The sequence below is a fragment of the Dipodomys merriami genome, unplaced genomic scaffold, assembly GCF_024711535.1.
Source record: "Dipodomys merriami isolate MVZ:Mamm:240054 unplaced genomic scaffold, mDipMer1.0.p SCAF_2, whole genome shotgun sequence".
Taxonomy (NCBI): domain Eukaryota; kingdom Metazoa; phylum Chordata; class Mammalia; order Rodentia; family Heteromyidae; genus Dipodomys; species Dipodomys merriami.
Window position 1 is genome coordinate 108,931,107 of NW_027203381.1, and position 72,089 is coordinate 109,003,195.

Sequence of the window (72,089 nt, forward strand, 5' to 3'; positions counted from 1 at the left end):
CTGAGGATATCAGTTCAAAGCCAACCCAGGCAGAAAAGTCCAAGAGAGTCTATCTTGAATTAACTGGTAAAATATGAAACTGGAGGTATGGAAGTGTGGCTCATGTGCTAGAGTATCTGCAATAGGAAACAAATAAAAATAAAAACAAGCAAGAATGCAAGGCTTGAGTTCAAGCCCCAGTATTGGCACAAAGTCATCATCCATGAATGCCAAAAGGGACATGTCAAGTAGATCGAATGGTAGAACACCAGCTTAGCAAGTTCTAGGCCCTCCGTTCAAACCTTTGTTATTTCGAAAAGAAATAAACTATGAATCCTTAGACTATGGACTTAACATTTAATCTAAACATGATAATTTCTCTGAGATGAAGTATGCTCTGGGGAATGTTATATTAAAAGGAACTAAGGGAGTAGACACTATAAATGATGTGGTGAGGAGAGCCAAATACTGGCCTGGAAAATGTAGACTGGTCTTGATGTAAACTGTGCTTCTAGGCTTTGAGGACTACGCAGGGGCCTTACATTTATATTCCACATCAAAGGCCCTCTTCCACCCTTCTCCTTCCTGCAGCCAGGAGGGTGATTCCACTCCGATGAAAGGATGTTTCTCTCGCATTGACCAGTGCAGGCTGTCTGGGAGGAGAATGAGACAGGGCTGTCTATCCCCAGCTGCTTTTCTGGTCAGTGGCTTTCTTCTGCGAAAACCACAGCTCCCATTGATTTCCCTCTCTGTCCAGCTACTCTGTCCAGTTTGCACTGAGCTGTTCTTCCTCGTTACATTTGCAGCCTTGAAGATGAGAGCGGCCTCCCATCTTGCCTAGCCCCAGCACTTGGTGTTCAGCAATCCGACATCATGTTCTCTCTAACCCTGTCGACAGGACTTAGGTCTTTAACTAGTCTCTTCTTTTAATGTTTTTAAATTAGTACTGCTATTTTAAAGGTGAAGTACAGAGGGGTCGCGTGTTTTCTCTCTCATATGAACAAGCTAGATCTAAAATGCATGACAAATTGTACAGGATTCTAGGCATTCACACACAGTGAGACCAAAGGAGGATACTTTGAGGGGAGGAAGACAAAGGCGCAATGCCTCTGTGAATCTGATCATATAAAATAATATTTATTGAACTCCAGGAAATAATCCCTCTTTTAAAGTTCCAGCAACTCATACTGTATGTGCCAATGTCTCTTTCTGGTCCCCTGACTGATGTATTCAAAAATGTAATAATTTAGGGTTTAATTCTTAAAGATATAATGTATGTAACATGGCACAGAGTGTGCATAGAAAGTCATTGTAAGTCTTTATTATGACTATCTTGTTTAGCATAATGCCTGGCTCATCGCTGTATTTGTTTATCACATTAGTGAAATCAGGACTGCACTGAATACCCTCTTGTCAATGGTCAAGAGTGTTCAGGAGAAGATGTAGCTCCATGTCCAAGTAAAATAGTTGGCTCTCTGCTTTATCTTCTTCCCCTGAAAATGTGCAGGTGTATGTCATGAATACAGGTGTGAGATTAACCAAGACACTGTGATCAGGCTAAGAAAAGGAGTCATCATAGGCAGAAGACATAAAATGGTAAAGAATGTCATGCGTATATTCAGTTTGGGCCTCATTTGTATGCCTTTGGTAAATTTTATAAACCAGGAAAACAATAATATAAATTAACCATAAACTTCTAAGGCAAATACAAAAAAGACAAGTTGAGTGTCTATCCCGTGCCTTATGTGAAACTTCCAATAACTCATTAGGTGTGATGCTTCCCTTCAAAAGGAGAACATATTAGAAAATATTTTTTAAAATAACAGATCTGGATATACAACTGCTCATTTGATAAATACATGGTGTCTCTTCCAAGATTCATTGCAATGCCATTTTTGATCCCTTAGTTGTAAAATTCAAAGAGCAAAGTATTTAGCCAAGGCTTAGACTATTAGAAACGTTGAATCCATGTGCATGTACATGTACATGGTATTTGCTAAGGCTCTCACAATGATTATCGGTTTTGTCTTTACCTGAGCAGACTGTGGCAGGACTTGGAGCAGGAATGTGGTGACTGACGGAGCAATCCTACTCTTGTTGCTCAGGCATTTCAGTCACACTCTGCTTTTTTTTTCTTAAACAATTACAACAAAATAATCAGCTGATGAATGGAAGCTTCACAACTTTCATTTGACCTTGCCATATAAAGGTCAGATGACCTTCATAGTTCTTAAGTTGGATCTATTTAGACTTCAAATTAATATAGTACCAAGTTATAAAGCTGAAGCCTACAGCGAATGGTTTTAGGGACTTTACAACATTCCCCACATGCAAGGTGTGTTTGTTTCTGTTTGTAAAAGAAAAGTTTCCTTTGGTAATGAATTGATTGAAGCCAGTAAGCAGGACTATGGTAAAGTTCTGTCAGACACTGAGCATGAGAAGTCATCTTCCTCCCAAGATGTGGACACAGAGGTCTTTCTTTGTTATTGTTTTCAATGTACTATGTGATTTTTTTGTTTCCTTTGTATGTTCTTCCCCTGTACTTTTAACACCCTGCATCTTGTATATACATGCATTTAATTTGAGGAGAGGAAGGGGAGTAACAAAATGCTATACCAGGAACACAGGATGACCCATTGCAACAATGATGCTCACAAGACACTACGTTGGAAATGATCTTTACAATTTTGGCATGGACAGAGGAGTGGGAGAGGTGGGGTGAGAAAGGGGTAGTGGGAGTAAAACAAAGGAGGGGGTAACAATGCTCGACAAGAAATGTACTCATTACCTTAGTCATGTAACTGTAACCCCTCTGTACAGTATCTTTACAATAAAATAAAATTTTTATAGGAGTGATCTTCCAGTTCAGCAGTGTAGCTGGTTTAAGTGGTATTGTAGAAAAAACAGGTGCAGGGCAGAGGAGGATGTAATGTTTTATAAAATTCTGGAGCATCTGTCTTGATGCTTTGGAATTGATCATAGGGCTTGAATTTAGGGCCTAGGCAAGGTCCCTGTGCTTTTTTGCTCAAAGCTAGTGCTTTACCACTTGGAGCCACAGTTTCACTTCTGGTTTTCTGGAGGTTAATTGGAGATTATTGGAGATACCTGGCTGGACTTCAAACTGCTATTCTCACACCTCAGCCTCCTGCGTTTCTAGGATTATAGGTATGAGCCACTAGCACCCCACAAGAATCTTTCTTCTTAGTCTATAAGAACCTATTTAAGGGATGCAGGTTGACCCATTGCAACAATGAAATGTACAAGATGCTGTCGAAAAACGAACTTTACAATTCATGGGTGGGGCAGGGGAGAGGGGGATGTAATTGTGGAGATGGGAGGGAAGGGAAGGTAGGGGGGAAAAAAAAGGAGGCAACAATGCTTGATAAGAAATGTACTCATTACCTTGCTCATGTAATTATAACCCCCTCTGTACTGTATTTTCACAATAAAAAACCTACTTTAAAAAAAGAACCTATTTAAATAAATCCTAGGTTTTCTTACTTACAAAGCTTCCCCTTTTAGGCTGATAACTAGCTAATCCTCACTCCAAGTTTTACCGTTTGCTTATTCTTTATGCATGTATGAGACATTTATAGGCTATCCAAGTATTAGAAATAAGTCCAAACAAAAGATAACAAAATTTCTTAAAACAGACACGGTGCTTTCCATAAAGAATGTCAACCATCTCTACTAATAAGCTACTAGCTCAATATTCACGAGGTAAAAAGAGCAACCATTTCCTTAATGGTAACCAGGTTCTGCAGGGAAAAAAAAAGGAAGGAAGGAGAAAAAAATATGACATGACATATTTGCCATACTTTTATTTAGCCTGGTATTTATAACAGGTATAAAAGGGGAAAAAGTAGAGTATGCCATGACGTTAGTATCACCTTAGATCTATTGTAAACTTTATCTTCCCTGGTAGTGTAAATCAATCTAGCATGAAGAAGTCTGACAGGGTATTTTTTGTGTTTCCTAGGCAAGGTCTTAAGTATACAAACATTGTGGCTCCTGGGTAAACACATTCCATTTTTACTCTTCTCTAAATTGTTTAACTTTACAAAAACCTCTTTGGTCTGCTTTCAGGGCACTTGCAACACTTAGGGTTAACTTTTCAGTAAATAACAATTCTTAATGACCCACTTTCTACTGGAAAGTGGGGGGGGGGGGAAACATCTCACAACAAATCCTCAAAGTACAAAAGCAATAACACTTGGAAAGTAAGCTCCCTTTCAGCTTCAGGGTAGCCTTAATTCTCACAGATCTCCTCTTCTTATGGATTTAACAACTGTGCTTTAATCTGCTTAAGTTCTGCTACTCATATCTTTTTACTATGCCTTTTGATAAAGCTAAATAAGCTTGTGGAGTCACTTCTGCCCCTGAGATTGCAAATTAAAGAGTGATGAATCAAAAGAAGACAAAAAAGGGATGTGACATTGGCAACGCTTTTAAATAGGCCAAACGCTTTCAAATTGCTATTCTGGACCTTCTCCAAGTCAAACATTGAGCATAGAAACAGAAGACTATAGAAACTTTCAACTCCCCCTTCCAGATAAAACCCTAGGAAGTGGAAGCTTAAAGGAAATAAAAAGGCAGTTGTACCTTCAGTCACAGCAAATCACCTTTGGACACAACTCTCTCCTTATTTTCCCTCTCCCACAGTTATGACAGTCTTACTTTGGATTATTGCCTCCTTTATTACCATAACGCTTTCAATCATATGTCATCTGTTGAGGGAATATGTTTTATAATAATAAAAAATACTTGCATTAGTAAAGTGAAAAAACCACATTCTTTATATTAAAGAATATATTATAACTAGTTAAAAGACAAGTATGCTTTATTTAAAATAAATCTACAATTATATACTTCACGTTTCAACAAACTAGAACATTATTTTGAATTTCAAATTACTGTTATTAAAAGTCACATTTGGGCTGGGCACCAGTGTCTCATGTCTGTGAATCTATTACTCAGGAGGCTGAGATCTATAGTTCACCATTCAAAGACAGTCCAGCCAGGAAAAGTTAGTGAGACTCTTATCTCCAATTAAGCACCTAAAATAAAGACCCTAAAGTGGAGGTGTGTCTCAAATGGTGGAAGGCTAGCATTGGCCACAAAAGCTCAAGGACAGTTCCCAGACCCAAAATTCAAGCCCCAAGACTGGACAGTTCCCAGACCCAAAATTCAAGCCCCAAGACTGGCGTACACACACCACCCACCCACCCACACACACACACACACACACACACACACACACACACACACACACACCACATACACACACATCACACTTGAAATTCAGTTACAGTAAAAGTATCATTATGCTTCAAAATTTGTTGCTCAAAATTTTTTATCATGATGAACATCATTCTGAACTTAAAAAAAAATCATAGAAACCAGCCCTGTGAGCCTTGGAAACTAAGTGCTAAAACTGAAGGCAGAAAGGCTGTTAGATGGACACATAATGCTATTTCCAGTGGTTCACAAATCTGTTTGGGAAAATCATGTCAACTTCTTGGTGCAAAGGAATAATCCACTTCAGCAAATAGCACAGATTGTTGGAATGGAGCACTCTCTATGGATCAATTGAACACAGTTTGTTGGCGAGTATGGGTAGCAGGCATATTACCAATATTTCAATCTACTTTTCTTGAAATTTCTATCAAAGAATCCATGTGCATTCTATTAATATCTGCTACTTATCAAGTGCCTAGGACTTTGCAAGGCCTCTGTTTAGTGTTTGATAAAATAACTACGCACTGCACAAATTGACGGTAAAGCACCCCTTCCTCACCTTAGGTGGGTGGCTGTTGTATTGGACAGTGCAAATGTACAGCCAGCATTACATTGCCTTGCCTGAGTTGGCTCCACAGTCTTGTTACCCAAATCTGTGGTCCCTCTTTCATTAACTGCAGCCTCATCTAGGTATGGGTTGAAATGTAAATATCACTCCACAAGATTCTCAGGTGATGTGTATTTGTATAGGGGTGGCATGCATGATGGTTGTACTTCAGAATTTTGTTAAAATGCATATTCAGAATCAGAAGGTCTGCAGTAGCGTATTTTTAATACGCTCCCATGTTGACAGTAATACTATTCATGGTCTGGGTGTCACACTTGGCCACCTGTGACATCTCTTGTCCTGAGACACAAGAAAACTTTAAAACTTCTTGGGTTTTATTTTATTGTGAATAGAATTTATGTGCTTTTGATCATATCATGCCAAGTGGCTTTTCTTTCATTATTGTCTTTAAGTAGTTGCACAAAGGAGTAGCCATTTATCAAAGCAGTTAATGTCAAGATATATCCAACATTCTTACCCATCCCTTCCCCAACCATTCCTTCCCTTACTTTTTTTTTTTTTTTTTTGAAAAATCAGCACATCTATCAATCAGAACAGTCTGGGATGAGAAGAATTTGCATTCAAATAGAAACTATGTCTCCAAATTTAGTCAATGGTGGTGACAAGCAACACATTAATTGCTATAGGAAACAGACATATAACCCCTAGAGACACTCCCTGAAAAAAAAAAAAATAGTAAAGAGACTGAAAAGATAATAAGAGGCTAAATGATTGATCCGAAAGTTCCCTGATGGTTCATAATAAGAATTCTAAAAGCAATTTAGTGAAGAATAAAACTCTGCCAAACAGGAAGATAAAATAGCAAATACAATAAAAGAAAAATTGAAGCAAATTCATTGAATTGAAATGAACTGAGAATTTAAATCAAAAGCAAACCTGTCAGCCATAAAGAGGGGGAAAAAAGATAAAATGATTTAAAAAAAAAACAGATCTGTATAATTACAAGAATGAAAAACCAATCAAACAAACAAAAACTTCAGCCAAGTAGAAAACCAGGCACTATGCAAAAGTGAAAAGATAGCAAAATTCTCCTTTACAACTTGACATTTCAAAAGCATACTGTTCGATAGCTGTAAAGTCATAATGATTTCAATTTGGACTCAAGAAATCTGTCATTTGGATTTGGAGGCTACTAAAAATGTGTTTGTTTGGGTTTTTTCCAAATAACTAAGAAAATACCTTTATTTATTTTTTATTTTATTTATTTGTATTTTTTATTTATTTATTTTATTTAAAGTGAGATACTACAGCAAACTTAACTAAATCAAATTAAATAGATTTTTGGTGAGAAATATGTTTTAAAATGCTAGAATTATTGCGTAAGTGTTCATTTAATCACAAAAGCAGAGATATATAAAATGTCTAATTCAAAAAAGAAATTAAATATAACAGAAACAATATTTTCTAAAACTAGAATGGACTAATATATGTTTTTTCTGTAAATTCTCAGCAAATCTCCCAGAGAAGAATATAGATGGGTTTTTCTTTTGATTTAAATTCTCAATTTCTTTTCACTCAAGAAATTTGCTTTAGCCGGGCACCGATGGCTCACGCCTGTAATCCTAGCTACTCAGGAAGCTGAGATCTGAGGATCACGGTTCAGAACCAGCCAGGGCAGAAAAGTCCATGAGACTCTTATCTCCAATTAACCACCAGAAAACTGGAAGTGGCGCTGTGGTCAAGCGGTAGAGTGCTCATCTTGCGCTAAAGAGCTGAGGGACAGCGCCCAGGCCCAGAGTTCAAGCCCCACGACCGACAAAAAAAGAAAAGAAATTTGCTTTAATTTTTACTTTTCAATTTGTCACTTTTTCACCCTCAAGCCAGAGTTTGATTCAACAGTGTTGACTGTCAATGCAAAGTGGATTCCTTTACGTGCACAAAGCACGTGGGCTTCAGAAATTGCTGGATTATCCTATCCCTAGCCTTGGAACAGAACTGGATTCTTTCCAGCTCAAACTAAACAATTCACTGCACTTTCCAATCACCTGTAAGATCGCTAAGTGGTGAAAAGAATCTTGCTGGAACCACGCAGCATGGATGCTCACCTCCACCCTCCAAATTAATGTGGTGCCAATTGCCAAAACTACAAAAGCCTTCTCCGCAATGGAACCTTTGGACAAACAGAACCAAACCAAAGGCAAGAAAAGGCAGCCCAAGGCACTGGACTGGAAACATTCTGAACTTACCTGGACAATAGACTTTCTCAACTTTTAGCACTTTGAATTGAGGTTTCTTTTGATTTTCTCTAAGACTGCCTAACAGATACTAACTCCTCGGGCCACCCATTTAAAGTCTGAACTTCAAAGGACACTTTTTAGGTGTTCAGAAGCTCTTTCTATGTTGGATTCAAACCCCCTTGCTTTCTTCATGCCGATGCTTTGATGAGGAAAGTCCATTTGTAGATAGAGATTCTAAAGCAATGATTTCAATTGTGCATAAGTTTCAAGTTTTAATGCATGAAAATCCCACAGTTATATAACCTGAGAATTACATAACCTTCCCAAGACCACCTGAACTTTTCACATCAAAAATATTCTCTTGGAAAGAAAGCTCAAAAAATAATCCAACTTCTCATGGTAAGACTACCTTAAATAAAAAAAAAAATCAAGTGAGAATAACCTAGCCTTAGGAATCCAGGGGAAGTAGGGAATAGAATATTTAATGTAATTTGTATATGAAATGCAAAATGCAGAAGATGTGTCAAACTATTTTGTAACTTTCTCTGTAGTAGCCATCAAAACTGAGATATATGTCTCTTTGAACTCTAAATGCGCTCCAATGTTTTTATTTTGTCTGTATCCAGAACCACATTCATTCATCATCACCATCATCATCATCAAAAGAGTTATCTGGGAGGTACAGACTTAAAAACTACATTTCCTGGAGTAGACACCTTGTCATGTCTTAGTCTATATAAGCTGCCATAATAAAAATATCTTAGGCTGAGTAATTCATAAGCAGTATGAACTTACTGTTCATAGTTCTCAAGGCTGTGTAGTCCAAGATTAAGGGATCAACAAATATGATGTCTGGTGGAGACTCATCCATCCCTTGCTTCATAGATGGTACCTTGTTTTGTTTCTAATGGCTATAGAGGTCTCATCTCCCTGAGGCCTGTTTCATGAACGCTGTCTCACACATAAAATCCCCACTGCTGAGATCTAGTCTCTTCTCAAAGGCTAATTCCTATGGCACATTCGATATTCGATTCAACTACAGTAAATTCATTTTGGAGACACACAACCACTCATACCATGGCAAATAGCTACCGTACTTGACCAGCCTGTACAACATCCTGAATTAGAAAACCTTCCATCTTTTGTTCTAAGCACATTTTGTGCTTGCGTGGAAATTTTACAATGAAAATCCCCTCATGTTACAAATCTAAACTAATCCAGTATAAAAAAAAAAAAAAAGGAAGAAAGATAACCTTTCACCTGCCTAATGCAGTTGGTCCCAAGATAGTGGGATTTACAAATCTCTGCAATTCTCAGTGAGAGGTAAACCTCCGATAAAACCTGTCTGTGCTTCAGTGCCCCTAATTAGACAGAATTGGACATGAAGAACATCTTTTTTGGTGAGGAAAAATAATGTGTGGCAAAGAGGAAAAAACAGTGGGGCATAATAATGAATCAGAATTTTAGCCGCAAGTAAAACTGTATTCTTTATTTCATTCTTTCAAAGCTTAGCTATGTTTTTTTTTCTTCACATTAATCTAGTACCTAGTAGTTGGGGGTCAAATCTAATAAATTGTAAATGTTTGTAATCCTATATGTACTACTCTTTAGGCAAGTAGATTTCTATTTCCAATATTTGATTTAGTATGAAAAATTTTCACTCTTATATAGCCATGTTAATTTGTTACCTCTATTTCAAGTAATGTACCTAAGGATGCTTTGAAGTGTAGAAATGATCCCTCAAATAATTTTGAAGAATGTACTTTGCTCTATAGATTATGACCTATATAAGTGTAAGAATTCACATAAGACCCTCTCTGGAGGATATTCCCACATAGTAATTCTGTGATTCATGAGGAGGGAAGTTTTTATACCTTAGAAATGGGCCCTGAATTATATCTCAGAGAGCTAAGTTGACAGTACAGTAAGTATCTCCAAATGAGCACCCTTGTATAGTTTCTAAACCATTATAGTCACTCTCAAGTTTCCCTACTAATCACAGGCTTGCAAAGCTAAACACAAAACAGTTACAAATATGGTCAAAGGTATGTAACTATTTCCTAAAAATAACTAATGCTCAGCATATAATTTCTTCAGGTAGAAGTATCAAATATACTGCATGGCCTGCACAGGAAGACACCTTTCCAGAAACACAATCTGCATCCTGCCATTTTTGAGTTTTTAACAAGAGGTTTACAATGCAGGGGTGTGGAGAGCTGACATGTTTTAGTGCTTTTTTTTTTTTTCCATGTTTGCTATGCTCAGCAGAATATAAGCTTTCAGTTTTAAAATATATTTTCTAGCTTATCCCACTGTGCAAATCAGGACATTAAGCAAGCCTAGCAGAAAACCATAAGCAGGCAGACAGAACACGCTGTGAGAGGCTTTGCTATCAAATGTGATGGGAAATAAGATTTAAATATTGGTTTTCCCAACAGCATATGAACCAGAAGCCATAGCCCAAAGACTAAGGGGAAAATAAAAATGCCAAACAAGGTCAACAGAGACACAATATATTGTGAAATTTGGCAGAACTTGCTATGATGCAAATTAAAACCTACTGAATGAAGCATGCTATATTAAACATACTGTACAAAATATATTGGTAATATGGTACAAATTGCAATAACAAATAAATCTTTGGAAAGTAAAGATTCTGTGCTCCATAATAGTCCAGGAAGGTGTTTCTGACTGTCTAGATGATCTATTCTGTGCAGGGATCCTAACCTCCACACTTCTTCAAGTAAGGACACAGTCATAATCTAGAGAGCTGTCACTGTCCCTTGTTATGGATGGAACTGGAAACATCCCCCAAAGACCCATGTGTTTAAGTCTTGGTTCCCAGTGAAGCAGTGTTCAGAGAATTAGATCATGAGGGCTCTGACCTCATCAGTGGGATAACTTATGGATGGATTCATAGCTGAATAAATTATTAGGAGGCGGGATTTGGGGAGGCAAGGACAAGTTCAAAAGAATTAGTCCCTGGACTTCCTAGGAACATAGGTACCTAGGGGCTATATCTTAGCCCTTTTCCTCTCCCTCTCCCTCTTTCCCTTCCTCTTCTTCTGCCCTGCCCCTGCCTCTCCTTCTCCCTCTCTTTCTGCTCTCCCTCTCTGCTCTCCACTCTCTCCAACCTCTTGCTTCCTGGCTACCATGAGATGAATAGCTATTCTCCACCATCATCTTCCTACCATGGCCTTTCTACCATGATGCTTCTACTGAATCTCAGGCTAAAATCAATGGAGCTGGCCCACCATGGATCAACTTAAACCAGGAGCCAAAAATAAGCTTTATCTTCTTTAGCTTTATTTTCTTGGTATTTTTGTCATGTAACAGAAAGCTGACTAACACTTCCTTGTCCATGGTAAATGACAGGAGGAAAAGACAGACACCACCACCGAGACAAGAGCTCTGACCAGGAAAGGCACTGTCTTCCCACTCTCGTTCAATCAAGAACTCAGTCAAAAGCTCGCGCATGACTAGGAGGGAGGCAGGAAAATAGAATCTGGTTTCACGCCTACCCAGGGGAGAAGGCCCCTCATTGCCAGATAAGCATCAGAAATAATAGAATGTGTATAATATTCACTGCACACTCAAGAATTCATGTGTAAGTAATCACTCTAACAAATTGAACTGTTAGGAAAATCTTTTAACACATCAAAAGGAAATTAGATGGATAATGATACAAAGTAACAAATGTGTAAAGATGATTATACTTAATCATTTTACTGCTCCATCAAAACCACATTAGTTTGAGATGACAAGAAGCCACACATTTCAAGATATTAATTCTGTAATCTGAAGGAACTATCACCCAAATATAGCATGGGTGTGATTTAAAACTGTTCGGAAACAATTGAAAATAAAGAATGGAAGATGAATTATGTTAGGATTGGAATGCAAACTTCATCATTAAAAATATGAGGTCAAGTGGGATGCTCTGAAAAGCCTGATTTCTTTTCTTTAAGGAGGTACTGGCTACATTTTCCTCTGATTAGTATTCCCATGATATCAGAATTAAGTTGAGATAAAGTAGATGGAGAAAAAGGGCGAAAGGGGTGACGTGGATCCAGATGCATTGTATTTATAATAAGAGTTGTTGTATGGTAATCACTTTGTACAACTACTCAAAGATATTTTTAAAAATAATTTTTAAAAATGAGATAACGTAAAGGAATATTGAGAACTGTTAATAAAGCAATCTATAACCATATAAAACATTTTTAAATAGCTAAATCTTTTGTGGGTTTATTTTTTATTCTAAAACTAATACAATTGTATGATCTATAAATTCATTATTTAGATTAATTTTTAGTTTGGCACAATCTTTAAACAATCATTTGCTTCACAACGACTATCTCCAGTGGTACTCTTACTCAGGCTACTACTGGGAAACAAATATTATGTGATTTGCAATACTTTGCTATTAAAAGAAAAGAATGTATTCAATTTTTTTCCAGGATTCAAAGATGAATTTACTCTTTTTCCTTGCTACTGCACCTTGGTCAGTAAACATTTCTAAGCATATAAATATATGTGCATGTTTATATACATGTGCAATTTATGTACTTCTATTGTGAAATTTTATAATAATAAAGAAAAAACTATGCATAAAGTGATTCGATAATTTTAGTGAGAACTATGTAGTTCAATTTGTTTGATGCTAAGATGCTAAGATTAAGCCATTGATAGCTGTAGTTCTAAGTTCATTCTTTTTTTTTTTTTTTTTTTTGGCAGTCCTGGGTCTTGAACTTAGGGCCTGGTCACTGTCCCTGAGCTTTTTTTTTGCTCAAGGCTAGCACTCTATCACTTGAGCCACAGCACCACTTTTGGCTTTTTCTGGTTATGTGGTCCTGAGGAATGGAAATGGGTATTAACCATCTCACCAGCCCATTTTTTTTTATTTTAATGTACCTCAAAATTTGAAATCATTCACCAAACTACAATATAAGCAATACACACATATGTGCTTGAAGGATCATTTGTTGCTAGTGGCTAGCGACATTGATACATACATAATTCAGGTCATTCCTAATTTTTTTTTTGGGGGGGGGGGTCCGGTCATGGGGCCTGAACTCTGGGCCTGGGCGCTGTCCCTCAGCTCTTCAGTTCAAGGCTAGTGCTCTATCACTTGAGCCACAGCTCCACTTCTGGCTTTTTTTCTTTTTGCTTATGTGGTGCTGAGGAATCAAACACAGGGCCGCATGCATGCAAGGCAAGTGCTCTACCACTGAGCCACCTTCCCAGCCCCATCATTCCTAATTTTTATCGATTTATTGTAACATTTGATTTGATCATTATCGGGGCTTCTGCTTGGACCAGATTTTTCTTTCTGAGGCTGAGTCCTCTCTGCTGTCCAGGGCATCCTGGGCCTGGTAATCCTGCGCTTCAGCCTGCTGAGTTAACAGGGACTTCAGGAAACACAGGGACTGAGAGAGTTTACCGCTCCAAAGCGCTGCTCCTTTCTACTTCCATTGAAAAAATAACCTTTGTTTGTGAGAAGATTCCTCAAGCTAAAACTGTATGTTTCTCCTTAAAGAGGTACAGAGATTGCACTTTACAATAAACACCAACCACTGGAAGCCATCCTGTAATCAAGCTATTTCCTGTAAAACCACATGGGGGCGGCAGAGTCAACCAACATACATACTCATACACTGGATTCCATTTTTACACTGTTATTTACTTATTTATTTTCCTTGGTTGGTGCAGGTGATTGAACTCAGGCTTTTGCACTTGCTGGGAGCTCTGCCCACTTGTCCTATGCCTACAGACTCTTTTCCCCACCATAACCAACTATTAGCTGAGATGGAGGCTCAGAGAAGTCATTTGTCCCAGGTTAATTCTCAAATCAAACCATGATTCTCTCTGGTCTTCACCTAATAAATAAGTAGGATTGCAGACTTGGGCCCCCACTCCCAGTCTGGTCTTACATGTTTTAAGTAAAATGCAAACTGCATCTTGGATGCTTCACATCACCCTGAATTAGATGTGTTCGCCATTATTTAGTGGGACTGGCTGAGGATGATGCATTGGAGTAAGGTGAGAACTCTTTCATACCTAGTTTCTGATTGGATAGATCTGGGGCTGGGGCATTAGCTCTGCATTTCATACTAGTATACATACCGCATTTCATACTATGGAGTCTATTGTTCCAGTGACCTCAATAGTTTTGCCCTAACCAATGTTTTCTTGGAATGGAGCTCCATTGCACCACAGCATTGACCTTTGAAGATGCTGTGTACAAGTCCTAAACGGAAGTATGATTTCACTCACGTGTTGTCTAGTTTCTTTAGAAGGCAGGTGAGTTTAACAGCATTGGCAAAAGTGGTGATTTTCCCACCATCTTCTTGGCCACATGCTATCTTCATTCCTTTTCGTCAATAATCCTGGATCTTGGCGGTGATGTTGAGATGGTAGAAGACATAGGGAGCAGCAGTATGAATTGTGATGTGTTTGTCCTGTTCACCTACGTGTTGCTAGGATGAGCGATCTTGTCATTGCTTTCCTCTGGTCTCTAGCTGATCACAAGCATCTTAACTGTCTTAGAAGCACCCTCAGAATATTTTAGCATAAATTTGGAGTCCATCTATGTGGTGGGGAAAGGAAGAGTGACTAATGTTCAAGTGTAGAATGGAATAGTAAAAACAGAACAGAAATTCACAGTACATCTGCTTTTCTTTGCAGTCAAGCTCAGAGTTCGTGACTACTTATTCTGAATTTACTGTGACGGTAGAAACCACCAGGCTTATCGACAAAATTTCTAACATTTACTAAAAAATGCTATAAAAGAAAAAATAGTCTAACCATGAAGAGGTCATTTTGTCAGAAAGAAGAGTGTCAGCCTAGACAGGAGATCGAAATAGAATAAAAAAATTCTTAGAGTTTTGAAACGCAATGAAAACTTCTGATCACTTTCTTACTTCCCCTCCGATCTACTTAAGGATTAAGTTCTGTATAAATAGCCAAGATTAGGCATTCAATAAACTGAGTGTTTTTAACAGCCTGCAACTCAAATATTCCTTTAGGACAAAAGCTTTTTGTGTGAGATTTTATAAAGACACAAATAGTGTGTATTAGATTTCAGTAAGGAAAAGAAAGCTCCCAGAAGATGAACATAATTGTTTTTAAATCTAGCTCTAAAATAAATAAATATCGGTGCCATTTTAAAGGAAAACTTAAAACACTCAAATCCGAGTCCTGCTCCAATGATACAGAACTTACATATACACAGCTATAGGCATTCACACATCAACACACATTATACACACTCACGTACACATGCCCTTTTATCTTGCAAAAATAGAGGATTTTTTTTTAAAAAGCCACTTTCAAGTGTTTCATTTTTTACATCACTAAAGGAATCCTCTGACTAAGTGTGTATGATCTACTACTGGGAAATAGTCATTGAGAGCCTGAAAAAATACTCCTGCTGATGGCAAGTTTTGAGAATAAGAGGAAAGAGAATTGGCAACACAAAGACTCTCTCTATGATAATACTAATTAAGAACTTCAGGTAGCCTGGCACTGGTGGCTCACGCCTATAATTCTGGCTACTCAGGAGGCTGAGAGTTGAGGATCATGATTCAAAGGCATAACAAGTCTGTGAGACTCTTATGCCCAATTAACCACCTAGAAAACTAAAAGTTGCTGTGGCTCAAAGTGATAGAGCAATAGTCTTGAGCCAAAAAAAAAAAATCAGGGACAGCACCCAAGCCCTGAGTTCAAGCCCATGAATGACCAAAAAATTACAATTATTTCCTCTATCCGGTAAAAAATAATCTGCTACAGTTTCCTCTTTTTTTGGCAGTACTTCTCTCTTACCAGGCACACACTGTGTTACTGAGGCTCTTGTTGTGTACGATTATTCTCAAGATACAATCTTGCTACCTACCTAGGTGCTTACCTGACAGTGACTACATATTGATCCACATATTAACTTCCTGTTGTAGCTTTGATGGCAGGTACAGTCCCATGCCTTCTGGCTTTGTTTGAGATCCAGTTTTGTGGACTTTATTTCCTGGGCTAGCCTGGAACTCCGATCCTCTCAATCTCAGACTCAAATATACCTTGGAATGACTCCTGTGGCACGCGACATTGCCCCCAGTTATTGGTCAGGAAGGGGTATCATGAACTTTTCTGCAGGGACTTGGTTTGGAAAAGTAATATTCCCAATCAGCTTTCCTAGTAAGTAGGAGTACAGACATGAACTTGGCCAGTCAAAATGTCTCTAGTGACTAGTGTATGTCTAGGATAAGCAGAAGAGGTCAAAAGTTATGTACATATGACCATATAACCTGATGCTAAATGAAATGAACCCAAAGAAAGGGATATAAGAGGTTTTATCTTTGTTACTGTTCTTTTTAATATACTTATAATGTACTATGTGATTATTTTTTGTTTTTTTGTATGTTCTTCCCCCATGGTATAATCTCTGTTGTCACTGTATTTGATTCCAGTGTCCTACATCTTGTATATACTTTTTTCTAATTTGGGGAGGGGAAGGGAAATAACAAAATGCTGAAATAAGGATTTAGGATGACCCATTGCAATAATGAGATGTAAAGACAGTATGTTGAAAATGAACTTTAGAACTTTGTCGGGGTTGGGGGGGAGGAAGGAGTTAGGGAGATGTGGAAGGAAGGAAAGGTAGGGGAAAAACAAAAGAGGGTGTAATAGTGTTCGATAAGAAATGGATTCATTACCTTACTCCTGTAACTGTAGCTCCTCTGTACAGTATCTTTACAATAAAAAATATATATTAAGAAAAAATGTCTTTAGTGTACTATCTCCACATTGGAGGAAGAATGGATACTAGTTAAGTTTCTACTGCTATTTGGATACTGGGTAAATTTCTTAGATATGTATCTCATTTAATGTTCTTGAGAAGTGTAGCATGGAGGCATAACTATCATTGAGACTTCACAAAGAAGAATGATAAGGTTTAGAAGGATTATTTCAGCCTGTTCATTTCAGAACGTGAGCAAACCACAGAAGAAGGGCCAGAGTTAGCTCACCACAAAGTCACGATGTCTCACAGGTAAGGCAGAACTTGATGCATTTAGTATATGATAAAAATTCATAAAGTCATCCCAAGACCTAGCATGGGAAGCATACCTCTCATCCCAGCTCCTTTGAAGGTGAAAATAGGAGGACAGCAGTCCAAAGTTGGCCCTTGTAAAAAGTGAGACCCTACCTGAAAGATAAACTAAAACACAAACGGCTATGGGAATAGAGGCCTACGGAGACAGACAGTCAGGACCTGACACTAAAAGGAGTGGAAATAAATTGCTTCCAGTCACACCTGAATTTGTCTTCTGGCATATAATTAATGATTTTTTTAAATCATAGAACCAAAAAGAATTACAACTGTAATCTAAAGGAAAGGCCCATGACGTTCACACCAAATATGGCCTGTAGATTTCTGTGCCCACTTAGAATATGAGGGGTAGAAAGGAGAGGCTGTGAGTTCCCCCAAATCAAGTTTATGAAAGCGAAGATTAAATAGATACCCTTCATTCACTAACTAATTTATTTGAAGGAAATCTAAACTCAGTAATTCTGCATCTTACCTTCAGGATCAACAAGTATTGGCTCTTAGAAAATCTCATTTTCTCAAAAGGATAACCATGTACCTCAATGAGTGATTATCAAATACCGAAGCTTGAGTTTCTGCACAGCTGTTTACTGTTTATATCTCTAGCAATGTTCATCTGTACACCATGTAAAATGTTAAATCTGTATTCACCACAACATACAGTTATCCAGGGATTAGAGTGGATCTGTTCTACAAGATTGTGAAGCATTTAGTGCCAAGATCAAATTAGAGTCAAAATCCACTTTCTTTATTTGCTTCCTCTTTCTTTCTAGGTAGTTCAAAGACTGAGCAGGATCAGAGAAAGTTCAAGAAAGCCATTACTGTCTTCAAGTATAGCAGGTGCCTTAAAAGAAGAGGGCAAATGTGTCTTGAAAGCCTGCTTGAGTAGCTGGGCCTTAGACAGGGGCTGAGTGTTCAATGAGTCTTTTTTTGTTTGTTTTTTGTTTAACTAGCTTCCAGTAGTTGTACAAAGGAGTTGCCGTTTCCCAATGTGATTTATAAATCCAGGATATCGTAGCTAATGTCACCTCTTTCAATATTCTCATTCATCCTCCCCCACTCACCTTTCCCTCACACTTCTTAATTTTGTACGATATACACTGGATTCTTGGATGCACTCCCCCCATCTTCTCCTCTTTATCTGTCACCCCTTTCCACTGAACCCTACCCCTTCTGAGTCCCTGCTTCCGGGTGTTTATTTTGTTGAATTTGGATGTTGCCTTTCTGAGAAATTATACTATTTGGGTTCTCCCTTGAATCTACCATATTTCAATTAATATCTTTGTATACACTTGTTTTTTTTTTCTGTGTTTTGATTTTACTGGCTTTTTTTTCATTTTTTTTTAATATTATTTTATTTTATTTGAGAACATACTGTACAGAGGGGCTACAATTACATGGGCAGGATAATGCATACATTTCTTACCAAGCATTGCAGCCTCCTCCTTTGTTTACCCTTCACCTCCCTTCCCAGCCTCCCCCCTCCCCCCACCCAATTATACCCCCCTCCCCGCCCCCACCAACATTGTAAAGCTGGTATTGACATGACATTTTGTACTTCTCATTGTTGCAACAGGTCCACCTGAATCCTTAAACAACTTGTTTGCCCCCATCTCCTCCACATGTTATACTGACATCAAATATAGTGAAAGCGGGGGTTACACTGTGGGGGAGAGACATACAAAGCAACAAAGAAATAATCTTATAAATGCGTTAGAAACATATGCATGAAAGAAACGAAAACATTAAAATGCATATTTAAGGGTTCATTTTCCAAACATCACATTATCTGACCTTTTCTGCTTGACTCATACCTATACTAGATATTGCAAATACAGGAAACCATAGGACCTATGCTTCTTTGGGCCTGGCTTACTTCACTTAATATAATTTTTTCCAAGCCTTTCCATTTCCTAACAAATGGGGAAATGTCATTCTTTCTGATGGAGGCATAGAATTCCATTGTGTATATATACCACATTTTCTTGATCCATTCATCTACTGAGGGGCATCTGGGTTGGTTCCATATCTTAGCTATGGTAAATAATGCTGTAATAAACATAGTTGTGCTGGTAGCTTTAGTGTGGTCTTGTTTGTAAACATTTGGGTAAATGCCCAAAAGTGCGATTGCTGGATCATAGGGGAGATCTATGTGAAGTCTTTTGAGGAACCTCCATACTGCTTTCCAAAGTGGTTGAACAAGTTTACATTCCCACCAACAATGACGTAAGGTTCCTTTCTGTCCACATCCCCTCCAGCATCTGTTGTTGTTAGAGTTCTTGATTTTTGCTGTTCTAACTGGAGTGAGGTGATATCTCAATGTTGTTTTGATTTGCATTTCTTTTATGGCTAGGGATGTTGAACATTTCTTCATGTGTCTATTGGCCATCCTTCTTTCTTCTTCAGAGAAGCTTCTCTTTAAGTCTTTCGCTCACTTATTTATTGGGCAGTTGTTTCTTTGAGGATTTGTTGTTGGGTGGTTTAATTTTTTGAGTTCCAAGTATATTTTAGATATGAGACCCTTGTCTGTTGTATGGCTAGTAAAGATCTTCTCCCAATCGGTGGGCTTTCTATTGATCTTGCTAGCTATGTCATTTGCCCTGCAGAAGCTCTGCAACCGTATGCAATCCCATTTGTCCAACCTTTCTTTGATTTGTTGTGCTTCCGGGTCTCTATTCAGAAAATTTCGGCCTGAGCCAAGGAGACCTAAGGTTTCTCCTATTCCATCCTGTAATGTTTTCAGAGTGTCTGCTTTGAGTTCAAGGTCTTTGATCCATTTGGAGTTGATTCTGGTGCAGGGTGATATATAAGGATCTAGCTTTAGTTTTCTACAAGTAGTTAACCAATTTTGCCAGCACCATTTACTGAAGAGGCTGTCTTTCTTCCATTCTATTGTTTTAGCTTCCTTATAGAAGATTAGATGGCTATAGGTCTGTAGGTTCATTTCTGGGTTTTGCATTCTATTCCATTGGTCCTGAGGTCTGTTCTTATGCCAATACCAAGCTGTTTTGATTACTATGGCTTTCTAGTAGAGTTTGAAATTTGGTATTGATATTCCTCCAGCAGTGTTCTTTCCGTTGAGGCGCGTTTTTGCTATTCGGGGTCTTATATTGTTCCATATGAATTTTTGGATTGCCTCCTCTATTTCCTTGAAGAATGAGGGTGGAATTTTGATAGGTATCGCGTTGAATTTGTAGATAGCCTTGGGAAGTATTGCCATTTTCACGATGTTAATCTTGCCAATCCAGGAGCATGGGAGGTTTTGCCATTTTTTAAGTTCTGTGTTGATTTCCTTTTTCAAGATTTTAAAGTTTTCATCATAGAGGTCCTTCACTTCTTTGGTTAAGTTAATTCCTAGGTATTTTATTTTTTGTGGGGCTATGACAAATGGAGTTGCTTTCCTAATTTCAGCCACACTTTTCTCATTGTTGGCAAATAGAAAAGCCATTGATTTTTGGGGGTTAATTTTATAACCTGCTACTTTGCCAAAGTTTTGAATCAGCTTGAGTAATTTGGGAGTGGAGTCCATGGGATTCTTTAAATACAAGATCATGTCATCTGCAAAGAGGGAGAGTTTTATTTCTTCTTTCCCTATTTGGATCCCCTTTACGTCTGCATCTTGTCTTATTGCTGTAGCTAGGCATTCTAATACTGGATTGAAGAGAAGTGGAGAGAGTGGACACCCTTGTCTTGTTCCAGAGTTAAGAGGAAATGGCTTTAGTTTTTCACCATTAAATATAATGCTGGCTGTAGGTTTGTCATGTACAGCCTTTATTGTATTGAGGAATGTTCCATGTATTCCTAATTTTTCCAGAACCTTCATCATAAAGGGGTGTTGGATCTTGTCAAATGCTTTTTTTGCATCTATTGAGATAACCATGTGGTTCTTATTCTTGCTCCTGTTGATGTGATGAATAATATTAATTGATTTGCGTATATTGAACCAGCTTTGCATCCCTGAAATGAATCCTGTTTGATCATGGTGTATGATTTTTTGGATGAATTGTTGAAGTCGATTGGCCAAAATTTTGTTGAGAAGTTTTGCATCAATGTTCATCAAAGAAATGGGTCTATAGTTCTCTTTCTTTGATGAGTCCTTGCCTGGTTTTGGGATGAGGGTTATGATGGCTTCATAGAATGTGTTCGGTAGTGAGCTTTCTCTTTCAATTTCATTGAAGAGTTGGAGGAGTATTGGTGTGAGCTCTGCTTTGAAGTCCTTGTAAAATTCCGCTGTAAAACCATCTGGTCCTGGACTTTTCTTAGCTGGGAGGTCTCTTATTGCTGTTTCTATTTCAATGCTTGATATGGGCCTGTTAAGCTGGTTTAACTCATCTTGGTTTAGTTTTGGCATGTCAATATTTGCTAGGAAAAGGTCCATTTCTGTCAAGTTCTCAAACTTATTAGCATAAAGTTTTGAGAAGTATTCCCTTATAATGTTCTGGATCTTGGTTGTTTCTGTGGTGATGTTTCCATTCTCATCTCTGAGTTTATTAATTTGGGTGTGTTCTCTCCTTTTTCTGATTAGATTTGCTAAGGGTCTGTCAATTTTGTTAAGTTTTTCGAAGAACCAACTCTTTGTTTTGTTGATTCTTTCTATAGTTTTTTTGGATTCTAATTCATTTAATTCTGATTTAATTTTGATTATTTCTTTCCGTCTACTGGATTGGGGTTTATCTTGCTGCTCTTTTTCAAGGAGGTTTAGATGTGTCATTAAATTGTTAGTTTCCGATCTCTCCAATTTGTTGATGTAGGAGCTCAGAGCTATAAACTTGCCTCTGAGTACTGCCTTTGCTGTGTCCCAGAGGAGCTGGTAATTTGTGTGTTCATCTTTGTTGAATAGCATGAACATTTGAATTTCCTTTCTAATCTCTTCCATGACCCACTCATGATTCAGCAGTGTGTTGTTCAGCCTCCATGTGATACCGGACTTTCTTTGGTGGCTTTTGGTGTTGAGTTCTAATTTTATTCCCTTGTGGTCAGAGAGAATGCAAGGTATAACTTCAATGTTTCTGAATTTAGACAAGTTTGCTTTGTGGCCTAAAATGTGGTCTATTTTAGAAAACGTTCCATGTGCTGCTGAGAAGAACGTGTATTCTGATGCTGCTGGGTGAAATGTTCGGTAAATGTCTGTTAAGTCTAGTTGATCTATGCAGCTGTTTAGATCTGCGGTTTCTCTGTTGAGTTTTTGCCGAGTTGATCTATCTAGTGGGGAGAGTGGTGTGTTAAAATCCCCAACAATTAATGTCTTTGGATCTATATGGGATTTGAGGGAAAGTAGTGTTTCTTTGATAAATTTGGGTGCTCCATTGTTTGGCGAATAGATATTTAGAATTGTAATATCCTCCTGAAGGAGAGATCCCTTAATTAGTATGTAGCGACCTTCTTTATCTCTTCTCACGAATTTTAGTTTGAAGTCTATTTTATCTGATATTAGGATTGCAACTCCCGCCTGTTTATGAGGGCCGTTTGCTTGGTAGATTTTGTTCCAGCCTTTAACATTGAAGATGTGTTTGCTTTTAAGGGCAAGATGTGACTCCTGCAGGCAGCAGATAGAAGGGTCTTGTTTTTTAATCCAACTAGACAGTCTATGTCGCTTAATTGGAGAGTTCAGTCCGTTAACGTTAAGAGATAGGACTGAGAGGTATTTGGGAGTTCCTGCCATGTTATCCACCTTCTTGGGGGCTGTGAAAACTGGGTTCTTCCTAAGGTTCTTGGATTCTCAGTTTGGGTGCAGTTTCTTGGCCTTTGTTGCGGTCTTGTTGGTTTTCTATGTGTAGGACATCTTTAAGAATCTTTTGTAGGGCTGGTTTGGTGGAGATGTATTGTTTCAATTTTTCTTTGCTATGGAAGGTTTTTATTTGGCCTTCAGTTATGAAGGAGAGTTTAGCTGGGTACAGTATTCTTGGTTGATAATTATTTGTTTTTAGGGCATGGCATACGTCATTCCAGGCTCTTCTTGCTTTGATTGTCTCTGCTGAGAAATCTGAGGTGATTCTAATTGGTTTCCCTTTGTAGGTGATTACCCTTTTCTCCCTGACAGCTTTAAGGATCTTTTCCTTGGTCTGGGTTGATCCTGTGTGGATTATAATGTGAAGGTGGGATGTCCTATTCTGGTCTGGTCTATTTGGGGTTCTAAAAGCTTCTTGTATCTGAATAGGCCTATCTTTTTGTATGTTTGGGAAGTTCTCTGCTAGGATCCTGTTAAACAAATTTCCTAGACCATTAACTTCTGTTTCTAGGTGCTCCTCTACACCCATTATCCTTAGATTTGGCCTTCTGATGGTGTCTTCCAGGTGTTGGATAGACCTATCATATTTCTTGGACTTGTCTTGGATGGTTGTATGTTCTTTCTCTATAATATCTAGGCTGTCTTCAATCCCCGAGATTCGATCTTCTGCATGGTCTAACCTGCTGTCAAGACTCTCTACTTTGTTTTTTATCTCATTTCCTTCTAATTGGTCAGCTTTGATGGCTTCAAGTTCTTTGTTGAAGCTCTGTTTTAGGTCTTGTATGAATTTCTTTACTTCCTTAATTTGGTGTTCAGTGTTTGTTCTCAAATCACTTAGTTGATTGGTTATGGTTTCTTTGGACTCCCATTCCTTCTGTTGGGTTCCATTCAGCATTCCCTTTGTGGTCTCCCTGACTTCCTTCAGCTCTTTGTTAATGGATTCCATGAATGCCTTTAGTGATCTTTGTGTATTCTCTACCTGGTCTCTCAATTCCTGAATTACTCTTTGATTAGCTTCATCCTGTCTGTGGGATTCCTGCAGTTCTCTTTCTTCCCGTTCGTGGGAATCCTGCAGTTCTCTTTGAGTGTTCTCTGCCTGCTCACGCCATTCCTCCCTTTCTCTTTGAGCATTCTCAAGTTGTTCACGCAAATCCTGTATCAGTTTTTGAGTAGCTTCCTCACGCTTATGATATTCCTGTATAAACTTCTTGGATGCCTCCTCTCTCTCCCTATCACGCTCATAGAGTCCTTTGTACATTGTCAAACTTCTCATTTATCATGTTTGCTATTAGTGTTTGTAGAGCTATTTGGGAACTCTCCTCTGGATTATTCTTTATCTGTTCTAATCCCTGATTATCAAGATTGGGAATTGAGATACCCGAATTTGCCATTTTTCTTGTGTTTTTCCGGCTTACTCGGCCCATTTGAGATGAAGATTGCACCAGTTTTATGCTACAACACTATCTTAAGGCAACCATCAACCAAAGTTTGCGTTTGTACAGTCAATAGTCTACAGATACAATCTAGTTCAACAGATACATCTATTCAACATCAAACAACTATATGTTAAAGTACTTCGAACCGCAGAAAAGAATTTGGAAAACCAGAAATTATTAGGATTAGGGAGAGATGTGGGTAAAAAATAGGAATAGATTGGTGTGGGGAGGCACAGGGAGAGTTAACTATGTCCTAATCACAATGCAGGAAATGGGTTGGGTAGGATGCAAGTAGAGAGAGAGAGAGACCAGAAAAAAAATAGAAACGTAAAAATTAATGTTATTATAGAAGTTAAAAGACCGTCTATTTAGAGGGGAATGTGAATATGTTCCGAGAAGGGGAGGGACATAGAGGAGATGTGAAAAACTTTAAGATGGGAAAGGGAGAAGAAAAGATCAGAAGTTCAGTAGAGCTAGACAAAAAACAAAAAGATAATTAAGAAAGAAAGAAAAAGAGAAAGAAGACAAGAAAAGAAAGGAAAACGCTCATTCACATATTCCTAAAATAAAAATTATAAGATGAGAAAGAAAAAAAAAAGTTACTGGAAAACAATTATTTTTTCAGAAGTGGCAAAAATTAAAGATTAATAAAATTTTTAGAAGGGAAAAAATATATATACAAGGTAACAAAAAACAAAAAACAAGCAAAAAAAGAAAAGAAGAAGAAGAAAAAAAAAGTCTTTTGATTTTTTTTTTGGGGGGGGGAGGAGTGAGAAGAATCCTGTATCTCCCTTTTGTCTCTAACCCGTCTCTTGTTGGAGTCTCTGGTCAGCTTGAGGTCCTGTGGCTTGATTGGTTTCTTAAGTCGGTTGGTTGGAAGAGGCAGAAAAATGCTCTGCTTTACCCAAGATTTTGAGATCCCCTTCCCAGGTTAGTTTTCTGGGAGGGTGATCTGCTTTGAGAATCACAAAAGAGGGGGATGTGGTGATGGGGCTAGGTTCTGGGTAGAGTTGAGGCCTTTCAACAAACAGTAGCTTTTCCCTGGGGCTATTTTGTGATAAAGCTCACAGCGCCCAGCCTGGAGCCATTCTCAGGGTTTCTGTTTTTCAATTGATTGTGGTGGCTGCTAGAGGGAGGGGCAGCCTCTGGCTCTGGTTACCCAGTGAGGCAAGGCACTCCAATGGCTGGCGCCTGAGCTGGGTGACTTTTCCCTGGATGGTGCTGAGTCTGGCAGGTCACTTCGCCGTTAAGTTCTTGTGACCTGCTAAATGACTCGTTTTATTCCAAGGCCTGAGCTGGAGCTAGCAGCTCCTCCGAGCTTTGTCGGTATCCAAGATGAAGATCACCGGTGCTGGGGGGGGAGGGGTGGCCTTCCCTCCTCTGCTCCCTGAGAAGGAGTGAGGAAGTCGGGCTTGTACTCACGCCGAGTCTTGGATCCTGGGTCGTCTCTGGTTTGCAAACAGCAGGATGAAGATTTCCGCTCCTTGTTGGTTCTTGTTGGTGTTGAGTAGAATCCGCTCGTCCGCTGCGTCTGGCTCCTTCGTCCCGGACTCTCTGTGTCTCAGGTATGACCCCGCGGCGGTGGTCACCGCTGCGACCCTGCCGCCGTAGCGGCAGCTGATGTGTTTCCTTGGCTTCCCCTCTCTTGTCTAACTCTCTGTCCTGTGATGGCACACTTGGTGTGATTCTCTGGCTTAGGACTGTTCACTGGAACTCTAAAACTGCTTTCTATGCGAGAGCTTGTTCAGATTCCAGCTTCTCCTCCGGCATCTTCCCGGAACTCTTGTATACACTTGTAATAGCAGCAACAAATTCACTTTTATAAACTAAATCTAGGTATAAGGGCAAGCATACATTCTTTGTCTCTCTGGGCAAATTAGACGTACTTCATAATTAACGTAATTGTTTCCAGGTCTTTCCATTTCTTTACAAATGGTTCAGTAGCATTCATTTGATGGATGAGTACGCTTCCAAGCTGGCTGCCTCTGGTTCTCTCTGCCTGGATGCTCTCCAGGTCTCCTAGCACCTTCACCTGAGGCTCCTCCTCAGACCTTCCAGAATCTTCTGACTTCAACCACATCAGCTCATGTTAGCATCTGCTTGCCTTTACATAGGGGACATTTCACATTTATGCTTTATTAAATATTTACATTGATGATACTGATGATTTTTCTTGAGGTTTGTGGAACACTAATCTTCATAAAGGCAAGGGAAATAACCTGTTCACATTGTTTTATCCCAATTATAAGCAGAGTTTCTGGAACACTGGGAATAATATATATTATATATTTTATATATGTAAAATATATAATACATTATAATATATTTATAATATAGTATATATATATTATTCCCAATGCACAGGACTGCTAAAGACCCCATTCCTTCCAGGATATATATTTCACTGGTTTGCTGGCTGGATGTTTATGAATGTGAGAGGTTTCAAAGCCAGGCCTATGTGTAGAATAAGAAACTCCTTTATCACAGCACTTGGATTTTTCAGATAGGATCTTGATAACTTTGTCTGAGCTAGCCTCAAGTTCACAATCCTCCAATTCACAATCTTCCTGCCTCAGCTTCCCAAGTTCTGGAGGTAAAGGTATGCACCACACGCAGTAACCAGGTTTTCATTTTAATATTGTTTATTGCATTAACTGAAAGAGCCTTAGCTTTAAGATCTATCCTATTCCTTCTAAAATTACCTACATTTATCTCACTTTAAGGTTTTATTTGGGTTCCGGTGGCATCTGGATTTTTAAAAACTATTTTGTTCCTGTATGATTTTAAAATTATGTTTAAATCAGTGCCCTTTAATTGCCATTCATCATGAAGAGGTCTTGTTTTGTTTCTTTCTCAATGAATATTTTGCCTTCAGTTCTCTAACAGTTAAGGTGATCTTTGGTGTCAGATATTTAATATTTCGGTGGTGACTAGCAAGTATTCTCTGCTCTTCTCCACCCCTAGGTCTTTATTTCAATTAGTATAATATGCTCATTAAATTAAGACATCTATTATAATGCCAGCATGCACATTTCAGACAGAAAAATGTCTTATACGGGTCAATTGAAATCATTTTGCTAAATTAACACTGTAGCCTTTTATAAGAGAGACTTCGTAGATACTGCTATTAACAAAGATAGGGCACAAATGGAAATGAGGTTTTTATGCTGTACATCTGCTGAGTAGATTTTCAATTGATAAATATGTGGAGAGGGCAGTAAAGCTTTCAAAATACACCTTTCCCGTAGATCGATACAGCTGTTGTCCAATTATTATGGAATTAAGGATCGTTGCTGTTTATTTGGCTTGATACATGGTAAGACACATGAGCAAGCTTTTGGTAACTTAAGAACTAAATACTACCTGGTACTATTTGATCTATTTGCATGTTTGGATAAAGTAAAAAAGCTTTGGGGGGCCCAAGATATCCTTGAATAAAGGGCTTCGGTGATGTCTACCAAAATTGATTTGTTGCACCCCTAACCCACATGGTAATGGTTTAAGAGAAAAGACATTTGAGAGATGAGTAGGTCATGAGGAGTCCACCCTTAGAAATGAGAGATCAGCACCCATTTACAGGTGCCCAAGGGAGCCCCTTTCAAACTTCTATGAGGGCACACCGAGAAGACAGTATCTATAAGTAATACACTATCACCAGACACTGAATGTGACAGTATCTTGATTTTGGATTTCCTATCCTCCAGATCTTTGCAAAATAAATCTTTATTATTTATAAACTGCCTTTATAAACCATTCCTATCAGGAATATCCTGACTACATGTTTCAGCCCGATCCCAAGGCACCTGGTTGCACACTGAAGTGCCCAGCACAATGTGTCCTTCTCTGTTAGCTTATAGACAAAGAATTCATAATAGAACTAAGCCCATCTGAGCTACTATCATCTGAGCTACTTGGGAGAGATTGGAAAGATGGTTGTTTATGGCCAACTGGAATAAATTGTTAGCAAGACGTCATCTCAACCAGTAAGAAAGCTGGACTTGGTAGGATGTGCCTGTGATCTTTACTAACAAGGTTGGTATAAATAGGAGAATCAAAATCTAAGTGTCTCTCAAGTAATAGCAGACTTCCTACCTAGTAAGCTCAAGGCCCTGAATTCAAATCTCAGTACTGCCAAAAAGAAATAATAATAATAATAATAGATAACTGGAATAAAACAAATCAGTAACAATGAGTGCTGGCAGTACTCCAGCCCCAGTACCCATCAGATGCATGGCCTTGAATCAGTCACATACTCTCAATATCCTGACATGAAAACCTGTACTGGTTGACTCACCCATTATGAATATTCAATGTTTCAGTGCAATAAGATTTTTCCTAAGTAAAGACATGCAACAAATAGAATGTTTCATTTGTGTTGTGAACGATACGAAATTCCAATCCCTAACTAGTTGGAACACTCGGTCCCACTTGTCTCCTGCCTGTGGTCTTCCAGATATTTGCTAACCCTTTCCTAAAGACCTATGCCAGTCACAGAATTCACCCCTGCAAACCTCCCAATGATACTCCAGAACCTCATAAGTTAGTTCAAACTCTGTCATCTAACCAACCCAGAATCCTACATAGCTGCATTCTCTAGTATTTCAAGGGAGACAGTCTCAATATTAATAGGGAGTATCATCATTAGTAACACATGGGAAGGAATTTAAGATGGATAATTTCATAGCTGATCACTTTGTTAATAAATATTTCTCTCTTTTGATTGCTTCCTCTCCTATATAACTTCTTCATTACTTAGAATCAATTGTAAATTGGATCTATGGAAATGTTCAGAGGATTTGATACTCTTTATCAGAAAGCAGAAAACAAGACTCCCTAGTCTACTCAAATAGTAGAGTCAACTAGAAAGACAAAATTCAACAAAATAACCTCCAGGAAACAGGGCCTTGAAAGGGGTGGGGTAGGAGTGTCAAGGGGAGAGGGTAGACAAAAGAGGAGAAGTGGTCAAGAATTCAGTCAAAAATTCAATGGATAGCTGACAAAATTAATCAGAGCGAGGGAAGGGGTGGAGAAGGGAGGGAGGCATGAGAAAGTTGAAAGGGTGGCATTGATCAAGATATAAGATATTCATAAACTGCCTGGTTAAATGGCAACTCCTTTGTACAACTACTTAAAGATAATAAAATGTTTTGTAAACTCTCCTTGCCGAGTCCTTTATCCCTATCACATGAAGAATGCCTATACTACATCATCTTAATGCTATTCCTGGAAAACTTTATTAAAGTACTGCATTGCCTTGCATTTGGCAACTAATCTAAATGGCCAATGAGAAGCTACAGGACCCCAAGTTACCACTTAAGAGACGAAAACAGAAGGAAGGAATCTGAACCCTCAGATTCCCCAGATTCCTCAGGGAATCACTTGCTCAGGGAAGCACTTGTATGTGCTACAGCCCAGGAGGAAGTGGGCACAGAGTAAAAGGGTCATCCTCATCAGTAGTGTTTTCATCGGCCCATTGTCGTCAGTTATACAGTTAGCACAGTGCTTCTCTCACACAAACACAGGCTTATAAGCAGCCTTGCCCCTCCTTGAAACAGAAAAGTCTCCATTTATTCCCTCGCAGAACATAATACTCACTATGAATGAAATGCTAGACTAGATGTTGAAGTTATGATCACAGCAAGATGGTATGATCTTGTAAGGATATTATAGTCTCATTCTCCCTAGCAATGAAACACAGCATGCCAGGACATTTTCTTTGTAAAACACAAAGTCCAGGTTTTGGTTGCAATTAGCAAAGTGACAAATTCACTCTCCATCTGGGTATTTCATTCTTTGCCTCATGGTATGAAATGTCAGAGATAAAAATGTACCTGCGTTGCTTTGTATGTCCCTCCCCCACAGTATAAACCCTGCTCTCACTGTATTTGATGTGGGTATAATTTGTGGAGAGGAAGGGGGAAAACAAATCGTTTAAATAGGGATACAGGTGGACCCATTGCAACAATGAGATGTACAAGTCGTTATGTCGAAAACGAACTTTACAACTTTGGTGGGGGGGGGCGATGAGGATTGGGTGGGGAGGCGGGGGGGGGGGGGTAGGGGAGGATGGGAAGGGATGGGAAGGGGAAACGAAGGAGGCGGCTACAATGCTTGATAAGAAATGTACTCATTATCTTGCCCATGTAATTGTAACCCCTCTGTACAGTATTTTCACACACACAAAAAAAAATGTACCTGCATGACATGGAAATGCTAGGCAGTGGAAGCTTTTAAAACAGGAGGGGTGGGAACTTTTGATACTGCCCATGAAAATGTCCGATAAATGTTCAGGTATGATCACTGTGTGATCTCACTTAAAGCTCTCAAAATAACAAAATAGATCAGTAGAAAACTGCGTGGTTGGGGGTGGGGAGGGACGGAGGTAAAGATGGTAGCAAGAAATGACTATTTCCTCATAAGAAATGAGTGCTATAAAATGGTAGTATAAAGGAGATCTTTCTAGGGGTATGATAACCCTGTATCTTGATCATGATGTGACTTCCATGAATCTGCATGTATAAATAAAATGGCATCTTACTGTGTAAACATATTCTACCAGTGTTTAATACCTCCCATTTGATGTGTACTACAGGGGTTTAAGGTGCAGTCATTGGATAAATTAATAAAGGGCACATGAGATTTCTCTGTACTATCTTTGCAACTTCCTGTGAATCTAGGATTATTTCCTGAAGCTATCAGTCATAATATTTGTATAGAAATCAAAATCTGCTTTCAATTGAAAGCAATGGTGGCTTTTCAAGTGTTGGATACTGAATTGTGTTTCTCTGTTCCTCTGTTCCACTGACCAGGGATATATACTTGCATCATAAAAGACTGGTTGGTTGGCTAGTTGGTGACTTGATAATGAGGTTAGGGTTAATATTTTGAAAAGAAAGCAAAAAGTACCAAACCAGACATCTAACATTTACCCAGGACGTATATTGCTTCTAATTTCTATCACATAATTTCTTATTATTATTACCTTAGGTAAAAATGAGAACCATCTCAATTAAAAATTCAAAAACTTTTCCTCTGAAATTGCTAGAAGTGGTATCATTAAGTCAGGCAAATTAGAATTGATACAAAAAGTTTAAGATAGGTGGCAATTTTTCATGCTAATGCACTGAAAGTACCTCTTGAATCTTTCCCGTCATCCATGTCTATGGTTATATTATTTCTGTTGAGATAAAATTATCTACACAATGTCATTCTCTAGGTCTCCTGTGTATATGGATAATGGAAAATTCCTCCCCACTTTGCAAATTCATTATGTTCTGAAAGAATATTAACTTTTTATCTTCTATAAGTTCCTAATGGGAACATTTTTAAAACACTAAAATAATTACTAAAAATAGCATTCCACTCATAATTGAAAGAACTTGTAAAAATTAAAGGTTTTGAAAAGTATTACTGTATCCACATTACCAAGAGAGTAGACACTATGATTCAGTTCAAGTATTCAGCATAGATATGCATCTCTATGAGTCAGAGATCAGGAGGACATGGTGACAAAATTATATCCCTGGAAAAAATAGCCCACTCTGCAAAATGTTAGTCCCACCACCTTTCCAGTTAAAAGAATACATAGTTGTTCCCATCCTGCAGTTTGTTAGCACAGTTCTGCACTATCTACACTACATGTTTTGTGCGTCCATTTGATAAGCCCTAGTCCTTCAGATTCAACCTCAATTAACTTCCGTAAGTGAAAATATAGAACCAGGGCAAGAAAATAAGCACAAGAATGCTCTGGTGCTGTGGCTACCGAAGGCTTATGAGTAGAGGTATCAGAAGAGGATAACAGAAGATTTCATTTTAACCTTAGGTCTGATGGTAGTGATGATACTGAAGATTGAACTCAGAGCCTTGCACCTGTTAAGTAAGCCCTTAAAGGCTTGAGTCGCATCTCTAGCCTAGTTGCATATAGATGGCTTCTTCAGCTTGGGTTTCAGGATTTTGCCCAGCTATGCTGAGGACCAAGATCTTTCCATCTAAGCTACCTGAGTAACTTGGATTACAGGTATGCATTACTACTTTCCTCCCACATTTTTCATAAACATCTACACTTATCTTGCTGCACTGCAGAGTTATCTACTTTGAAAATTTTGAGACAAAGTATGTATAAGTAGATGATAAGCAAGTACAATAGAATTTGTCTAACCTGAAAACTGAGAGCAGTCTTCGGAGAGGAATTAGTATATGAGCTGTGTCTTGGAGTCTAAGAATCCCCAGCTGAGATGTGCCATCTGAAAAAAAAAAAAAAAAAAAAAAAAAAAAAAAAACCTGTGGCAAGGCCAGGCTAAAATCTCTGCATACTGAGGAAAAACACAACTTTTTTAATGTCCCTTGTTACCTATAAAAGTTGAGATCAGTATTTGACCTGAGTTTCATTTCCAAAGACTGTGTCTTTCATTCATATCAAAATTGGAACTGAAAATGGTGGTAGAAGGGCCCAAAAACTACCTCATCATCCTGCACAAATGTGTCCAGCGCCAATCCTGCATACTGCAACTTCCCAGGTCAGGGTCACTTGTTCCCATTAAGCATCAAATGCAGTGTGAACCAGCCCAGAGAGTTGCGAGGGCATTTTTTGACTGTGGAAGCCATCCTAATGGGAGTTGGCTTCAAAATACTTTCTGCACTAGAAAAATCACTGTGAGTAAAGACCTGTCTTCAGAAAAAAATCTAATCTTGGCTACACCATTGCTCTCTTAAAGCATCTATGAATGAGGCAGCTAAGAAACACTTTGACTAAGGACTGAGAACTCTGTGAAGACAATGGTTCAGCCCTGGTGCTTTGAACAATTATGGCCTTTGTTGCTTGGAATGTTCATTTTCAATGAGCATTTACATCTTGCAGGATAATAAATGTTTTACTTCTCCAGAATAGTAGGAAAAGCCGTGTTATGTTTTGCTGTGTTTTGTTTTGCTTTATTTTTCAATGTTTAGCTAATGCAAATTACCTCCTCAAGACTCACCCCCAAATGTTGTACCCAGGAATTCAAACAATGTTTATTAGGGAATGACAAGGAACGAGAATGTGGCATCGAGGAAGTGACAATAAGGCGACTTCATTCTGTGCAATCACTTATTTCAGCAGTTGATGGATTCTATTAGCGGAGTTATTTTGGCAACTGGCTTCCAGGTGGGATGTGATTAATCGTGACTCCTGCAAGGCACTAATTCATCATTACCCAAGTAAATAAATATTTTTACATCTTCAATTTTAGTACCTAAATCAACCCGAAAGAAATTAGTCTATTTGCTTTGGAGTGAGAAATTGCCTTATAGAACCAAAGGCAGACGTTGACCAGGAAATAACTGACATGGCACAAGAGCAGGAATGGAAGGAAGGAGTCAAAGGGCACAGCCCTGACAGAACATCTGGTGGGAAGCCAGCCAGAGCTTCCTGCATCCATGGAGGCTGATTCCCAGCTCCAGAGAGACATACATGGGTAAAGCTGCCATCAAACAAGAATTGGATGGATGGGCTGTGCCGGAATGTGCCATCATCAGGCGGTGTGGTAGAAGCAGAAGGGCCAGTCACAGTGTGTGGAATTATTAAATGGACCACCTTGGAAAGGAGTCAGGCCTGCCACCAAGCAGCGGCTGCACCTAGAGCAATGGTTCCCATGCTTGAGCTTGTATCAGCATGGCTGGCGGGCTGTTTTACAATGCCACATGTTTTCATTCCTAAGTAATACCCAGACCCAGGATGGTACTAATAGCAATAATAATGGATACAAGTGTACCAGAGGGACCTGTCCTGCAAGAGGAGAATCTGCTGGAGGAAATGGGGGAAAGATAGGAGAGAAATATGACATAACTTCATTATACCAATAAATATATATGGTAATGTAGATAGTTATATGAAGATAGCATAACAAAACCTACTCCATGTTTAATATAAAAAAAAGGGTCAGGAGATAAAGGGTGAAGGAATTATAATGGAAGAGATCAATTTTGTCAAAGTACATTGTATATTTATCCAAGTAATGTACATCCTTTACATTTAAAAACTAAATGAATAAAAATGCTTCCCAGAGGCAAATCCTATCACCTCTGATTTAATAAAGTAGGGATGTCATCCAGAAATGTATATGAAAAAAGAAAGTATGAAATCTCCATTTGGGAAACTTTGCCACACAATTCCTATTCTGGCTAAGAAACTATGATCCAAAAGATAGTCGTGAAATAAATACGATGAAGTTGATCTGGTCTTGAGGGAGCATGCCTCAGATGCTAGCACTCAGGAAGCTGAGGGGGGGAGAATAAATAAATTCCAAAACAGCCTTAGAGAGTTCAAGGCCAGCCTGGATTAAATAACGAAAACCCTTGCCTCAAAGATAGATAGATAGACAAATAGAAAGGTAAATAGATGATAGACAGATAGATAGACAGACAGGCGGACAGACAGACAGACAGACAGACAGACAGACAGACAGACAGATAGATAGATAGATAGATAGATAGATAGATAGATAGATAGATAGATAGATAGATAGATAGATAGATAGATAGATAGATAATAGAGTTCTCTTTCACCGGGCACGACAGCGCTAATAACAGTGGCTTAGTGGCACCAGTGCATTGTTACTGTTACTTTCCTTCCCTTCTCTGACTCTAGCTGGACAGTACCCCAAGGGTTAGGTTCATGTTACTTCCAGTATTCTGAGGCTTTTGAGAAATTGTTTCTTAAAATGTCTACCTCTAAAAAATACAATCAAAAAATTTTAAATTTACTTTAGGCCAACAACTGTGTCCATACCAGTAGTCAAGTTATAATGGCAACAGGTAGTGAATAATAAGGGGGAGGAGGGAGTGGGTACTGGATTCAGATCCCAGTTCCATTTCTCACTTTATTTATCATATTGGCATGTAAGTAACCAGCTCAGCATCTCAATTTCCTTGGGCAAACACTTGGGATGATAATAATAGTAATGCCTGTGGGGAATGCAATATAACACATGTCCTGAGCATGGGACATGGGATACAGAAAATCTCTGTGATATTTCTTGGCTGGCTGGATGAACAAAAACACCTATGTGGGTTTGGTTGTTTTTGGTTTTGGGGTTTTTTTTGTAAGATTAAGTAAATACAAAGAATGTTGACAAACGAGGTGTTAGCTCTGTCCTTAAATATCACCAGCTCTTTCATTCCTTTCAGATACCAACATAGTTGCTCTCTCCAATCTACGTTTACCACTGGCCTCAAAGGGGAGATCATTGTTCAGTTTCATTCTGCTTTGATTCATTGCCTGATGGAAAAATCATTGAAGATACCATGTAACCTATAACCCCGCAGAGCCTAGCAAGCCTTCGGGGGCAACTCTATTGACCCATAGGAGGCCATGCATTCATCCATTAGCGTTTCATTTTATAAATCCTTCTCATCGTCTCCGGTGCTTTTCTTAATTTCTAGAACAGGATCTGTGAGGAGCTCCGCAGAAGTTCCTTATTACGAGGTGCCTTCTTCCATGCGAACTCAAATGGCTTCATTTTCAGGCACAGCTGTCTCCTCCCGCCTTCGCTGAGAGCTGGGCAGAACGGGCATTTCCCGTCTCCGCGGCTCATTTCCTCTCCAGCACGTGCTGCAGCATACATTAAGCTCTGTTTCTCTGGAGTTGTTACCGAGGTGGAGAACCCTGCACGGCTGGATGGTGCTGTGCAAATGGGACAAAGATGAATAACACAGTCCAAAGGACAGGGCAAAGGAAAAGGTAGATGTTCTACTCGAGGACATCCATCTCCTGCTGTGGGTATTCCCAAGCCTTCCCCAGGGGGCGAAAGCAAGCAAGCAAGCAAGCAAGGAAGGGAGGGAAGGAGGGAAGGAAGGAGGGAAGGAGAAAAGGAAGGAGGGAAGGAGGGAAGGAAGCAAGGAAGGAAGCAAGGAAGGAAAGAAGGAAGGGAAAAAGAAGGAGCTGCATGAATTAGAGATGGATGGCACTTTTCCATTTCGAAATAACTTCACACTTATTGTTGGATAGTCTACATCATGGTAGAGGTAATGTCATAGTTCTGTTTTGAAGAGATGCACACACACACACACACACACACACACACACACACACACACACACACACACACACACACACACACACACACCAGCAGCATTATATCAATCATTCAAAGTCTCGGATTGAGCAGCTGCATGACAGGAATGGGAAGTCACTGTTCTTCTGACAGCAAACCCAGATTCCTTCCCACATGATGCCGTGTCTCCACATTCAGACAAAGCTCCTCGGTTATGAGTTCTCCTCGGGGGTGGAGGGGGTTGTGATGAGACAGCTTAATTCTGTATGACGTGACTTGCTTAAACTCCCCTTGTCATATTCTGCCCAAAGGTGCTCTTATGAGTGACCCTATTCATCTATACATGGTCGCCAGATTCCTTCCCACATGATGCCGTGTCTCCACATTCAGACAAAGCTCCTCGGTTATGAGTTCTCCTCGGGGGTGGAGGGGGTTGTGATGAGACAGCTTAATTCTGTATAACGTGACTTGCTTAAACTCCCCTTGTCATATTCTGCCCAAAGGTGCTCTTATGAGTGACCCTATTCATCTATACATGGTCGCTGACTGCGGGAGAGTCTCCTTTCCAGAAGGTCTTGTGAGCTCTTTAGCTGAGGCACCTGACAGCTGCCAGACCCAGCAGAGCTGGGCGATCACAAACTCTCCTCCGTCCTTTGGATTCCTGTAGACCTGCAGGCCCTGAACTTCATTCGCTTGAAACCATTATTTTTCACAGAATAGAGGGCTGCCAATGATTGAGATTTCTCTTAATATAACAGCATCTGCCTAATTCTGACTAACGTCCAGCTATTCTGTAGAGCAAATGTTCAACCAACATAATTTTTAAAGGGCTAACATGGATTGTCTTTACCCTGTCCTCCATGGGCAGGGCATGTAGGTGGCCAAGGAGGACGCTGTGCGTCAAGGTGTGTGTATTCTTTCCTTGTGTAAAAGCTCAGGTAACCTTCTTCACCTCAGTGTTTGGTAGTAGGAAGATCCTCCTAGACATAACCTAGCGACTTCTCTACCCACAGCTGGGAATCTGTTCACTGATCTCTGATTTCCCTTCTTAAATTATTCTAGAGCATACTTTAGTTTTCCACACTCACCGTGCTCACACGGTACCGGTTTTGCTAGTTGCACGTGTAGCCCAGCCTTCTTGTCTTTCATTAAGCCACAACGAGAGAAGAAAAGCTGCCCATGTTGGTCTTCATGGTGAGAGATTGAGAGAATGCCAGCTCAATAATCATAAGCAGAAGCCGCGAGACGGCGTCCAGCCCGCCAGCCTCATTTGCTGATACTATTTTATAAACTCCTGGCCAGGTGAGCCAAGAAAGGGGGAGAGAGAGTGGGGAAAAGCAGCTCCCTCCCGGACTGGACAGGGACCAGAGGAATTACCTCAAGGGAGGCTGAGGCAGGGATTCATTGAGTTTTCCTAAGGAGCCAACATGGTGTCTCTCCTGCCCTGGAAATATTTAAATAATCTTTATTCTGTTTCGAGAATTTGGGGGAGGGGGTTGGTTCTGGGGTTTGAACACTTGGCCTGGGTGCTATCCCTGAGCTTTTGGGCCCAATACCCCTTGAGCCACAGCTCTGCTTCCAGTTTTCTGGTGGATAATTGGAGATCAAAGTCTCTTGGACTTTTATTGCTGACCATGCTGGCTGCGGATCTTCACACCTCTGCCTCCCGAGGAGCTAGGTGTAAGCTGCTGAGACTGCATGCCACTTCCATGACCACGGAGGAGCTGAGAAGCAGCGGGAGGCTGCTAGAGACACCAGCTAGAGACACCCTTGAGTATTTAGGAAGAAGGCGATGCTGTGACACTTGGATCAGGCTCCCCTCAGGCTTCCCAAGGAAGAAACCTAAAAGCTCCAAGTTCATCAGCCTGATGGAACAAAGCTAACTAAACACTTCAGTCCTCCTAAGGTTTCCAATACTTCAGGTTAAAGATACTCCTCACACACTGCAGTTTAATTAAACCGTGGATACATACATAGATGCTTATACATGCATTCATAGGTACAGGTACGTACGCCCGTGTGCGTGGAACATTTATTTCCTGTAGGAAACTCTTCACAGCAATACAAACCCTATCTTTTTCCCTAGTATCACGTTATCTTGGATCTTATTTTTTTTCCAATGTGTTTTTAATGTCTTCCTTGCCTAAAGCCAAATGTGAGATGAATGTCGACCCCTTTCACGGTGCGCATGTTCTGCTTTCAAGAATCACTAGGGCATCTTTGCAGTAACCTTGTGCGGAGTTTACACTGGCGGGCTGACTTCTTACAAGCCAGCTGTTTCCTTCAGAAAAAAAATATCTACGCTGTCACCTCATCAGATTTCTTACAGAGACCCCGTTAGAAAGGAGTCTCCCTGTCAGTGTCCCTGCTGCAGAGAACGCCATGAATCTGAGACCATGGCTCCCTCAGCTCTTAGGTAAATGGCATTCAAGGCTAAAGAGAACAGTGTTGCAAGTTGATAAAATTGCATTCTTCATTCTCCTTTTGCTACCATGGAGTAAACAGCAACCCAGAGCCCCCCGCGCGCCCCCCCACCGCCCTTAACAAATGTATAATTACAGCACACAAAGGCAAAAGGAAAAAAAAAAAAAACGTGAACTGCAAAAATACCATGTTTCCTAACAGAGAATGGTAAGAGGATTTAGAATGATGAAACACAGCTTTTAGACTCTGACATCTTTTAGCAGCCTGCTGTGCTTGAACATCTGGGATAGATTTCTGGCCTTCTAGTTACTTGCGTGTTTCAGCCTTCTGTCTGACATTAAAGCACAGGATTGACATGAGGAAATTTTGGAATGGAGGAAGGACTATTTTCTAGTTGCTTTACCTTTTAAATTGTGTGTGTATAAATATATTTCTGGGATATCATTAACTCTTCACAGCAACTTTATGCAGTAGGAATTATTACCTCCATACCAGAAAGGACCGAGAAACTTACTCAAAGCAGACAGAGGCATCTGACATGATCTGTTTAACTGCAGTAGCATTTGATCTTCAAACACACAGCTTCTCAACAGATCTGAAGATTTATAACTACCATTACATCTTTTAATTCCCTGAAAGTAAAATGTAATTTTTTCATTAAGAATAAATTTCATGTATGTAATAGGCATTATTAATAATGCCTAGAAAATTTACACCTTGAAGTTTATTAAATACTACCAAAAATTATGGTTATTTGAACTTTTTAACTTTAGTTTTATTCAGCAAACATTAATAAAACTATTGATCCAAGAGAAAAAAAAGATGCTTCATTTAATGAAATTAATTCTGAACAGTTCAATAACAATGATAGTCTAGGTATATTTCTTTCCTCTAAATTTTTAATAGTATATTCTTTTTTACAATGTTAGCACCAGCCATTTTAAATGACTTAAACTATATATATATATATATATATATATATATATATATACACACACACACACACACATATATATTTCAAACAATAAAACAGAAAAACTCAAGGAAAATGAGGTAAAGGAATAAGGAAGATTAAAAAGAAAAAGAACTGTCAAGAGATCTACAAGAATGGAGCTCTTCTGCCACCTGGTGGCGATTCTCTGCTGTACACCGGTCCACTTTAAAACATTCAGAGAATTTTTGGTTTGGATTGTTTTACATGCTTTTTGGGTTTGGTTGTTTAAAAACAAAAATGAATAAATACATTCATTTTTTTTTATTTCAAAAACAGACTACTCACTCAGTGGCCTCCAAATTTATTCACAACACAGTCCTCACATAACTGGAACTGAATGTGTGGAAAACCTATTGTTGATTTTGATGGATGATGATGTATCTAGTTGGTTCTGTCATGGGAGGTGTCCAAGCTTGAAAGCTTATCATAAAGCATCAGGGTCCTCAGTGTTTTTGCGGGCTCACAGACAACCTGCCCTGGTGCCAAGCTTTAAAGGAACTTTGGCCATGTGATTGAGTGGCGTTCTAGCCAATGTAATCTCCTCATCTTTCTTGATTGGTTGTTTTATTTCTATTTTCCTCTCAATACTTGGACTAAATTTTGGTATTGGTAACTTATCTTAAAAGGTTTTAGTCTGTGAGTTTAGTTGTTTTTTTTTTTTTTGCTCCTTTTATTCTTCCTAGAAGAAATGAATACCACCACAGTAAAGCTTCAAGTGCTCTCTCCATTCTAGCCACCCTGCAACTCCTCCAACAAAGACACTGCACACAAACAAGTGTTCACGTAGTAGGGTCTCCCACAGCCTGGGCCTCTGACCAGATCACCTACTGCTCTGACATCCATACAGACCTGTTCCTGCTCTTGCAAGTTTGTGTTAGACTATTTTTGTTTCTTTTTAAACATTATATCTATAATTCAAATTCTTCCCAACAAACTCCTTCCTGATTCTTCTTGTTTGCCTGATTCTTATCTTGATTTAATTTATTCCACTGCAGTTACAATGTTCTAAAATTAAGTTGAATACTTTTTACATTGCTTTTTTTTAACCAATCCATATGTCCTAGGATTATTGTTTTATTTCACTGCTGCTTACTCAAAAAAACCAGAAACAGTGACCGGTATTTTGTAAATGCTTAAAATTACTTGTCCACTGACAATGGCAAATGAGTGGGTAGGTAATTATGACCCAGCCTATCAGTAAATAGATAGGATAACACACAGGCTCATAAACATTCAGACATCCAAATTAATTCAGAATACCAGGGATTTTCTGTGAACTAGTCAATTTAAATCAACTGCTAATATAATTCCTAAATTAAGTGAAGAGTCAGTGAATTGTGTACTCATACATTTTTGTAAAAATGGAAAGCTATTTTAAAATCAATTTACATAATCATAAGAATTTTATAACCTTTAACCTAGCAATGTGAATTTAGGAAATATTCTGCAAAAAAAGATAAATATGATAAATATGATAAAGATCTAAAAGAAACTATGTTTAATAACATGGAAACAATAAATTAAATGATATTCAATTTTATCCAATGAGCTATTCTTTGGGACTATGTAGTAACATGAAAAATGGTTTATGGACAATGTATTAAAATAAAATCTAAAAATCTGTCATATCATAATTTTTATACAAATGTGGCAAAAGGAATGTGCAAAATTTAGGTTTTGTGATAAGACTAAATCTTAATTTCTGTTCCCATTTTGCAAATGTCCCAATTAATCACTGGAGTTTCTGCAGACCCTTAGCATCTGAAAAAATAAAAAGCTGTCTTACTTGCAAGTGTTTTACCTGTACTTGAGGCGAACTTGGTCTAAATTCCAAAAAGTGATGTTTATTTGCCTTTGTTATTTTCACCAAGAACAACTTGCATCTCTGTGTAAATACCTTTAGGTAGAGCTGCTACATTTAGCTAGTCACTAATTAAATTTCCTTGCATAAAATGAGCAATTCATTCAATAAATTCATATATTTTTTAAGAATTAAATTGCCATCTTTATTTTTTAAATGTATCTGCTCTGCAAAGCTGCCTACCATGGTTCTCCTAATAATTGTTTGGTTCATTTGGATATGATTATATTCATCATCCTGGCAAATTCTAATAAATAGGGGGTTTTATATATAATTATTTTTCTTATACATAATGTTTGTTATCTCCTGGCACATTCCCTGGGAATTTATGAGACAGAAAGATATAAGTAAAAGAATTCAAGGGCATACAGTCTTTTCCTACAAATAACAGGTCCCCCATCTCCTGCTTTGAAAACCAAACTGACCTTCATCCTTCACCTGAACTGGTATTTCCTGTGTCCTTGCTCTATCTAGCTCTTGGTCCAGCTCAGTCCTTAGCTTCTACCTGCTGTGATCTGACTTATTGATGAGCTTGTGTTCTTCTCAGGTGTCTTGCTCAGAAAAGATTTTGGCTGTGTGGATTTGGGACCCAGTTTGCATGTAGTACTTTGGCTATAGTCAAACTCTAACTCTCCTATACTTGCTGGTCATTGTGCGAGGTCAGTGTTCCCAATGTATAGATTTCCATTTGCAAGCCCCTGCCCTCTATACTAAGAGCTCAGGAATTAACTTCTGGAGCCCAACATTAGCTCCTATCAGCAATATAAAAATGAAAATGCTCTGCCATTAGCTTTCAGAGCTACCGTCTCTCCCCTCCTTCCCCCATGGTTCCCTTTTGTTGAATCCAAGTCAGAAGAAGATAAACCTAGCTCCTGAGTTCCAGGCCAACATGCTGAATATCTAAAATTTGAGATAATCACATTGCCCTTTGCATAGCACGAGAGAAGAATCCAGGCAAGACATGAACTAAGTAACAGTGATAGGGAAGTTTATCAGAAATAAATAAATAAACATGGCAAAGAAAGAGAGCACATGCCATGGATTTTATCCTAATTCTGTATATTTATACACAGCCTTCTAGCAATGAGGGTAACGTATTCGTACCAGGTCAATTTCCCCAATGTCTGTCTGACCAGCAGCTATTTCCATGGTGTTGTCTTCTCATAGACCCATTTCTATTCTTTTTCTTTTCTTTGCTGTCTTTCTTACCTCCTTTCCTTTAAGCTAGCAAAGATTTTTACAAGCTAAATTGAAACTGGATCCCAAAGTATTCACACCCGGAATGGACTTCATAGAACTTCCATTTGTTCTTTGCTGTAAAGCTATCTCCGAATAAATCAATGTAAGTGCCAAATTTTTTGCTCACAGGACAGTGTAGGATGTAATATTGTCAATCTGTAAACACTTAGAAGAACCTGAACTGGTCACAAGATACTATGCCAAGAGCCCTGGGGAAAGCTCTTTTTAGAAACTATTCTATTCTGCTGTCATATTCTCAAGAAGAAGGAATAATGTTCTCTCTTTTCCTGCATAGGACAATTATATAAAAAGACAACTTTTGTTTCTCAGGAATCCTATAATTTTTGTGTCTTTAGCTTTTTTTACAACCTATTTTGTCCTACAAAAAGCATCTTTAATCATTTGTGACAGTGATTCTCATTGTAATGCATTCTAGAACTTTCCCAGGTTATTTCAAGAGAAGACACGTGCTTTTCATTAGCAAAATCTCACTACTCTCCCAAAGAATCTTTTCATTGCAAGGAAATAAGTTAGTAAGCTAGTAAATTCTCATTTTGTCCAGTGCTATAGATACCTAAAAGTTACTTGGTTTTCTAACTGGCTACTTTAACATCAGCTTCTCTTTCATTCCAATCTTTTCTTATTGTGTTGTCAAAATAATTTCTATATAATTTAAACTTACCCTTCTTAAATGATCCAAACCTCCATACATTTTCTCCAGTAGCAACAGAATGAAGGACAACTTCTCAGCCCATCCCAACGTCTAGCTTGTCTTCCCTGAAGCTTCTTCTGTCTCAGGATTCTGTGATTATAGCTTCACTTTCTTCTCTATATTTATTTTCTACCCCCTCAGCTTCCTCTTCCCCAACATCTCTAAATATAGATGATTTCCCCATGCATGTCCTCAACTCTGCACACATTTCCTCCCACGTCCCCACACCAGACTCCCTCTGTGTCCCTCGCCATTACCCACAAGCTCCATGCATGCTGGGGTTCCCAATAAAAATATAGTGCAAGCTATCAATAAGAGCCATATCGACAATTTTACGGTTTTGAAAGGCCACATTTAGAAAATATGAAGCAGTAGAGCACAATCAATTTTAATCATCTGTCAGAGACACACAGTGCAGAATATCATAATCACAACATGGAATCTCTATTGTAAAGTAGACACATCTTTTACGTGGTGTTTTGCTTTAACTTGGGTTTTAAGGAAATATATATTTGACACTCACACCTTAGAAAGGATTCGCCACACTTCTTTAATGGCCTCTTTATGGGCACATAGAGCCAATGGCTACCACACCAGACAGTGCAAGTCTAATGCCCTAAAGCATGTTTCCCAAAACATGCTTTTATTTGTTTCAGTGTTCAAGAACAGAGTCAAGAGGCTTGTGCATGCTAGGCCAAATATTTTACTACTGAGTCACATTCTGAGCTCTAAAATATGCCTGAGCTCTAAAAAATACCATCTCATGAACGTCCCACGAACATGTCATTCTGATCAGGCCTAAAATAAAATTCATTTCCCCCTATATTCTCTAGTACCATGAACATCAACCTCTCCTCTTGACCTCCTTGTGGCTGCCAAGAATACAGCATCCATATTTATTCCATTATTAAGGAAGAAGAAATGAGCTTTCAGGTCATCTGATCCAAGTCATTAGGATTTTTCTTATAAGAAGTTTTTCTGAGCCAGGCACCAGTCTTAAGGTCAAGATCTGAGGATCACAGGTCAGAGCCAGCCCCGGCAGGAAAGCCCATGAGATTCTTACCTCCAATAAACACTAAAATGCCAGAAGTAGAGACAGTAGTAGAGTGGTAGCCTTGAACAAAAATAGTTCATGAACAGAGCCTAGACCCTGAGTTCAGGCCCAAGACTAGCACAAAAACAAAAACAAAAAAACAAAAACAAAAAACACTTTTCTGAACTTTAACTATAGTATCTGAGAATATGCTTAAGAAAAAAAGACAAAATTATGTATGCATAGTGTGTATTTTTTCTGGGAAATTGACTTCAATAACTCTCTTCCTCTTCCAGAGAGAGAGAGAGAAAGAGAGAGAGAGAGAGAGAGAGAGAGAGAGAGAGAGAGAGAGAGAGAGAGAGAGAGAGAGAGAGAGAGAGAGGTGGGGAGGGATGGAGGAAGGGAGGGAGGAAGGAAGGATGATGGAAGGTAGGAAGGAAGGAAGGAAGGAGAGAAAGAAAGAAAGAAAGAAAGAAAGAAAGAAAGAAAGAAAGAAAGAAAGAAAGAAAGAAAGAAAGAAAGAAAGAAAGAAAGAAAAGGACATTCATTTACATGACTCAGGCTTAGCTCTGTTGTTTACATAATGCCCACACCCAAAATATTCCGTAATCTTGTCCCATTCTACCTTCTTCCAGATAGCTCTGTTGCAAAATGACTCCTCTTTTCTCACTGCCACTACTTTAGATCCTACCTGCCTCTCTCAGCATAATTCATCTTTGAAAGCAAGAGACCAGCAGGGGTCAATAATGCCAGTCCATCACTAGGATGTGGTCAGCTGCAGCTGGATTGTATATACATTCCTACAGTGAGCCCAAGTCAGCTGAGAGGATCGGCAATCTGAATCCAACCAGGTCAATGGGAAGATGATCTATCATTAGAGCTGCAGCCAGACTGTCTCAGGCAGTGTTGGAGCCATGGAATGGCTCGTGTCTGAGATACCATTTGGATTCTTGGGTTAGAGACCTCGGAACTCTGGGAAAAGGCGAGCTCTGGTTTTTCTTACAGGAATTCTCGTGTGTCCCTTCCCAGGTAGCTAACATATGCCTGCTGCTAGTCCTTTTGGCTCAGCTCACAACTGTACGGATAGAGTTGTTCTCATTTATACAAGATGTATCCGGGTATCCTGAGGTAGGATTGAGGAGACATGTACTTCCTAGGTCCAACCAGGAATTATTTCCTTCCACAAACTGACAGTTCCTCCCAGGTCCTGACTTTCCCAAGTCTGACAATAGGTTTCTGGAAGTTGTACTTTAGGTTAAAACTTGGACAACTGATCCAGCTTCCATAAACTCCCCTTTAGCTGGGATTCATTCCTCATTGCATTCTGCAAACCTCAGCTTGATTAAACCTCTCCTTGTGATTAGTATGGCATAGACAAGAAATAGAAATCAAGACCCTTGAGCATTAGATTCAGATTCAAAGACCTCTTGGGATCTGCTCCCCAAACTATCTTTAGGGCCTATTGTCCCAAATTCTGTGTTTATAACTAATACATGACTAAGTTCTTAATCCTTACATAGTCATTTCTTCTATGTCCCAGAGGATAGCTCCCAAGTGGTCTACAGTCAATAGCATCTGAAGCCTGAGTGCACAATCTCCTCCAGCCATCACAGCAAGAGTCAGGAATCATCTCAACCCCTGAAGGTGTCCCCGCTGCTCAGGCCTTAGAAGTCCTAAGTTCATTTGCGACACTATTTTTAGAGTGTCTTCCCCTTTCCACAGAATCATGAACAGGCAGATAACAAGTCACTACTGCCAAAGCAAGACATTGAAACTGAACAGATGCTCTCAATTCTTACAAATGAGAACGACGTGCCCTCTAGACACGGATGTGGCTCTGATGCAAATTCCTGTATGCCATCCTGCCCTCACCTCACTTCTAGGAGACTTGTTGCATCCTAAGGCAAATAGGAAGGACTATGTGTCCCCCATGCCAGCCTAGTACCTCTGAGATCAAACTGGGCAGCTGCTCCCTGTAAAACTCTCCGTCTTATGACAACTCTATAAATATAAAGGCATTAATTTCTCTCTCATAGTGCTCACTTAAACACAGCACAAATTCCTGTTATATCGTGAAAGTAATTAGAAATAATACTCCAGTGTTTACTTTTCCTTGGAGACAAAATACCTCCAAACTGCCAGAATTTGAAAAGACTTCCCTTGGCCTAATTCTATTCTGACCTCTGAGTCTACCTCTGAGCCGCTACCACTGTATTTGTCCCCTGTTGGGTCTACAAGAATTCTTCCAATTCGGTCTACTTAGAATTTCACACTCTCCACATCTAAATTCTTCATCCTGCTCACTTCCCAAGGTGACATTAGAGCATCTTGATCTACCTGCAGCAAGAGTACTATCAAACCTATTTAGCCAAAATCTTCCATGACCCCTGATGTTTCCCCTTAGTATCCACTGACTCCCACTCTTCTCTTTCCCAACGACCTATCAAACCTGAGTGCAGTTCTACACTGAGGATTGCTTTTCTTTATTGCAATAACTCCTGACTAATACCTCCTTTGCTGCTTCACCTGCTGAACAGCTCTTCAGCATAGCTGATAGTTTTTTTTTTTAACAATTACTAAAGAAGCTTATCAAAATACAAATGATCCTTAACCTACCATGGTTGAATTGAGAATTTTAATCTTTACAATAGTACTAAACTCATATGCATTCAGGAGAAACTATACTGCAAATTTTAAATTTTGATCAGGTGGTATGTATTACTTTCTCCAGACTCTGAGTGCCTTCAGCAGTGAGCTGAAGCTCTCTGTCACCCAGATGATAACAAGAGTCAACAACCGAGCTGGCCACCAGTGGCTCACACCTATAGTCCTAGAGCCTCAAAAAGCTCATATCTGGAGAATCTTGGTTCAAAGGCTGGAAAGTCTTCAAGATTCCATCTCTAATTATCCAGCATAACTCTGACTGTTAGCATGACTCAAGTGATCACCAGAGAAAAAAAAGCCAACTAAGAGCATAGGCGCTGGTCCATATACACACAAACACACACACATACACACACACACACACTCACCACACACACGTAGAACACTATACTCTGCCTGAAAGCAAATAAAACAAATGTAATGTTCAACAATCCTTTTTCTCTCTTTAGAATTCATTATTGTTGGGGTGAAAGTCATTCAAAGCACAGGTGCAAAAAGCACAGCCAGATACAGACAGACAAACAGTTCATGACCTCACAGATAATGGGAATGAATCTAATACCCTGAGATCAGGAAAGTAAGGGAAATGGCAGTTACCAAGAATCAAATGGCAGGGGAAGAAGTTAGTCAAAGATGTAACATTTCAGTTAGGAGGAATACATTTAAGAGGTCTGAATAGCAATGAGAGTAACAATTGCAATAACATGAAAGAGGGTAGATGTTTTAAGTGTTCTCATCACACACACAAAAATAAGTATATGAGCTAATGTGTATGTTCATAATCCCAATTAAGCTGTTCTACAATACAAACAGATTTTAAAACACATGTTGTATACTATAATATATAGTTTTATTTGTCAATCCACCAAAAGAGTATATGGGTTAGCACAAATTCTTATTTAAGGCACTATTAAATTAAAGCCCCATCCAACCTTGAAGTTTTGCTATAGTATAAGGAGAGATGGTTTTATATACCCCAGACTCATGACTTGAAGAAAATGTCTCTGTGAGGATCTTGGATTTAACAGAAAAAAACAGCAGACCTGACACACACACACACACACACACACACACACACACACACACACACACACACACACACACACACACACACACACACACCACACACACTCTCTCACACACACACTTACACATGCACACACACATACACACACTCACACACATACACACTCACACATATACACAAAACGATGGCTTGCTATGAATTCTCATAACACAATATAAAAATTATGAACCTTACTTTGCCTGTTCAAGAACATTATTATATAAAAACTTTACTTGGTCTTTCTGTGATGAATTGTAAATAAAATTTAAATTTCACTGAATAAAAGCTTACAATATTATTAGGTAGTAACTTTGGTGGTGGACATTTTTCCTTCTATAAACTTTAGTTCATTTAGCAAATGACATATAATGAAAACGTAACTTTTCAGAGAGTTATAAATGCATAAGCATATCCAACAAGTAAAGATCGGAGTAGAAGGTAAAGGACGAAGAAGTTCTTACAATAAATAAAAGTTTCCAGTAGTCTGCCTTTATTGCAAGAAAACATAATCTTCCAATGTAACTTCCCTACAACAAGAAGGTATTATCTTTTATCATTAACTTTCAAAATAAAGTTTAAAAAAATTTTTTTTGGTCCGGTCGTGGGGCCTGAACGCTAGGCCTGGGTGCTGTCCCTCAGCTCTTCAGCTCAAGGCTAGCGCTCTACCACTTGAGCCACAGCACCACTTTCGGCTTTTTTGTTATGTGGTGCTGAGGAATCGAACCCAGGACCTCAGGCATACAAGGCAAGCGCTCTACCACTGAGCCACCTTCCCAGCCCAATAATGTTTAAAATTTAAGCTAAAGAATCTTAGTGACTATAACTTGGGTTTAGCCATGACACCCCTGTTGTGAGCTGAGAGAAGGAAATAAATGACTGGCGTAGATGTAGACTTCCTTGAAATTTAAACTACAATATGGGCTTGAGGAGGAACTGTATTGGGGTTGGGTAAGAAAGAGGGCTCTACTCCAAATACTAGAGAGCAGTTGTGGCATCTTCATGATTTTTGAAAACAAAAATGCCTTATTATAACTGGGGAACTCTTAGAAAGAGACATCAACCTATCTCTCCTCCATGCAGTGGACTATTCAAAACCATCACATGGGAACTACAGTAAATAGCATCTGAGTGAGCCCCATTAATACCCCTCCCCCAAAAAACCTCCCCCTCATCAAGTGAGTTTGTACAGCTGTGTGTAGAGCCCTGCTGGAGTCCCCCTCCTTTACTGAGAGGAAGTCCCTTAGCAACCTTGCCAAGCGTGTTGAGAACCACATGAGCCAGGCACAGCGTAAATGGCAGGCAGACTTCTGCTCAGTCTCATACCATCCTGCGTAGGCAGAGAATTAGTTAACAAGTACGTGAATGCAAAATGGGGCAGGGAAATCCTCAAAAACTCATCTCATATCTCAATTCTAGGGACTTAGCTAAGACTTCACAGACATTGCTGTTGGAAAATCAAAAGAAAAAATCAGAAGTGCAGAAAACACAAACCAAATGAATTCCAACAAAATATACTGTAACTTTCCAATCAATGCAACTGCTCACACATACACACACACACACACACACACACAAACACACACACACACACACAAACACACACACACACACACATATATCAGGGCCTTGCACTTTCTATCTTGCTTGCTTAGCAGGAAGCTGCTCTACCACTTGAGCCACATCTGCAGCTCTGCTTTTTGCTGGTTATTTTGTAAGTGGAGTGTCAGAGCTTTTCTGCCAGCATAGTTTTGTACCCAGATTCTCAGGACCTCAGCCTTCTAAATAGCTAACATTACAGGCATGAGTGATCAGTTTCATTCAACTATATATTTTATCTTATTCAAATTCAAGAGAGTATGTGAATAGAGATGTGTTCTATATTACAACACACAAAAGACTTTAAAAGAACTTTAAAAACTAAGGGACAAACAACTCCAAAATACATATATATTTCAGAAAGCCTTTCTGTCTAAAAATCTCCACTAAAAGAACATCCAAGCTGGGCACCAGTGGCTCATGCCTGTAATCCTAGCTACTCAGGAGGCTGAGCTCTGAGGATCATGGTTCAAAACCAGACCAGGCAGGAAAGTCTGTGAGACTCTTATCTCCAATAAAATCACTAGAAAACCAGAAGTGGTGCTGTAGCTCAAACAGTACAGCACTTACCTTGAGCTGAAAAGTGCAGGGACAGTGCCCAAGCCCAGAGTTCAAGCCCCACAACCAACAACAACAACAAAAATCCAAACTATGTGTTTACTTATAATACGTGATTGATAGTGCAATGTAGTTTTGGATTGGTCTCACTAGAATAATTGTTCCATTTTTTTAAAGCTTTTCATTTTTAAATTTAAGAAATGTTTAATCATGTTATCATTTAAATATTCTGAGAAAAGCACTTTAATATCTATTTTATGGAATTAATTTGTCATTGAATAAAATTGGGCCATAATTAATTTCAGGAAGCATTATTAGTTCATAATTTAACCCTCATATTAAAATTCAAACAGCTACAAACCTTTAGATGTCGGTCTCTTGGGGACACAAAATGTTATTTATGAGGGAAGTCTACTAGTTCAATCCCAGACACCTGCCTTGAAACAAGATTATGAGATTTTTAATGATTAAAATGAAAAAATAATCAATAATGGTGTTAACTTATATATCGGAGAGGATAATATTCCTTACTGAGATTTGAAGGAGAACTGTTTTATTCCTATACTGTTAGACTATGTAGTTGGTTAGAAAATGGATCTTGCACTGGGATTTTCAGTGGTGGATGTCATGTGGAGAAAAAGGGTTTAAGGACATGAAAATACCTCCACCTCCTTCAAATATCTACTCAACAGGGTTACAACAGTGTCATCAAGTATGTCTGTTTTTATGTTTTTGAGAAAGAGCCACACTGATTTCCATAGTGGTTGCACTACTTTACATTCCCACCAAGAGTATATGAGGACTCCTTTATCCTCACATCAACATTAGTATTTGATGTTGTTTGTTTTCTTGATTGCTACTATTCTGAGTGAGGCAAGATGGAATTTGACAGTGGTTTTGATGTATTTCCTTTATTGCTCAGAAAAGTGAACATCTTTTCATATATCAGCCATTGTTTTACTTCTTCTGAAAATTGTTTGATTCATTTGCCCATTTACTAGCTAGATTATTCTTTTGCTGTTTAGCTAATGTATGGAAGATACCTACATAGCCCTTTTTGTTACAGCTTTGATAACAAAGATAAAAGTGAAATTATCCCCTGTGCCCAACAATCAATGAATAAAGTATAGAATATATACATACACATGCCATGGAGTATTACTAAGCCATTAAGAAAAATAAAAATTAGGTCATTTACAAGAAAAGTGGATGGAAATGGGGATCAGCATGTTGTATGAAATAAACCACACCCAAGAAACAAAATATGGCATGTTCTTTAGACCTAAGTAAATACTGTTGTGAATGATCAGTGGAAGAGAGGGAAGAGAAAGGATATTGAGGGCTAAAGGGGATCAGAGGATGTGTATGTAGATATAGATAGATATAGATATGAGACATGGTTCAGAGTGATAGATGAAGACAAGATAAGGACAAAGGCTTGGTATCCCTGTTTGAAAAGGGGGTAAGGAGGGATGGGATGGATGGGAATATAATAAGGAAGAGAATATGTTCAAAGCACACTGTATGTATGTATGATATTATCACAATGACACCCTCCCATATCATTCCCATATACTAATTCAACAATAAAATTTAACACTTCCACTCAGAGAATACAGAGTATGGGTGAGAGTGGTTGTGTTAGAACTGAGGGTGTACCCTATATTTCAAAGTTTCCCAAGAAAGGATGGATGGAGAACAGCTCTGGCTGGTGTGTGATGAGCACCCCATAGGGTTTACTGTTCCTGGTCAGGAAACAGGAAGAATTCTGCAGCAGACAGTTTTTGTGTTACTTGTAAGGAATACATATACCGTAGCTGACTCTTGGAGGTGTATCTAAAGCCCATCTTTCAGTCATAAGTTTTTATGTTATTTATTTGAGTGCTGTCCACTGGCGATTTAGGGGTAAAACAAATATAACATTCAACAATCCTCTTTCTCTCCTTGGCATTCATCATTGTTGGGGTGAAAGTCATTCAGAACACAGATGCAAAAGAATACATCCAGACACAGACAGACAAATACTGCATGACCTCACATCTAAGGGAAATGAACTGAAATACCCTGACATCAGGAAAGTAGAGGCAATGGTAGCTACGGAGAGCAGAATGCCATGAGAAGAAGCTAATCAAAGGATGTGACATTTCAGTTAGATGGAAGGAATAAATTTAAGAGGTCAGATGTGTAATATAGTGACAATAGTAATAACCATAATTTGAAAACAGCAAGAAGGTGGATTTTAAGTGTTCTCATCACACACAAAAAAGGTAAATATATAAGCAAATGTATATATATACATATATATGTATATATGTTCATATATATGCACACATGTACATATGTGCATATATATGTTCATTATATCAAGCTATTATACACTATGAACAGACTTTGAAAAATCATGTTGTATATATATATACATATATTATATATACATATATATATGTATATATATATATACAGAATTTTTGTCAACCAAAAAAAAAAGTATATGGGTTAGCACGAATTCTCATTTAAAGCGCTATTAAGTTGAGGCTTCAACCATTTCACCCAACCTTGAAGTTTTGCTATAGTATAAGGATGGGTGGTTTTATATCTCAGACCCGTGACTTGAAGGAAGTGTCTCTGTGAGGACCTTGGATTTCACAGTAAAAGTAGCAGACCCAGAGGGTCTGAAGGTGAGAGAGTGGAGAGAATGGGAAGGCTGGGCCAAGAATTACGTTTCATGGGAACCTCTTATTATATACAATTACATGGGATAAAACTATAAAAGAAGGAAAATTATTTGCAAATAAAATCAGGATGCATGAAGTTCATTTTATGATAACCCTTCAGTGTGTGATATTAAATATATTTATATTCTCTCTATACCAAAGGACAAGAGACCTCTTTTTTATGAACCTGCTTAAAAATATATAAAATTCTAAGGCATCTTTCTTGGTATGGGAGCTGCTTTATAGCAACTGAATAGAGATAATTATTCCAATAGAAACTTTGCACTGGGGCAAGTTTAAATTTTCTATTGAGGACATATGAAGAGTAATGTTCTCTTGTGTACTATAGTTCTCAAACATTAGTGATAAAATTGAGAAAACTGAAATAATATTTCTCTCTCTTTGGGCTGGATTCTGTTCAAATATTTAAATGCCATTCTAAAAGACAAACTTTAGGGGAGTGATTCTAAAACAAGACATAGAATCAAAGCTTTTAAGCCCACTCAGAGTTTTCAGGAAAATCTAAAACAAATCCTATAGCTACCAGGAAATTACAGACTTCTCCAAACATTAACAAACTCCAAAATGAAAGTATCAAAGATAAATTACAACTTACAATGTCGTTTTTCATTGAATTCAATGTTTTACTCTTCTAACAGTAAAAACTAGACAGTGCTTAACTTCTTCTCAACTTGATTGGGCCAGGGGGTTCTTAGATATTTGGCCAAACATTATTCTCGGTATGTCTAGGGGAGTATTTGGGGAGGTAATTAACATTTAAACCAATTAAAGCAAAAGAATTACTTCTTGAATGTCTCATTTAATCAGTTGATGGCATGTGTATGGAAGCCCAAAAGTGATACTCCTCAAGAGACAGCTTATTGTCTCAAACTACAGTATTTGTCTTTTTCTTTTTGGACAGGAATCAGTTAAACACAAACACTACACCATTTTATCTAAGGGCTTTGAGCATCCATAGGTGTTAGTATCTGTGGTAATCCCAAAATCAATACTCCATTGAGACAGAGCAGTCCATTTTTGAGTTCTAACTCTACATTAGATAATTTGATATATCCTTTCTCATCTGATCTTTAAAATAGTACTTTAAAGAAATTATTATTATCTTTGATGAGCTGATAATGAAGTGGGTTTAGCCATTTGCTCATACTCAGACTTATTGGGTATCGGGGTCTACATTCATCCTGGTCTCTCTGACTTTTATTATTCAAATTGTATACTTCTGTTTTTTAATATAATTGTATGGGCCCATGGCCAAAGTTCTGGTTCAAATGCAACAATAAATTTTATCCTTTTAACTGCTACTGGAAATAGCCAAAGAAGTAACCTTTATGAGAGGCAGTCTAGGTTGAGCAGGTGGATAGACTAGAATTTCTCAAGGCTTTTGTGAAAAGCCTTCTGATAAAAAGAATTCCTCGGTGGGATTGCTGGGTCATAGAGTAGCACTATGTTTAGATTTTAGGAGCCTCCATACTGCTTTCTGAAGTGGCTGAACAAGCTTACGTTCCCACCAACTGTGTAACAGAATTCCCTTTTGGCTGCATCCTCACTAATATCTGTTGTTGTTTGTTTTCTTGATGGTGGCCACTCTAACTGGTATGAGGTGGAATCTCAGTGTTGTTTTTATTTGTATTTCCTATATGGCCAAAGATGGTGAGCATTTTTTATGTGTCTATTGGTCCTTTACAGAGAAGTCTCACTTTAAGTCATTGGCTATATATACAATGATTGTTTCTTTGAGTTTTAATTTTTGAGGATTTAATTTTTTTAGCTCTAAGTACATTCTGGATATTAGGCCTTTGTCTGATGTATAGCTGGTAAACATCTTCTCCCACTTTATCTGTTTTCTTGTTAACTATGTTACCTTGTTAACTATGTCCTTTGCCATGCAGAAACTTTTAAGTTTCATTCAGTCTTTCTTTGATTTGTTCTGTTTTTAGATTTTTTTTTTACTTAGAAAGTTTCTACCTGTGCCTAGGAGTGCTAGAGTTCCACCTACCCTTTCTTGTAATAGTTTCATGGTTTTTGGTCTTATATTGAGATCTTCGATCCATTTTGAATTGTTGGTGTTGCAAGGTGATATTAAGAATTTAGTTTCAGTTTTCTGCATATGGATAACCAGTTTTGCAAACACCATTTCTTGAGGAGGTTGTCTTTCTTCCAGACTATGTTTTTGGATCCCTTAACACATGTTAGATGGGTACAGGCCTGTGGGTTCATTTCTGGCTATTCTGTTCCATTGGTCCTCAGTTCCATTTTTTTAAATTTTTATTTTTGCTGGTACCAAGCTGTTTTCATTACTATGGTTATGTAATGGTTTGAAGTTTGGCATAGTTATTCCCCCCAACAGTTTTGCCTGCTAAGGATTGCTTTTGCTCTCTGGGATCTGTTTATCCAATCAAACACAAAATTATGGTAAGTCCACCAGCACAACCATGTTCAATGCAGCACTATTCACCATAGCTGAGATGCCCCCCAATAGATGAATGGATCAAGAAAATGTGGCATATATACACACTGGAATTTTATTCATCTATTACAAAAGATGTTGTACCATTCATCATGGAAAGACTTGGAAAAACATATTAAGTGAAATAAGCCAGACCCAGGGAAGCAAAAATTGCATGATTTTTCTCATTTGTAGTAGATAGAATATGGATAGAAATCTGTAAACATGTTGAGTGGTATTACAAATGAATTAACGGAACTATAATAGATTCTATGAAGAGTTCAAATAGTATAATCTATTAGACTACGTCAAAGCCTAAAAAAATCACCACCAGGAAATGGGTACACACAAGAGAGAGAATGCCTTCAAGAGGAAAAGGATAGACGAATGAATGAAGAGAGGAAAAGAAGGAGATTACAGTCAAGAATTTATCATATACAACACAAAATTAAGAAAAGAACGGAAAGGGGTGAGTCTAAGGGGGATGAGAATATTCAAGGGGTGACACTGATCAAGATGCACTGTATTCATAAACTGTGTTAGTGAATGGTGCCTCCTTTGTACAACTACTTAAAGATAATAAAATAATTTTAATCTATTTCTGAGCCAGATATTAGTGGCTCACACCTTTAATCCTAGTTACTTAGGATCACAGTTCAAAGCTAGCCTGAGCAGAAAAGTCCTCTCATCTTCAATTAATCCAAACAAAGCTAGAAGTGGAGATATGACTCAAATAGCATAGGGTTAGCCTTGAGTGAAAAAGCCAAAGGATAACACGACACCTGTAATTCAAGCCCCAGTACTGGCACAAAATCTAAACAAGAGCTCCTTTTGTGGGACCCCAGTCTCAAGGTCCTAACTTAAGGACTCATAGACAAGTGGAGGCAGAATTCATGAGGCCTTCCCCATTGTATACATCAGATGACTGATTTAGGAAGAGAACAAAAAATGTGAGCCTTCACCTTTTGAAATGTTCATCTGCTTGAATTCCTTCTCCCTTGTTGCCAGCAGTCACACTATAATGTATCTGTTCCAAAAACAAAAGTAGACTTGCATAGATCCGTGGGATGGTTTTAAATATATCATGTTCACACACATAAACACACACACACACACACACACACACACACACACACACACACACACACACACACACACACACACACACCACATGCACTCATTGCTAAATCCTTTTATTATTGCGTTGTCTGAATGTAGGGCCTTCAACTTAAGGACACTGTCAGGAATGTCAGGCAGTTACCAACTTCTGAGACTTTGTTAGCAAAATACAATGAAATAAACCACAGTTTCCTGCCCCTGACACTTCCCCACAGAGTATTGGTAGAGTGCCTAGCCACAAAATGCCAGATGGCTCTGAGACACCATTTATTCAAGACTACCATCACATACTCTTTGGATATAAGTATCTTTTAACACTGTCCTTGCTGCTATCTTGGGGAACAGGAAGCCCTAGAATGGTTCCATACTTGTGCTTTTACAACTAGCACAGATCATAGCCTTGTTAACAACTTTTCCAAAGAGGTATACCATCCTAAATGATGAATTCTTCCAGGTAGCATGGAAAGTTGACATTTGATAACCATTTGTGAACAGGTAGAAAAGTAATACTGAATGTTCATGTTGTGAGTCAATAAAGGTATGCTACATCATGGAAAACATTGATGCTACCTGACTCACTGGTCATGCTAAAGTATGGGGGATGCCAGACTGTCTTAAACTCTGCATGAAGTTGTCAAGCTCTTTATGCAGATGTCTAGCAATGAAACTACCTAAGGAATAAAAGCAATTACAAACCCATATAAGACTCCTTCATCTCTAAATGGAACTCATCCTGGTATGTTGTTCATTATGCATAGCACAGATCATGAACTTATTTCTATGAAATACTGAAGGTATAAAACTACCATCCTAGGATTTGTTTTGAAGCAAACTTATTCTTTACATTATTATCAGGAGGAGATGGTGTTGTAGAGGGAAGATGAGGAATGGGACAAACCAAGAAAATGGGACGAGAGGCTTCTCTCCAATGCCAAAGAACTCAGCCAAACCCAGCCAGAAATCAATTAGGAGCCTGAGGATCAAATCCAGCACATGGGTGTTGTGTTCACAGGTGGTACTTAGCCAAGTGGACCTCAGAGATTGGTCTCCCCCAAACCTCCACATGGTAGTATTTTTATACTGAATGGTTTTAAGAAAAGTTGGGTAGTATGTTTTATGCTACTTATCACAAACCTAAGAGTTATTTTTATGTCCTTTGGAGAAGTAAACAAGACTTCTTGGGGAAGAATCAGTGTTGACTTTTTAGTACTCTCCCAAGAGAAAGCAATCAGGATTGAGGTTTTCCCCTTCTTCAAATGACTTCTTGTACCCATACGGCCATCTTTAAATACTGTTGCTATGATTCCAGCTTTATGATTACCAGACAGTAACTTTTCTGCCAACTAATCTGAGTAGAGGAATCCGTGCTGAAATTTTTTTACAGTCAAGGAAGATGAAGAATACACATTAAAAAAATTGCTGAAAAGTGTAAGTGGAGGAAAATGAGCAAACTTAAATAACAAATGTAAGGTCTTTATTAATTTACATTTTATTTAGCAAGTTCTGGAGCAATGCCATGTATTGTCATTGTCACCAAATGTCGAAATATAAATGGATTTTTCCCTGAATTTCCCAGTTTCTCTTAACCAGCTGCTTAGCCCATTCTGAGTTATTTCCAGAGGATGTGGGTACAACATGGAGGGGTAAAACCCAAAACTTCCTCTAGGTCTTTGGTTTGTATGTTTTTCAATCTTAAGGGGCAAAAATGAATCTGAAGGAAAACTTGCTAGATGTATACAGGGAGGGATTTTCCCTAAAGACTAGAAAAATTCTCTACCAGGTTGGGGGACAACAAAAGCAAGACCTAGTTGGGTGGTTTAGAGAGAGAGAGCACCTTGTCTCTATGATTTCCAGATAAGAATTTCAGAGAGGAAACAAGAAAAAAGCCTATTGTGTTTTAGAAGACAAGAAAAGTTTTGGATATTTTCACTTTTTAGACGACAAACGTAAGAAGCAATGGGTAAAGTAAGTAGACATGAAAAATGAAAAATGAACTCATAGGTATCCCCACCAAAATGTCTCTTGCAAGGAAGTAGCACAGAACTAATAGAATAATGTCTCTGGTCTCAAGCCTGATGTGAAAGCAGAGCAGCCATTGGCCATGATACAGTAGGTAGATGAGAATTAATATTGCCCCAACAATTTCCTACACAGATCAATTATCAAGGGCAAAATAGTCCATGGGTTGGACAAGGGTCTCAAGAACAAGATGAGTAAAATAATATGTTGTGATTACATAAATATCTCTTGAACTTGAGCACAAGAAAAAAGAGTTTTAGCCTCTGATATTCTAGGGAAATGGAAGCATTAGTGAGAAATTTAGTTGAAATACAGAAAAATAAAATTCTCTTTCTTACACCTATGGTTTATTTTTGTACAGAGTTTGTACCTCCTGTAATAACATTTACCCCATAAGTTACAGTTTGTTTGTTAGCTTCAAAAGATACAATCCCCTGCATTTTCCTAATATAAGAAACACAATGGCTTCATGACCTCTTGGCACATCTAGTTAGCATCACTTGTTCTTTAGCTATATGTATATTTCCTCTGTATATTTCACTTCTCAAATTTCAGTGCTTTTCAGAACACTGAGTATGTACGGAGCATTATGACACAGATATCTCTCCTTTAAATGCCATGTCCTATTGTTTTTATATGAAATTATATGTTGTATATTGATCATATTGGAAGCTTTGTAAAACTCCTCTTTACCAACAAAACAAAACTCATGTTCAACATAATGGTCCTCTCATTAAAGACAGAAAGCATAGGACATAAATAGATGTCATTTACCAAAGGCAACTTGGTTGAAAGTGGGGGAGGAGAATTTCAAACTATTTCTAATTCTTCTTCTCAAATTGATGCTACTATTGTCACTTCAACCCATGTATACACTTGCTTTTATGTCTTTTTTTCCCTTTTCTTCTCTTCCTCTTTGTTTGTGACATACCTAGACTCTTCTCATAAGGGACTATGTCCTGGTCAACACTTGCATATCAAATCTGCCCTCAGACTAAATTAGAAGCAATCAAGGGCCATAGATGAGGTATTACATTAGAGGAAATATTTTCCAACCAGAAGCGGTCAAGCTTACTACTGCCTCTTTTTTGGGTTAAATAAAATGTCTTTGCTTCTTTTTTTCTTTTTGATGATTAGCCTATCCTTTCTTGCCCTGTGCGGCTAAGTGTCTACATTCACTAGCTCACCTCTGATTCACTGTCCAATCCTCTGTTACCTACCCCAAGCTTCAAGGCCCCCAATGAACATCTTAATGCTAAATCCATTAAGCGTTTTTATCTTCATATGAAATAATCATTTCTCTAATATGAAACATTAGAAAAAAGCCCAGCTAAGTAGGAACAAGAATAACTATCTACTTTGAACACATGTTTCTACAAGTGAAATGCTTAAGGTATAGGTGATTGTGGTTATGGGATCATATAACTAGGACCTTTGCTATAAATAAACCATGGTACAAACAAGTATAGGAAACAGGTAGGACACTGAAAGAAGAACATTGATGGTTTGATCCTTTTAGTGGATTGATTCCCCATTACCAATATTGGCAACCATCAGTGATATAACTTGCTGATATAAGAACTAGGAAACCTCTTCTTCAATATTCTCTTCCCCTGCATTCTAGGATACCTCTAAACTCCAAGTCTCCCCCAGCACCACCTTGATCATCTGGACCTCTGTTAGCCTAGCTAATTTCTACTCATTGTTTCAAGTCTTCATATAACCATCTTTTCATCATAAAGACCTTCCACTAACTTCACCTTGTTTAAGAAAACTTTACAACCTCACGTATGGCCGTTCTAATTACTCACTAAATGTCTGTCTTTGCTGACTGTGATCTTTAGGAAGACAAATGGAGACCATCTGTCATGTTTAATGACATAGCCCCAGGGCCTGAGAGTGTGTCTGGCATATTACAAGTGCTTGATAACTGTTCCATAAAATGAGGAGTTGGACCTTGACATTTTCTTAATTTTCCACAGCCTTTTAGAAGGTGTGTCTGTGGTAGAGGGAGGGTCAGAGTCAGCTTAGGTTTCTCTAACAGAGTATCATAGACAGAGTGGCTGGTCAACAAACTCCTTCTCTCTCAGTCCTTGAGGCCAGAATGTGCTATCAGGATCCCAATATGGTAGGGTTTTGATGAGTGCCCTCTGGTTTAGGCACCTGTGCCTTCACAGGATGGAAAAAGGAAGCTAGCGCTCTGCCCTTGTCTTACCAGGGCACTAATCACATGCATGAGGGTTTCCCCCTCATGACTTCATTACCACCCAAAGACCCCATCTTCAAGTGTCACCACAATGAGGATTTGATTTCAGCAAGGGGATACTCAGGGTACACAAACATCTACCCATACATGGAACACTGAAGGAAGGAGGGAATTCAAATGGCCAATGCCTAGTCAATTGAGTATTTGGAGAACTTGAAAACATTAAACCGATGGAAGGTAAATGAAGTACTTGAAGTTCATCATGTATGCTTTGCAAAGGGTACAAAATGTCAATTAGATTAGGAAAATGGATTTGTGACCTATTGCATAGAAAGTTGACTGTATTATAATACATTATGCAAACCAGTTGCTAAAAAATGATGGATTTTAAATGTTTTGCCACATAAAATAAAAATGTGAAGTAATAGATTTGTTCATTACTTGAGTAAATCATTCCACAATATAAACCTATGTCAAAATATAGCATACTAACCCCCAAAATATGTAATTGAGGAAAGGTCAAAAGCTATGTATATATGACCATAGAAGATGATGGTTAGCAAAATAAACCAAGACAGGGTCACAAGTGATTTTTTCTTTCTTGCTATTGTTCCTAACATACTTATAATGTACTATGTGATTTTTTTTTTGTTTCTTTGGTATGTTCCCCGCTCAAAGCATAATCCCTGTTTTCACTGTGTTTCATTCCTGCATCTTGTATATACACTTTTCTAATTTGAGGAAGGGAAGGGAAAAAACAAAAGTATATATGCTTTTCTAATTTGAGGAAGGGAAGGGAAAAAACAAAATGCTTAAATAGGGATACAGTTGACCCAAGTTGACGCATTGTAACAATGAGATGTACAAGATACCATGTTGAAAACAAACTTTACAACTTCGGCTTCGGGGTGGGGGGGGAACTGGGGGGAAAAGGGGGAAGTGTAGTTGGGGAAGGGATGATAGGGAAAAACAAAGGCGAAGGCAACAATGCTCAATAGGAAATGTACTCATTACCTTACTCATGTAACTGTAAACTCTCTTATAGTATTTTTACAACAAAAAAGTTTTGAAAAAAATATGCAATTGGAATCAACTATTACTTTCCAAGCAAAAGGAAGTATTTTAAAAAATTTAAAAGACTCTTCCAAGAACAATTGAGAAAATAGTATTTATCAATGTTACGTTTCTTAATTACAGTATCATAGAAATGAGGAGGATAATTTCATATTTCTTTAATATACTCATCTAAGTATTTGGGAATCAAGTATCACAAAGTGCATACCGCAAAATGTTCTCAGGTTATTAAATAAAAAGATGAATATGTAAAAATAAATGAAAACCATCAGATAGAAAAGGTATTGGAAGAGAACTAGAACTAGAACATGAAATTCAGCTGTAATATGAAGAAAGACTTTCTAGTGATTGAAGTTTTTTTAAAAAATGGCATGTGTCAGTCAGAGCAATTGGCAAGTTCCCAGACTCCAACCTGGTTCACATTGGTCATGACTTTGCAAAGGTCTGTCTTTCTGGACAGAGGCAGAACATACGAATTCTAAAGTCTTTCTAGACTTTTAGTTTTCCTTTATAAGTGAAGAAAACTAAAAACTAATATGTCATCCCCTTTCCCCATAACCATTGCAAGTACAAAGAGAGTTTATTTCTACCAATAAACTCTTCAGAAAGAGTTTACACATTGTTGTAATGAGCCTTTGTCTCCCAGGTACATGGGGATTATTAAGATAATGAACTGGGTTCATGTTCAATTTGTTTTTAGAGGAGGGGTTTTTTGGTTGGCTGGTTGGTTGGCTGGTTGACTGTCTAGCTGCTGGATGTATAATGAATACAACAACTTCTGTAGTTCATTCTAGCCCCAGTTTGTGGTTTATCTTGGAGCAATTGCTACACAAATATGAAAAATGATGATTGCCTATTGTTGACATCTAATCTTATAATTAAAAAATTCAATAAACAGCTTTCATAGATGTTTGAAATTTCCAGTCAGTTCACAACCCATGAGACATGGAAGGTAGCAAGATGTCAGAGGTAATTTAGAAAAAGAAATTTATTTTTAAAATAAATCATAGCTGGGCACCGGTAGCTCATGCCTGTAATCCTAGCTACTCAGAAGGCTGAGATCTAAGGATCGTGGTTCAAAGCCAGCCTGGGCAGGAAAATCTGTGAGACTCTTATCTCCAATAAACGACTAGAAAACTGGAAGTGGTGCTGTGGCTCAAGTGGTAGAGCACTCGCCTTGAGCTGAAGAACATAGGGACAGCGCCCAAGCCCAGAGTTCAAGCCCCACAACCAACCAAAAGTAAATAAATAAATAAAATAAAATCATGAAGCCATAATAGCAATATAATAGGTAGTAGGGTTCTGGGATTAAACACACTTTCTCCATTAGTAACCATTTTATTTGGTGCTCTTTCTGTTTAGCTTTTCTTAATTCTCAATACTAGAAAAATCAGAACTTATGATGGATGCAGAGAGTCTGGAATTAAAAAACAATTAGTCAAACCATTTTGTAATAGAACAGAGACAGCATTTAAGCTGAGATTTTTGTCATGTATTTATTTTCCAACTTTATTCTTTCTATATTATTCAGTAATATACAACACACACATACACATTTTCTTGCAAAATGAACTAAAACTTTTCTTCCTGAGAAAAGTTATTTTGGTTCTGTGTGTGAGAGAGAGATAAAAAGAGAGAGAGAAAGAGACAGAGACAGAGACAGAGAGAATATCCTGGGGCTTGAACTCAGAGCCTAGGTACTGTCCCTTACATTTTTCACTTGAGACACAGCTCCATGGAGTTTTGGGCCCAGGCTGGCTTCACACCTTCATTCTTAGATCTCAGCTTCCATAGTAGCTAGCATTATAGGCATGAGTCACTGGTGGCTGCCTGAAAATGGCCATTTTACAAAACTCAAATAAACCATTTAAAACTAAAAACCACTAAGTGATCAGTTTAAATTCAACATAAATATACCACATTACAGGGTAATACATCAAAATAGGCCCAATTGATATGAAATTATAGCATAATACGGTATAATAGTAACTAATTTTCCCTGTGGCACTCATTCTGCAGACTATGGAATTTTAAAAATTTTTGAATTAACATACATTAAAACCACAAGACTGGAGAAAATCTTAATCAAGTTTTCAACACAATGTAGAAATGAACTGGACAACAGTGATGAACTAGACACAAGGAAAAATGTAAAAAGTACACAAAAGACACCTTACAAGAAGGATGAAGTAGGAGATGCAGGTTGAATATAGTAGACACTTGACCAGAAGGAGGCCACCTTCTATTGCCTGATAACTGTTTTTGGTTTAAGTTTGGAAGAAAGCAGATGGCCAGGCCTTAATCAAGTCTGTGATGACCACACTGAGCTTCCATGACCCTTTAGGTTGGCGAGGTGGGGTGTTATGGCATAGATGTGCAGCTACTACATCTTTAAACTCATCAAAGACTTCTATTTGGGGGAAAATGGAGTGGACATACCATTCCCTATTCTTCCTGCTAACTACATGCAGTCATTACATACAAAAATGTAAGAGTATGAAATACAAAGGGAAGAAGGCAGACTGCCTTGGGACCTTAGAACCCATGGAAATACAGCAGTGAATTTTCTAAAGGTTTTGTCATTGCTGTTATTCAGAGGGAAGAAATGATCTGTTTCATAACGAGGACCTTCTCCCTGCCACAGCAACTACCCTGAAACAAGAGTTGCATCAAAAAAAGGCTAAATCAGGCTGCTGTAAAGTCACTTGCAAAACCATGTTTGTTGCTATGCTATTTCCCATCACCACTATTCACCAGATGCCCCTCAATGGATGAATGGATTGAGAAAATCCATCATGTGGTATTTATACACAAAGAAATTTTATTCACCAATTAAGTTTGATATTAAACCCTTTGCAAAGAAATAGATGGGCCTAGAAAAAATAAAGTTAAGTAAGTCAGGCGTAGAGAGACAATAGATGAACTTTTCTCTCATACGGGAAGTCAGGATTAATGTATAAATGTACAAGTGTTTACAAATGGAGACCGGGTATCGTTTTATCGGTGACTCATGTCTGCAATCCTAACTAATCAGGAGGCTCAAGGTTGGAAGCCATACCCAGAAGGAAAGTCTGTGAGACTCATATGTCAAATTAACCACCAGAAAACCAGAAATAGTGTTGTGACTGTAAGTGATAAAGTGCTAGCCTTGAGCAAAAGAACTCAGAGACAGTGCTCAGGCTCTGAGTTCAAGCCCCATGACAAGGAGAGAGAGAAAGAGAGAAGAGAGAGAGAGAGAGAGAGAGAGAGAGAGAGAGAGAGAGAGAGAGAGAGAGAGAGAGAGAGAGAGAGAGAGAGAGAGGGAAGGAAGGAAGGAAGGAAGGAAGGAAGGAAGGAAGGAAGGAAGGAAGGAAGGAAGGAAGGAAGGAAGGAAGGAAGGAAGGGAGGGAGGGAGGGAGGGAGGGAGGAAAGGGAGAGAGGAGAGAGAAAGAGAATGGAAGAGAAAGAGAAAAAAGAAAGACAAGAACCCACAATAATATGCAAGTGTAAACAAATACATTAACTGAAGTATGGTATTTGCAGGAATCTGAAGGGTGGAATTCCTTAGGAAAACGAACTCACAGTCCAAGAAAATGAGTGTCGGTCAGCTGGTACCTGAGATGTAGAGTGCGAGGTCAAGGAGACCAAGGAAGAGAGGAAGTAGGCAAATGAAGTCATAATATTCCACATATCTCCAATTAAACTAGGAAGATTTTAAGACAGGGGTTGGATTGGGAGGGATGGGGAAGGATGGTGAAAGGGGTGATACTGGTCTTTAACTTACATGGTGACATTACGATATTAAACTTACATGTTGAATGGTACAACTACATAAAGATAAGAAAACTATAATTTTTAATAGGCTTAGACAAAAGAAGACATTTTCATTATTCCAGGCAATGAAGAGATGACACCCCCCAACACAGACTACCTTATTCCCTAGACTTCTATCTCTGTCTCAGTTCTTTCCCACTGGGAGGCAGCAGATTAGGCCTGGAGGAAATTTAGGACTTTGATCAGTACCCAGGCTAAGGAAGACATACTGTTCCCTAGGTGATAGCAGAGGTTCTGAAGACCCATGATGAAACACGGGTACACTCACCACAATCAGTCCTTTAACCAGTGAGCCATGAATGCCTTGTTCTGTCACTTCCCTTTTTCACTCTTTCAAGCAAGACATCTGTTTCCATGCAAGAAAACTCAGTGGAAATTTGAAGTAAATTTCTAGATGACTATCCAGAATAGACCCCATTTAAAAAAATTTAAACCCTGATGGTTTTTTAAATTGGTTTTATACCATTAATTGTTCTAAATTCACTTCCATTATTTTTGACAAAGGAACAATTGCAGATCAAAATCAACATGGTAGGCTTTCTCCTAAATTACACTGGCTATGTATTAATTATAGAGATACTGGAGAAAAATTGTGATACTGTGTAGTAGATGAACCCACATTCCTTCTTTCAGAGAATTGTTTCATATTTGCTCCACAGATAATGAGTTCCTGACATCCAAATGACACACAGAAAAAAAAATATATATATATATATGCAACTTCCAGGAAGTACTAAACTTTTTCAGAACTTTTCTGAGTTCTCCTATTTCTATTTAAAAAGTCACTGCTGTGACTAAAGTTCTCAAAAAAGGAATTTCCCCTCTGATTGTAACTCACACTTGGTCAGAATCACCTAGAAAAACTGGTATGGCTAAAGACAAACCCTAGAAGGTTACCAGTCACATGGTAATTCCCAAAGGTTAAAGCTTAGGTTCTTTGTCATAATAAAATACCATGAAATCCTTTTACCCTTCTGTCTTTCCTTTAAGGAATCAATCTATTTCCAGCAAACTCATTTTCCTGTATATGTCCATAACTTAACTCTCACTGGAAGACGCCATTCTGCTGTTTATTTTTGTGTTTGTTGATAAAACACTAAACATTATCATCATTATCATCATCATCATCATCATCATCATCATCATCATCATCATCATCATCATCACCATCATTATTTTGATGCTGGTACTAGGCCTTGAATTCAACTCTTCAGTTCTGCCACTGAGCTTCTGTGCTCAAAGCTAGTACTCTACCACTTGAACCACAGCTCTACTTCTGGCTTTTTGGCGATTTACTCAAGATAAGAATCTCAAGGACTTTATTGCCTGGGTTGGCTTTGAAAAATTATCCTCAGATCTCAGCCTCTTATGTAGCTAGTATTACAGATATTAGGACCTGGCTGAAAACTTTAAAAAAAAAAAAACAGCAAAATACATCTTTGAAAACACATTCAATGTAAATAAAAAGGTGAGAGAGAAAACATAAAAGATAACATAAAGGTGGCTTTAGATAGCTCAGTGGTAGAGTGCTTGCCTTGCATGCATGAGGCCCTGTGTTCGATTCCTCAGCACCCCCTAAGCAGAAAAAGCTGAAAGTGGCTCTGTGGCTCAAGTGGTAGAGAGCTAGCCTTGAGCTGAAGGGCTAAGGGACAGCCCTCAGACCCAGAGTTCAGTCCCCACAATGGGCAAAAAACAAATAAAAAATAAAAAAGATAACATAAAGGAACATAAAAGAAAACAGGTAAAAGCATAGCCTTGCCAGCAGATGCCACACCAACCTATGGAAACTCACAGTGACAAATCCTCTCCTCCTCCAGGAAGACTTGAGCTATCTAAAATCAGTTTTAGACTTTTTGGTTCCTCCCAGATTCCTTCATGTTTTCTGTAGAGAATAGTAGAGGCAATAGATAATAAAACATAATGGATTTTTAAAAAACATAATGGGTTAAAAACATAATGGATTTAAAAGATAGATAAAACATAATGGGTTAAAAAGACAAAATGACAACAATCCTGTGGACACTACAATCCTCCAAACATAAAACCCACATCTCATAATTCTTACAAATAGCTCCCATCATGGAATAAAGCCTGAGTGCGAAGGAATGGTAAGAACTCAGCAAGGGATCAGAATAGAGTCTGCATTGGCCACTTTAGTGATGGTGCTCATCATCAAACCTTGTGACACAGTAGGCCTTGAACACATCTCTGTGTGACAGAATAAAGGACTGAGGACTAAGCTGAAGTGTGTTGGTCTTGCTACTTAGGAGGTAGAGACTAAGAGGATGGATGTTTAAGGCCAGTCAAGACAAAAATGTTCATGTTCATCTTAACCAATTAAAAGCTGGACACAGTGGTGTATGCCTGTCATCACAGCTGCACAGAAAGTGTAAACCAAAGACTTGCAAACCCGGCAGAAATAGGCAAAACAATGATACTCTATGTCACAAATAACCAAAAGCAAAAAAGGCTAGGGGATATGGTTCAAGTGGCAGAGTACAAGGTCCAAGGTTCAAATGTCAGTACTACCAAAGATAAAAATGGGTGAAGGCATATCAAATAATGCACATCAAAGGTTGCTGTCCAGGACAGAAACGTGACCTCGTGGGGACCTTCCTTTCAGATAGACTGAGATAAAATACTGATACTATAGGCTTGTCTCAATTGTAACTCAGCCACATCTGGCTCTTATCTCTCATTAGCTTTCAACTTCTTCCTTTTGATTTCATTTTTTCTCATGATTAAAAAATTTATCATATTTATTACATTTCTCATAAAAGTCTCCTTTGAATTTTGATAGTGACTGAGGTACAAAAATAACTCATTTTCAAAAGCACAGCAAGGACTCTGCCACTGAAAAGAATTCAAACCTCACTTTCAATAATCTGACATAAAGCCCCAAACAGTGTTATAATTAGATTTGACCACCACCAAGAGGCCTTTCATGTGACCCCATCCAGAATGGAACTTTAGTCATTTCTCAACCCAGCAATGTACAAACAACTCTATGTATTTTCTGAAATTGAGCTGTGTGCAAGGTAGAAATAAAGAAACCGATTCCTTGTGCTCACATCTATTAAAAATTGCTTCCTTTTTTACTGAATGTAGCATTGGTTGGGTATTTAAATTTTTTTAAATAACTCATGCAAGTTCAAGAAAACTTTGCTCAATACCACATAAAATATTTTTTCAAAATAAAATTTACCACCCCAGAATTTTTTCCTAAATTTTTTCACAAATCTGATTATACTATATTTTAATGAAACTAATCATATCCATAATTAATAACATTCTTCAAATTGTGAATCATAAAATGTGTGCTGAACACCCCATTTAATATTTCATAGAAATTTCCTATTTATTTCTTAACCAGTGATGAAGAAACCTCTTACATAAGATTAACTTCAAGTGCTAACAAATTTTAAAAAGTGAATTTGTTTAGTAAGTGTGTTTTATATGGTCATCAATATTTAATACATTTAAACCTCATAGTCTAAAAATGTCTATTCATATTATTAAATAATCATGGGACGACAGCACGAATTCCCAATTAAGTATTGTACTGCTCTAAGGCATAATATTATCTATATTCTAATGTGTACCTATGTTTTGGTGTTCATCTACAACACTGATACTTTTTGTTTTTTTGAGATAGTGTCTCACTCGATAGCTCAGGCTGACATAGAACTCTCCTCTCCCCGTCTTTGGAGTGTTGGGATTACAAATATGTGTCACCATTCTTGGCTTGAGTTTTATATGAAAGAAATGCATCAGAGTTCTGTCTTTCAAGTACGTATAAGATACTCAAAAACAGTGTTTTCTCACAGTTTAAGGCAGTTACTCTTCTGAATGAATCCATATAAAAGAAATGGAGCCAAGGTCTTTGTTGGATGAAAAATAGTAAAGCTCAAGGTCTGCAAGCTGAGCCATTTGCCCATGACAATGAGAGGATGGCAGTTTCATGAGGGATGGGGTTTCTAGGGATTCCATATTTAGAAATATGAAAGTGGACAATATGATAAAAACCCAGAGCATAGTCAGGTACCTGTGTTACACCTTTCATCCAAGCTTCTCAGGAGCCTAAGATCTGAGGATCATGGTTTGAAGACAGCCAAGCCAGGAAGGTCCATGAGCCTCTTATCTCCAATGAACCACCAGAAAGCCAGAAGTGGAGCTGTGGCTTAAGTGGTAAAGAGCAAGCCTTGAAAAACTATCTCAGGGACAATGTTCAGGCCCTGAATTCAAGCCCTTGGACCAGACCAACATACACACACACAAATAAATAAATAAAGTGAAAACAGTATAGATGTGGATAGGATGCTTTCTACCATCAAAGTGATGGGGAAAAGTCTAAGTAGATAAAAGTCTATTAAGAAATTGGTGTAGAAGAGAGTAGAAAAAGCTAAGGACTAATCCAGCGGTTGACAGTGGGAAGAGAAAGGGCAGAAATGATTGGGGATGCTGTGGTGATCAGAAAGAAAGAGTGAGAGGTTTTGTTTTTATTTTTATTGTGAAAATACTGTACAGAGGGGTTACAATTACATGGGCAAGGTAATGAGTACATTTCTTATCTCCTTCTTAGTTTCCCCTTCCCATCCCTTCCTATCTCCTCCCCTCCCCCAGCACCTCCCCCCAGCCAAAGTTGTAAAGTTTGTTTTTCGACATAATATCTTGTACATCTCATTGTTGCAATGGGTCCACCTGTATCCTTATTTAAACATTTTGTTTTTTTCTTTCCCCTCCACAAATTATACCAACATCAAATACAGTGAAAACAGGGGTTATACTGTGGGGGAGGGACATACAAAGCAACAAAGAAATCATCTTATAAATATATTAGAAACAATCGCAAGAAAGAAAAATCATTTGAGTCCTTATCTTGGGGTTCATTTCGCCTAACATCAACTTATCTGACCATTTCTGCTTGTCTCAGACATAAACTAGTAATTGTAAATAAGGGAAACAAACCATGGGACCTATGTTTCTTTGGGCCTGGCTTACTTCACTTAATATAATTTTTTCCAAGTCTTTCCATTTCCATTTTCTTGATCCATTGATCTACTGAGGGGCATCTGGGTTGGTTCCATATCTTAGCTATGGTAAATAATGCTGCAATAAACATAGTCATGCTGGTAGCTTTAGTGTGGTCTTGTTTGTGATCATTTGGGTAAATGCCCAAAAGTGAGATTGCTGGGTCACAGGGGAGCTCTATGTGGAGTCTTTTGAGAAACCAGAGTGAGAGGTTTTCAAAAAAAGGGTTTTACTATATCATCTGCAACTGAATAGACTAAAAGGAGAAGGTTTTCAAAGGCCATTGATTTCCACTAGAAATGCATCACTATGTCACAGGGGACCTATTTCAGAAGTCTTTAGTTTCAGGAACCTTATTCAATTTCAAAGTTTATAAACAGAACAGATCACGAAACACTGAGGGCAAGTGTAGACTTACTTATTGGAGCAGCTGGTCATGAGAAAGAAGGAAATGCATTCAAAGGTTGCCAAGTTAAGCACCAGAATCCAAAGAGAAAGCTTTAAAGTTAATTTCTCTCTGAGCACGGTTGATGTCAGAAAACAGTTAAAAGGGAGAGCATGAGAATCCTAAGCAGGGTATGGTTGGGCAAGGTGAGGGTCCAATATCTGAACAGCCACTGCAAAGGATTTCCCAAAGTCAGATAGAAAAGTTGCTAACAATAAATTTTAGAGTAGAATGGATAGTATTAACATTTACTGAGCAAAATCAATGTGCAAAGAGTTGTTCAAAATGCTTCATGTGCATTATCTCTGTAAGCTATCAAAAGTAGCTATCTTCATTTGTACTTCATCTAAGAGGAAATCAAAATAGATAGAATTTAAATCGACCGCCCCAAACCATCTAGAGGGTCTGAGACATTGTTCAAATAGATCTTTAAGTTCAACCATTGGAAGTTCCTATTTTCTGTAAATTTGTGAGGATCATAAGGTATAAAAAGACAATGCTGACTTTCTCTAGCCAGTGGAAGTTGCATTCCTATAATGAATCTAAAAGCTGGGTACTGGACTATAGGCATGCCTACTCAAGAAGCTGAGATCCAGAGGATGACAAGTTCAAAATTATCCCAGGCAGAACAAGCGCATCTTAAAATTCAATCCCAAGCACCACCATAAAACAAAAACTAAACCACCCATCTACAAACACATACTTTGGACCCACACAGCTTCTGACACTTAAAAAATATAGA